This window comes from Pongo pygmaeus, chromosome 7 (genome assembly GCF_028885625.2).
Source record: "Pongo pygmaeus isolate AG05252 chromosome 7, NHGRI_mPonPyg2-v2.0_pri, whole genome shotgun sequence".
NCBI lineage: Eukaryota > Metazoa > Chordata > Mammalia > Primates > Hominidae > Pongo > Pongo pygmaeus.
The window spans coordinates 23729953-23802041 of NC_072380.2; the positions used below are offsets into that span (position 1 = coordinate 23729953).

General features: G+C 41.4%; 1 protein-coding gene and 1 pseudogene across 1 annotated transcript; both read right to left on the bottom strand.

Moving 5' to 3' along the window:
- Positions 1-267: 267 nt before the first annotated feature.
- On the bottom strand, positions 268-17989 carry LOC129042044 (SIN3-HDAC complex-associated factor-like; annotated as a pseudogene).
- A 39169-nt stretch (positions 17990-57158) lies between these two features.
- Positions 57159-61413, bottom strand: NKX3-1 (NK3 homeobox 1). The gene is made up of 2 exons (XM_054497379.2): positions 61045-61413; positions 57159-60079 (listed from the first exon to the last, which is right to left on the bottom strand). The coding sequence occupies exons 1-2, from the start codon at positions 61334-61336 to the stop codon at positions 59661-59663; spliced, it is 711 nt and encodes a 236-aa protein (XP_054353354.1). The 5' UTR covers positions 61337-61413; the 3' UTR covers positions 57159-59660.
- Positions 61414-72089: the final 10676 nt, after the last annotated feature.

Here is a 72089-nt window from a genome sequence, read left to right on the forward strand (position 1 = left end):
CTACCAATGTGACATCAAACAGCTCTCAAAATACCTGAAAACTTAGCAATTAGCTGTCTCAAACAGGGACAAACCTGCCCCAGTACATCATTGCCAATGCCTACATAGTATGAGGTCTCTCCACCCTGTCTGGTCAAAACATGAAATGTTCCTAGTTTTTCATAAACTCTGGAAATTGTTTCATCTGTTGTTGCTTTCTGGTGGTTCTTTCTGCAGCCTCATGGAGTTTTACTCCACACGTGTGCAACTAAGGGAGCAGCCATAGGCTCAAGCAGAAACCTCTGAATACCCCCAGGGCACTATTCTAACATCTGACATCTTCACCATTCTGACACCTGGAAACGGTTGTCCAATATCTAAAAACGGTTGTCCAATACCTGAAAGCAGTTGTCCAATATCTAAAAACAGTTGTCCAATATCGGAAAATGGTTGTCCAGCATCTGAAAACGGTTGTCCAATATCCGAAACAGTTGTTTCATGTGTTTGGTCCAGTGTTCTGATTATTTTTGGAAGAAAGCCAATTCCTATAGCAGTTAATTTTCAATTTGGATAGATTTAAACTTTGGTATTAGCTAGGTGTGGTGGCTCACGACTGTAATCCCAGCACTTTGGGAGGCCAAGGCGGGTGGATCGCCTGAGGTCACGAGTTCGAGACCAGCCTAGCCAACATAGTGAAACGCTGTCTCTACTAAAAATACATAAAATTAGCTGGGCGTGGTGGCAGGCACCTGTAATCCCAGCTACTACTAGGGAGTCTGAGGCAGGAGAATTGCTTGAACCCTGGAGGTGGAGGTTGCAGTGAGCTGAGATTGCACCACTGCACTCCAGCCTGGGCAATAAGGTCAAGGTCTCAAAATAAGGTCACTCCATCTCAAAAATAAATAAATGAATAAATAAATAAAAATAAATAAACTTTGGTATTGACGACCTCACTTCATTAGTTTACCAAAGACAGGTTAACAAGGAAAGCAAGACTGTCCAGTGTCTTCTACCTTCTATCCTTGTATCTTTGTCAGGGACAATGATCTTCCTACATAAACTTTAAGAGAAATTAAAATTAAAGAAGAGGAGGAAATATAAGATACCTTCTCTCAATGACTGCAATTCTTCTAGCCTAAAAGATGACATCATGTGCCATGTAGAAAAACTTGTGGTTGAGAGTGTCCAGCTCTTGTTGCTGGTGATATTTGAAGGACCATAAACAATGACAGTGGTATCAGAAGTTTAGAGATAGACAGCTGTGGTTCTAAATTTTGAAACAATGAAGAAGATATGTTGATCCCATTATAGACCAATGAACTTGACATTGATCTTAGAAAGGTTCTAAAGTATTAGGCTCTGAATAAATTATTAGAGGAATTATTCCTGAGAACCTAAAAAAGGAATTATCCATACTAGGCATCAGCTTATGACCAAAGACATAAGTCATATCAGGCAGAATACATGTGTAATGTCTGTCACATGGTAGAAACTCAGAGGATACTGATAAAATGGGTGAATAAATGAATAACCAAATTCCTTTCTTTTGGTGGACTACAAAATTCATAGTTCAGGAAAGTGCAACAGAGAGTGTACCTGGCTTTTGGCAAAACACTGGATAATTCAGGAAACAATTGACCTCTCTGAAGAAGCTGTTATGATCTATTGGACCATAACAGAATGGTCCAATGGATCACCTGCAGTGGACCAGCCATTCTGCCAGTTTCAGGAGATGCAAACAGGACTAGCACGTGGCCCATACAATTTAGATTTAGACTTAGATCTAGAAACTGATAATATCAACATGATGTGTGGGTGATATGGTAGAAGAATGCAGATGCTGCACTGAGAACTCAGACAACAGGCAAAGAGACACCTGGGTCAGCTTGGGGGTTTACAGGAACGCTTTTTAGAGAAGGTGACCCCTAAACTGAGACTTGAATGGTGGTGACCATGTCTGTAGTATTCATTCTGCTATTTACTTCTTCCTGTGTGGGTTTCAATTTTGGTGCTTTACATTTTTAAGTTCTATATCATGCTGGGTAGGTTTTTCCTTCATGTCTGCTCCAACCGCTTTATCTTGTGGAAATTCCTCCCCGATTTGGTTATTAAAGTACCAATCAGCATGCAGTTTTCATTTTCATACTTTTCTGAATCTCCTTGCATATTTTAACAGGAAATTGAGAGAGACTGAATCAGAGGCTGCATCTAATTGCTAAGTGATTTTTACTATTATATTAAGACTACAGTCCAGGCATAGCATCTCACACCTGTAATCTCAGAACGTTGGGAGGCTGAGATGGGGGAGTCACTTGACCTCAGAAGTTCAAGACCAACCTGGATAGCATAGTAAGACTTGTCTCTACAAAAAAAAAGAAAATCATCAGGTATGGTGGCACACACCTGTAGTCCTAGCTACTTGAAAGGCTGAGGAAGGAGTATCACTTGAGCCCAGGAGTTTGAGGTTGCAGTGAGCTATGATGGTGCCACTGCACCCCAGCCTGGGCAACAGAGCAAGAGCCTGTCTCTGAAAAACAAAAAAGAAAGACTACAGTGTCTTACAGGACTGGATTCTCTGGATATTCTTTCATGGTTTGGATACTGTGTCAACATGAGAATCATTAAAAACAAGCAAGAGAATCTTAAAAAAAAAAGAAGGAAAAATGATCCCCAGCATTGTCACCACCACCCCCCCCCCCCGTCTATTTTTTCCATTGCAAAAATCAGGCTTTAAGAGACATCTTATAAATAAATAATATTTAATGATTAATAAGAATTAATTTGAGACATATGCCATTGCAAAGCAGAGTTTCTGGTTAGCATAAAATATCTGGTTGGAATTCATAAAATTTAGCTAAAAGCAAAAAGTCTTAATAGGCATTTCTTGAGAACTGACTATCTGTCAGGCACTACCCTAAGTGCCTTCCCGGCATCAAATCAGGTGAGCCTCAGAAGCAACCTATGCTGTAGGTACTGTTATCACCCCTATTTTACCAATGAGGAAACTGAGGTTCAGGGAAGCTGAGTAAACTGGACAAGGTTTCACAGCTGGTGAATTGTGATGCTGAATGAAATTCAGACAGTCTGGCTCCAGACTCTAAACTCTTAACTTTATAATGCACAATTGACCCTTGAATTAGACCTTGTGGTGGTTTGAGTGCAAATGAATAATTTCTGATACTTTCTGAAACAATTAAAATAGCACATAGACATCAATTACTACCTGTGGGGGCACCCATGTAGAAGCCTCTGCTCTAAAACTAGAATACTGATTTGTGTCCTCAGCCCTGCATTGAACGAATGTTACATACTCCCCATCATTATTAGAGAGCCCAAAGATTGCTAAGACATTATCAGACACAACCATGATATATTAATTGACAACACATAGAGATGGGGCAGTGCTATCTAGCGGGCTTGTAACCCAACCAGAGTTTCATTTTTAAAAGCTGGGCCTATTAAAAGAGGAACACCTCATCCAATAGACTATTATCCTGCAAATGTGTATTTAGGGACATTTGAAATTGTTCTATTTACCTAATCATCTCTAATGGCTACTTTGGATCTTTGACAGCTATATGTGTAAATACGGCTCTTAGATCTTTCTCAAGGTATGATACTGGTCCAATAGACCATAACAACTTCTTCAGGGAACAGGATTTCCTTGAAGCAGAATCTACGGAGTATCAAACAGGGCTCACAGTGCTTTAGGAGTTGCTTCTGAGGTCATTTCAGAATACTCTCCTCAGAACTCCTTGTCAAAAATTATTAGGACATGGGTACGGACCACTAAGATCTGAATATCAATAAACGTGAAAGCCAAACATTGATTAAAAAAAAAAATAAGAACACGGTCAGCATGATTCTTCATGGGCAATAAACAGATAATAGGCAAGGAGAAGAAATTAAAAAAGAGTTTGTGCAGCCAAATCAAATATATTAAGCAACAAAGCTATGATAATACCGGTTACTATATAGTAAAGTAGAAATTGCTGATTTTAGACAGAGGGAACACAGATATTATTCCAATATATTCTAGCATATTGAGAAATGATTCACTTGACTGGTGAAGTTCATCCCTCACTGTGATATAACAGGACATGCGTAATTGCCTCTCCCCAGCTGTGACTATGGGACTATGGCATAGCTTACAAGACCCTGCTCAACTTTTATATTAGTTTCCTGTGGTTGCTGTAACAAAGTATTACAAACTCCGTGGCTAAAAACGACAGAAATGTATTCTATTGCCATTCTGGAGGCCAGGAGTCCGAAATCAAGGTGTCCATAGGGCCATCCACACTCCCTCTAAAACCTGTATGAGAGTCTGGGCCTGGTGGCTCACGCCTACAATCCCAGCACTTTGGGAGGCTGAGGTGGGCGCATCACTTGAGGTCAGGAGTTTGAGACCAGCCTGGCCAACATGGTAAAACCTCTACTAAAAATACAAAAATTAGCTGGGCATGCTGGTGTGCACCTGTAGTCCCAGCTAATCGGGAGGCTAAGGCAGGAGAATCGCTTGAACCTGGGAGGTAGAGGTTGCAGTGAGCCGAGATCATGCCACTGCACTCCAGTCTGGGCAACAGAGTGAGACTCCATTTCAAAGCAAAAAACAGAAAACAAACAAACAAACAAACCCTGTATTGGAGGATCCCTGTAGCCTTTTCCTAGTTTCTGGTGATTTGCTGGCCACCCATTACCTCTTGGTCTGCAGGTGCACAGTTTAAATCTCTCCTCCCTTTATCCTATGTCATTCTCTGCATGTATGTCTTTGCTTGGCATTCTCTTCCTTGTCTCTCTCTTTCCCCTTCTGGTAAGGACAGCAGTCACATTGGATTAAACACCCACCCAAATCCAGTAGGGTTTTATCTTAACTACATCTGCAGGACCCCATTTTCCAAATAAGGTTGCATTCTGAGGTACTGGGGGTTGAGTATCTAACATATCTTTTTGGAAGTCATATGCTACCTGAAACAGCTCCCGTCCCTTGAATATCAGTCTTCACTCTGCATTTGTGTAGTTGGCAGGTCTCCAGCCACCAACTTTCGCCTGCGCCACTGATAGGCCACCTGATACTATCATCTGTTCTGCACTGTGTCATCTGCTCTATGTCTTGTCTCCCTAATTGTATTGTAACTCTTTGGTAAAGAATTCTTACTCAAACTTATTTCTCACAAAGCACTTAAAACAGTGATTTGATATCAATAGCACCTTCTACTCTTAGAGCAACTTTATATTTTTAAAAATTCTTTCACATACATTATCTGGCATGCTTCTTTCAACCTTCCTGTGTGGTAGATTGGATTGATGGTATTATCCTAATTTTATGTCAAAGGGAATTAGGATCCAGAGCGGCGAAGTGACATGCCAAAATACTGAGACAGGTGGCTTGGGCTAGTCTCAGCACCTTGTATTGAAAAACTTCTCCTTCTTATTCTCATTCTCTATAATTTGATTTGTAATGAACCAAGAGTTCTTCTGGGAAAACAAAACAAAACAAAACAAAACAAAATAAAACTCCTTACTCTCAAGGCAAGGCGCCTGCAATGAGTGAGAGGAGGCAGGGGATAATGGATGAATCTAAAGTCTGTCTTTTCTGTGAGTGGAACTGGAAGAAAGTTGCAAAACCACTCAGCCTTCCTATTTCCTCAATCAGGCCTTGCTTTTTTCCTCCAGCATGACAGTGAAATACTTCGACTTTTCTTAAATTTCTGACCCCATGAGCTATTCCGCAGTCTGAGATGACTGTTTCTCCTCCTTTTTTTTTTTTTGTTTTTGTGAGAAGTATCCAGTGGAAACTGCTTCAGTATCCTTCCACCTACCTGAAAAAAGGCTAGAATTGGGGAGGAGAGGAGAAAGGGTGAGTGTGAGCGGGGACAGAAGTTAGTGGCATCTGACGAAGAGTCAGCTGATTAGAGCTTCGTTAGCTGGAAAAACTGCGCAGCCTCTTTGTGCACAAGCATGGAGGGTCCCTAGCCCCAAGGAGCCGCGCGGGGACAGGAGGCAGCCTGCTTTGAGCAAGAAGGTGGCAGAGGAAGGAGCCCCTGTTTGAGAAGAAGCTCTCACGCTGTGAACGCCTCTTTCCACTTCTTTCTCTCTTTACTGGGACTCATGAAGGAGAGAGAACTTGGAAAATCATAATTAGCTTGGAGAAGATAAAAGAGGTCCTCCTTGGTGGGAGGGTGAGGAGAGCGATGGAAAGGGAAAATGAGATAGGGAGGGAGAGGAGGAGGAGCAGACAGAGAGAGAGAGAGAGAGAGAGACAGAGAGAGAGCGAGAAAGCTGGCACACAGAATAAAAGACATAGATAGTCCTAAGGAGAAAAACTTAGCAGCTTTTCTCTGACCATGATAAGCTGCTAGTTACAATGTGAGGTGATGCTTGCTACTCCAAAAGGATGTATTGTAACCAGGCTTTTATACTGTGAATTCTCTCCTCGATACTTTTGCTTCCAGACTTTCTCTCTATTCCTATAGGCTGAGTACCATCTAGCAGGGACTAGGAAGGTGGTTTCACAATTAAACTGAGAGAGGAGAAGGGGGGAGAGTAAGAGAGCTCATATCAACAATCAGGGAACAACTTAGGTTGAAAGGCACTCCGAGTTTAGACATGCAATCTGTTTGCATAAATGAGGAATGCAAAGAAAATGTGGGGACAGATTCTTCGAGAGTGTATGACAAGCTAAGCTGGTGGTTTGGACTCTTAGAAGAATGCTAAAACGCCAAATGAAAAGCCACGCAGAAGAAGAGCAAGGTTTGCATGCAAGATATTTCTATCTGCTCTACCCACCCTCTCCTCCTGCCTGTGTGCTCTCTGTGACACACACACACACTTGCACACACGCACACACATACACACACCAGTCTTCTCTAACACTCCTAGACCTGAAGTCTAGCCAGAATCTAAGGACTGGAGCTCTGAGCAGGGGCAGGGGTACCTCCACTACCCTAGTACAGCTATAATCCAATGATCCTCATTCACAAGTGAACTAGAGGGTCTTGAAAATATATGTCACAAGTCTTGAGGGTTCCAGGAGCCTCAGGACTCTAAAAGCAGTGAGGGATTCAGGCCATGTGTCTATGTGCTACCATGATAAAATAGACCAAGGGTAATGAAAAGTTATTAGTGTGGAATAAAAGTTGAAGCTTGGAACTTGGGAGGCCTGAGTGCAACCTGTACCTCTTCTCTAAGCAAAGTGCTGTCTTCTGGATCTGTTTCCCCTTCTGCAAAGAAATGTATTTTCCTGTGTTTTAGGCCAGTGTTTCTCAAATTGTAATGGGCATACAAGGTACCAGGGATATTGCTAATGGGAAGATTCTGATTCAGCAGTTCTGGGGTAGGCCTTGGGGGCCTACATTTATAATAAGATCCCGAGCTGCCAGTAACCTACATAACACCTTTGCCTGAATTAGAAAAAGTGTCTCCCTCTGGGTAGATGCAGCCCTGTGGGTGCCTTTGTAAAAGGAATTCTTTTCCTGTGAAGTTTTACTAGTGATGTGCAGTATTTCAGCCCCTGCATTTCTTAGGACAGTGCCTTTGAGTAGTTAACAAGTTGCCCATCTGCACATGGCGGTCCTCACCACGTAGACAGATGTCTCCTGGACTATTGCGAAGACAGCCTTGCTTCTGATCCATCTGAGATGTTCTGCTACTCTCCTTCCTTCACAGCACAACTCAACCAAGCCCATCAAGGCATTTATTCTAACTCTCATTCTTTTAGAAATACCTGTTTTGTTTTGCTTTGTTTTTCAGAGACTGCCAGAATGACATGTAGGAATGAACTTATTCCTTCTCTACTTAAAGAAGCCCTTGGTTCCTCACTCTCCAACGTACCCCTATTCAGCCCAGAGCTCTCTCTAAGGGCTACATGGCTGATCCCCTCTACTGCTTCTGCTGGAGATCTTGCCTCTGGGGTTTAATATCTCACATCATTTATTAATTCAGGATCTAAACAACTAAGCTCCTGTACCTAGTCTCAGTACGTGATGATTATGTGGTTTTCTCAGATCTTTTGTTTTTCCTCAAATATTACCCCTCCTTTACAGGGGATCAGACATAAAGGCAAATAGCCAATTGCTTGAGATTTCACTGAGCTTGGTGTTTACCTTGGATGGCAGGATTCAGCTAGGTGTCCAGCTCTGAAAGGTTTTCTTAGCCACACCCCTGCGTGGGCTGCCTTGTTCTGTCCTGTCTATCACTGGGGAGAAATTTAAAAATATGTGTTTGTCTCCCCAGCGTTGCCGAATTCTTTCCTTTATAGGAGCTTAAGGTCAAGGTTGGGAGAACAGTGGACCCAGTTAGGAGAAGCACCCACGGCAAAACTTTGAGGTCAGCTGTCCTGAGCTTTCTTCGAAGGGTTTGGTGCTGCTTATTCACATATCTCTTGAAAAGAAACTTTCTGCCAAGGACAGAAAATTCTGATTTGTCTAAGTAGCAGATTGAGAGGAGCAACAAAGTGGCATAGGAAGATCACTGTGCTGAATCTGGAGAGTTAGGTTCTATTAACTCTGGCTACTTGCTTGAATTTTCTGTTATAGCTATACAAAGATGCAATAGAATTAATAACTTTAAAGATCCCTTCCAGTTTTAAAGTTGTAATACTCTATGAAATTTCTTGGCTTTAACATTGTATTTTCTGTTAAGCTAAATTTATGGGGTTAAAAAAACCCCTGCATTTTGAAACAATGGACTAATTTGTAATCTAATTTATTTAACTGAGGATATCTTTGTAAAAGTTAGTTATGATGTATTTTAGTTCAGAAATAATGGATTTGGAGCTTTAAGAAGTTTTAATTTCATTGCTATTTGGCCCCCGAGTTTAGAAGTTGAATTCCTACTGATAATAAAAGACCATGGCGTTGAAGTATGGTATATGAACAGCTGTGTTTGACACAAAGTGATCAAGTTATTTTTAATTTAGTTTTCATATTGGAAACAAGTCAGTCATTTGAATAATATTCAAATGTGTATAAATCAAACTGATGTAAGTAAAAAAATGATCTCTCTCAAAATAAAGACCAAAACCAAATAGAAAAAAGATATTAGCAGACTAGAATGCACACAGAAAGGAAAATACAAATGATTCTTGAACACATGAGTAGATGTTCAATTTCATTCGTCATAACATAGATGCAAAATAAAACTATTTTATATATTTTTATAAGGCTACCACTTATCACCTATAAGGTTATCAAGGATCAGAAAGTTTGATAACACAGTCTAAATTATCTACCAATAAGAGTGTGTTTAAATAAATTATGATATATTAATACAATGAAATAATATTCAGATGTAAACAAAAAAGTGAAAAATAAAAAACACCCCAAAAATAAGAAAGCTTTTCTATATACTGATAACAGGAAAGTTTCCAAAACGAGGTTGAAATATAGGACAAGAAAGCAATGGTGTGTACAGCACGTCATCGTTTGTTTGGTTTGTATAAATAGTTGGGATGGGTTTCTTCTTTAGTTACATACATCTGTTTTCTCTCTGGCTTCTTGCTGAGGGTGGTACATGTTATCAACCATGATGTACTTCACTGTGTAAATGAGATGCAGGCACAACAAGGAAGGCTGTTCTCTGGTGTGTTGGACATTTGTGTATTTCCTTCCTTGAAGGAGATCCTCCTTTCTTTTTTCCTCCATGTCTGCTGCAGCAGGTGGTATAATAGACTAGAGTCCCTTTCAATGCTACTCTGATGCTCCGTTAGTCTGTCCCACCCACTGCTTTTAGAGTGCAGTTACGTCTTGGGCATACAGGATGCCCAGAGGGATGGAAGTGGGGCTGGGGGTGGGAGGAGCTTAACTGGCACAGTTATTCCAGGAAGAGCTCCAGAGCTAGATTTTCCAATCAAAGGGGCATAGAGTTATTGCAAGAAAAATATATATCACTGATGGAAACACAGGGAAATATATTACAAGGAAACTGTGAGCCAAATTTCAGAACTTTCTGGATCAACTGAAATCAAGAAAATAGTTAATTCTCTTTCATTATGTGCCCCCATAATCGCCCCCAAAGGCTCACAATTTTTCTTCCTATTTGCCCCAAGTTTGGAGCTTCTCCGATACTCTCTAGGAAGGGGTTGCATTTGCTTCTGGTATTTTGTTTTGTGACTTTCCTGCTTTGCTTTCTCTGACCATGCAATCTCATTTAAAAAATTTTCCAGCACCGTCATTGTTCTGATCTTTCAAAAATATATTTTCTGACCTTTCAGTAGGGACTTGGGAGGGAGGAGGGTTGTGACTGAAAGAACTCTTTCTGGCATAATGGTGCATCTTGAGGGTTTGAAGTGTGGGGGGCCAGAGGAATACAAAGTTGAGATATTACTTTCCCTGGCACCTTCTCTGCCAGGTTGCCCACACCTTTGTAAATAGCTCCTTGACTAAACTCTCACACTGCCCATTTTGAGAGTGCTTCTTGCAGGGCTCCTGATGATACAGACCCCATTTATAAGACAAAGAATAATTGACAGCTGTCAATATTTGTAAGATTTTTGGTTCATGTGGTTTTCTTAAAGCTCAGCTTATATACAGTATTACCCAGACTATAGAGAGTATGGAGAAAATATTTTACTTTTGTCTGGCTACTATGAGCTAGAGTTTAGGCAGTGTATTAGTCAGGCTTCTCCAGAGAAACAGAATCAATAGGATCTTTATAGACATACAGATATTGGCCTGGTGTGGTGGCTTATGCCTTTAATCCCAGCACTTTGGAAGGCCGAGGCAGGTGGATCACTTGAGGTCAGGAGTTGGAGACCAGCCTGGTCAACATGGCAAAACCCCATCTCTACTAAAAATACAAAAATTAGCTGGGCATGGAGGCATGCGCCTGTAGTCTCAGCTACTCGGGAGGCTGAGGCAGGAGAATTGCTTGAACCCAGGAGGTAGAGGTTGCAGTGAGCCAAGATCGTGCCACTGCACTCCAGGCTAGGTGACAGAGCGAGACTGTCTCAAAAAAATTTATCTGTCTATCTATCTATCTATCTATCTATCTATCTATCTATCTATCTATCATCTATCTATCTATCTATCTATCTATCTATCTATATTTATTATGAAGGACTGGTTCAAGCAATTGTGGAGGCTAAGAAGTCTCTTGATATGCCATCTGTCTATAAGCTGGCAGCCCAGGAAAACCAGTGGCATCATTCCAATTCAAGCTCAAAGGCCTCAGAGCCAGGGGAGACAATAGGGTCAATTCCATTCAGAGTCTGAAGGTCCAAGTAACCAGCAGTGGTGATGTTGGTGGGCAGGAGAAGATGGATGTCCCAGCTCAAAAAGATACAGCAAATTCCTTCTGCCTCTGCCTTTTTGTTCAATCCTTGACACATTGGTAAGGGTGGATCTTCTTAACTCAGTCTATTGATTCAAATACTAATCTCTTCTATAAACACCTTCAGGGACACACCCAGAAATAATGTTTTACCAGCTATCTGGACATGCTATGGCCCAGTTGAGTTAATACGTGAAATTCACCATCACAGGGAGATACAAAGTCATTCATTCACACATTCACTCTGCAAAGCCCTTACTTGGCTCCTGTCACATTGTAAACTCTAGTTAGACCACAAGGAATATATAAAAGAAGGAGTGTATGGGATCTCTGCCCACGATGTGTTTCGAGCTGTTGATGAAAGCAAGACACTCACAAAAGAAAGAAACACAAGGTAATATAGGAGATGTGATTATAAAACTGGTTTATTAAAATAAATTCTAGCACATAAAAGCTCGAAGAGTCGGCCGGGCATGGCGGCTCACTCCTGTAATCCCAGCACTTTGGGAGGCCGAGGCAAGCCGATCACTAGGTCAGGAGATTGAGATCATCCTGGCTATCACGGTGAAACCCTGTCTCTACTAAAAACACAAAAAATAAGCCAGGCGTGGTGGCAGGTGCCTGTAGTCCCAGCTGCTGGGGAGGCTGAGGCAGGAGAATGGCGTGAACCTGGGAGGTGGAGGTTGCAGTGAGCCAAGATTGTGCCACTGCACTCTAGCCTGGGCGACAGAACAAGACTCTGTCTAAAAAAAAAAAAAAAAAAAGCTCGAAGAGTCATCAAGTATGGTTTTCACATTGGCAGATGAGGTCCCAGAGGTTAAGTGACTAGTCTGGGGTTGGAATCAGAGCGGATACCTTGAGCCCAAGTCTTCCATCGTGTTCTTTCAGGGTGCTGCCACCTCCCTACCCTACACTGACTACCTTCCCTTTAACAAATATTCCGTTGGTGTCATATTCCAGGAAGTTAATCTAAGGCAGGATTATGGCTAACTGAAACTTTTAACAAGTACACAACAACTTGTACATATGTGAATTATGGTAGCTTATACGTAATTTTAAGATATTGCAGCCACAGTTACTTTATAATCACAGGTGTGATGTCCAATGTAATTAGGGTGGATCAGGAACCAAAGAGAGGGAGAGGTTTGGTCTTCTGACACCCAGGGGAATCCCTCACCACAACTCCTTGCATGGGGCAGCCCTTTTTCTGGCTCCTAAAGGGCCATGTTCAGCATTACTGGTGGTTATGTATCTTGGTGTGACCTCTCAGAAGTGCAACCACTCTTGTATGGAAGCATCATCAAGGAGATCCTGCTCCCCATGGGAGCTTCAGAAATATACATGTCTTTTAGAGCAAGAGAGCAGAAGCAAGAAGGACCAACGCCCTCCTGAAGGTCCCAGTCACTGCTGACTTCCCAGTCTCCCTTGTGGTAGTATTTCTAATTAGAATCTGCAGCCCTTCTCTGATCTTCAGAGAGCTCCTGTTATTTCTTGATAGAATTTCCAATGACTCTTGGCCTTTCAGACATTAACAACCCCAAACACTGACATCCAGGAAAAAAGTGGTGTTTGGAGATCCTATGTGGCTCCATCTGTGACTGGTACCAGGTGAGCTGATGATGCAGCTCTTAGAGGACACCCTCTGGGCCTGTGTCCCTGCATACACATGGGGACAACTTCTGCCATCCACTAACACCTTGACAGGACACCTCAGGGCTTCACTCATGGGATCTGATAGCAGATATTTATGTAGATAAAAATACAGTTGTATTTCTGCTTCCTAACTGAGGAGAGATAGACACAGATATAAAAATATTTATGTGTGACTATTTCTATTTTCCTTGATATGCAACACAATATTTTAAAATGTGATCATAACTTTGTAATCAAGGATATAATAAATAAGATAAAAGGAGTGAAAAACACAACTAAATATGGTTTATTACAGGAGTGTTGGAATTGTTTAACATTAAAAGATTCTCCAATGAAATTGACCATAGTAGCATATGGAACAAGACAAAAGAACATATAATTACTTTTATAGATTCTGATCAAACTTTGGTATAAAAGTTGACATCATACATGATGAAAGCAAACACAAAATCAAAATAGTTTTTTCCCAATTATGAATAAAAAGTAATTTGATAAAATATTTTAAACAAAATGTCAAAGCAAACATCATAATGAATGGCCAAACAGTAAAAATATTTCTGTATAATTGGAAACAAGTAAAGGATATCCCCAGTTGCTACTTTTATTAATCATTTTACTGAAGGTCCTACCAACTTAATGAGCTAAAGAGTATAAATAAAGGGAATATAGACTGGAAAGGAAAAAATAAAATTGTCAACGCAGACAGTACAACTATACACAAAACATTCCAGCGGCTCCTACAAACTGTTAGAAAGAATAATAACTATTGAATGTTTTGTCAGTTGCCCCCAAATACACAGCATTCTGTACACCAGCAACACAGCAGTAGCAAAATGCAATTTGAAAAAAGATACCATTTCGAAGCATAACAAAAAACAATAAGGTACCTGGGAATAAATTTAACAAAAGATGTTTAAAAATCTTATGAAGAAAAGGATAAAATGTTCTGGAAGGAAATAAGTAAAATGCAAGTAAATTAAGTAAAAATGACAATCCTCCCCTAAACAAATCCCCAAATGCAATGTAATTTCTTTTTTATTTTATTTTATGTTTTTATTTCCATAGGTTTTTGAGACCAGGTGGTATTTGGCTACATAAGTTCCTTAGTGGTGATTTATGAGATTTTGGTCCACACATCACCCGAGCAGTATACACTGAACCCAATTTGTAGTCTTTTATCCCTCATCTGCTTCCCACCCTTTCTCCACCGAGTCCCCAAAGTCCATTGTATCATTTTTATGCCTTTGCATCCTCGTAGCTTAGCTCCCACTTATGAGTGAGAACATCCAATGTTTGGTTTTCCATTCCTGAGTTACTTCACTTGGAATAATAGTCATATATATATATATATCTCACAGTTTCTTTATCCTCTCGTTGATTGATGGGCATTTGGGTTTGTTCCATATTTTAGCAATTGTGAATTGTGCTGCTATAAACATGGGTGTGCAATGAAATGTTTTTGTCTAATGACTTCTCGTCCTCTGGGTAGATACCCAGGAGTGAGATTGCTGGATCAGATGGCAGTTCTACTTTTAGTTCTTTAAGGAATCTTCACACTGTTTCCCATGGTGATTGTACTAGTTTACATTCCCACTGGCAGTGTAGAAGCGTTACCTTTTCACCATATCCACACCAACATCTATTATTTTTTTATTATGGCCATTCTTGCAGGAGTAAGGTGGTATCCCATTGTGGTTTTGATTGGCACCCAAATGCAATGTAATTGCAATCAAAGGTTTTGTTGAGGGTTGTATGGTATATTCCTAACAGATAAGGTAAAGTCCTAGCTCCCAGGATCTGTGAATGTGACCTTATTTGGACATAGAGTCTTCACAGATGTAATCAAGTTAAGATGAGGTCATATTAGATCTCACCCTAATCTTTATTGGAAGACACAGAGACACACACGGGGAAGAAGGCTGGGTGATATTGGCTGTGTGAGGATGGACACAGAGATTGGAGTGATACAGCTACAAGCCAAAGAATGCCAACCATTGCTAGAAACCACCAGAAGCTCAGGGAGAAGCATGGAACAGATTCCCTGCTCCTGGTCCCCAGAAGGAACCAACCCTTCTGATACACCCTTTTGGACTTCTGGCCTCCAGAAGTGTGAAAGAACAAATTTCTGTATTAAAAAAAAATTCTAATAAGACTAGACTTATTCAATTCCCTGGTAAAAGTTTTGATTATAAGTAGCCAACAGTATAAAAAGTACAAAATAGGTCTGTAGATTTCTAATATATTAATACAAAGTGCATGACTACGTATAGTACATCCTACAGGCGAAGAGAAGTGGAAGGGGAAGAAGGAGACTGTGGTTGAGGTCTAGTAATAAACAAATAAATACAGGAGTAGAGATGATCCATACTATGGTATATTCTACCACTAATACTGCAGCCAACATATACAAAAAAAAATTTCAAAATAACTCAGGAGGATGATAATGGCTGGAATTTTGTAATTCGCCTCAAAGACTAGGGGAGAGCTGACCCAGCTCACTGTATAGTCTGTGCATATGGTGGCTTGTAGCATGTAGGTTTTCTCCAAAAGAAGGAAATATAAAATGTTTAGATTAAGAACTATAAATCTACAGGGTGCCTATAAAAGGTGGCTCGCTCCTTATTGTTATACTATCCGATTTTTAAAATACAGTTTAAAAAATAAGCACTGAGTCTTGTTATTACAAGGCAGGTAAGTGCTTCTCCCTCATTATGAAAAGGCTGAAATGGTGATAATTTTTCCTGAACACTTAGAAAGAGGCAGTAAGGGTGCTTTGGTTTCTGAGAGGCTTTTCATGAGGATTTTAGGACTGAAGGGCTCTAAGTTCAAGTTATCTCAATGTTCAGAAAGCCCGAATAAAAGAAGCCAAACCAAAACCAACCCACTTAACATGAACACAAACCTCTTTTCTTTTAGTAAAATTTGCTTTTAATGCAGAGTGAAAGAAAATAAAAACCTAATAGGCTGAAACAAGTCACACACTCGCTCTACACAGATAAAAGCCTTCACAAAGGTCAACTGAAGTAATCCAGAGCTGAAACTGAATTGTGCAGATTTTCAATGAAGTCATCAAAGTCATGAAACACAAGCAAAAGTTGATTATTTACAAACTCAGCAAGCCCTCTAAGAAATGTGTCCCAGGTAGCATTAACCTTTGTTTTGTGCCATCCTGAAGACTTGCACATTGTATTTTTCAGATAGTTTAACATTTTTAATAGGGTGTGTTCTCTACCATGTGGTAATGCCTTGGCACTATTCCTGCAGGGTCTCACCTGTCTTGCCATTTCCCCAAGAGAAGCTTTGTTTCTGCTTTAGAAGGTTCACGTACATTAAAATCTTTGTCAAATAGTAATATGAAGGGAGGTAGCACAGGATGCAACGTATACAGTCAAGTTACCTCTCTATATATGGAGAAATTACTTTCTCCTCCAAGGTATTTGCAACAGAAAGCTCAGTCTGTCCTGCTTAATAATCAGTAGTACATGTTGAATCATCAGAACCTAGGCAAGACCTTAATATTTCAAAATTATTAACAGCTACTTCTAGGGGCAAGTCCATGTTACCGAGTTATGACAAATTTATTATCATAAGGGAAAACAAGTGTAGTTAGCCATCTTAAAAAATGCCCCAACCACAGCTTCTCAATACAGAAAGACTAAAAACTACAGTTTATCATAAACAAATCCTGTCTTTGTCTCCCGAAACTCCCCTAGTTTCATTCATTAGAAGGGGATTTTAAAAAAAGACTTAAAGAGCACTTTACAGCAGCATTCAGCTTTCCTATGAAATAGCATCTTAAATATTATGTGCAACTCTTTTTTTTAGTGAGCTAGACACTGGCTTCAAAGTTTGTGGGACTGAGGGAAAATCAACCCATTCAAAACTATTCTAGAAATTGTCTTTTGGCAGAATAGCAGGTATCCAAGTTAAAAATAGGAGGGTCAGATTGTTGCTTTGTGGTCTTTTCAAAATTTAGATTTTTTTTGTTCCCCTTTTACATGAAAACCTCAGTCTCCACTCCTGAGTGGGGATGGACAGAGGCTCTGGCCCCTGCTCCTCTGGCTTCTCAGCAGCTCCTTCCTTTCCTTCCTTCCTTCCTTCCTTCCCTCCTTCCTTCTTTCCTTCCTTCCTTCCTTCCTTCCCTTCCTTCCTTTCTTTCTTAGACAAGATCTCACTCTGTCACCTAGGCTGGAGTGAGTGAGGTGGCATGATCTCAGCTCACTGCAACCTCCGCCTCCTGGGTTTAACTGATTCTGCTGCCTCAGCCTCCTGAGTAGCTGGGATTACAGGTGCACCACTATGCCCAGCTAATTTTTGTATTTTTAGAAGAGATGGGGTTTCACCATGTTGGTCAGGCTGGTCTCAAACTCCTGACCTTAGATAATCTGCCCACCTTGGCCTTGCAAAGTGCTGGGATTATGGGCGTGAGACATGGTGCCTGGCCCAGCTGCTTTCTTATGACTGCAGCAAGGCTTGAAAAGATGTGTGTTGATGAGGACTTCCCCAAAACAGCCTTTATAGATGACCCCGCAATGTCTCTTCTGTCTTTTCCAGTATGTGAGCTCTAAAAAGGAAAAAAACTGGCATTCTCTTAGAACCAGAAACCATTTCTGTATCTGAGCTGTCATCTAACTGGTTACTGTTACAAGGAGATTGAGCTGGGGGCGCATTTGAGGTGGTATTGTGAGCATCGGAATTATGACGTTCAAGTTCCTTCTGCAGTTTACTAATCTGGATGCTTTTTATCCTGTTCCCAGATAGAGTTTTCACTTTCTTTGGTTTCAATGTACTCTTTATACTGGGTCCAGGCCTTGTAACTACCACATGATTCCAGTTTTTTTCTGTTTTTGTTTTTTTTTGTTTTTGTTTTTAATCTTGCTGTCACCTTCTTCCGTCTTTTTACAAGCAGGACACAGGCATTGCAGATATCTCCTGAGCAAGTCTCATGTAACCCAAAACGGCTCTGGAAGTCCTTTTCATAGCATTTACTGTCAGTGGATCGAGAGCTGGAGGACTTAGCTCTGCAAATACACCAGCCTTCTATACTTTGGTACATCTTTTGCTTATGAAAATCAAACATCTTTTCTTCTGGGCAATTGTCTTCCAAAAGCAGCTGTTCCATGCGAAATAACGTCCCCGAGGTGTGGAGTGCATGCCGGGCCAGCCCGGCCTCAAGCACCCCCTCCTCCTCAACTGCCTTGTCTAGCCAAATTTCTGTAGTTTTTTAGCCATCCAGTTTGTGATGCTTTGTTGCAGCCATTCTAGGAAACTGGTGCAGGTTCCAAACTTGACAAGCTGATTATAAAATCCTACTGAAGAATAAAAGACTAAAAATAAACAAAGGGGAAGAAATGGAGGAGAACTTGCTCTATCAAATATCAAGACTTGCTGTAAATCTATGGTTATTGGAACAGTTTTGATATTGACACACGGTTTCTAGGACAAATGACCTAGGTACAGGCTTATGAGTAGGTGGACACTTGAAATATGACAGACAAGGCATCAAAATTAATGGAAAAGGATGAATTAGTCAATAATAGTGTTGAAACATTGGTTGTAAGTGGAGCTATAAAATCAGATCCTTATATCCTACACAAAAGGAAACTCTAAATGGATTAAATACTTAAATGTGAAAAGCAAACTCTGAACCATGTAGGATAAAGTAGAGAAAATCTTTAACTTCAGATAGGCCAAAACAAAAAAGATTCGACTATAAGCAAAAAACAAAATGCCTTTAGTAAATTTTGTGCATGCAAAAAAGAAAAAAGATTTGACTGTAATGACAAAAATAATAAATTAGGCTATATTAAAATTTAAATGTCTTCAACAAAGGACAGCATAAATAAAGTGCAAAGAAAGAAAATCCACTGATCAGGAGAAGAAATTTGTAATCCATGTTACTAGGATCCACAGAGAATGACTAAAAATAGATGAGGCAAAGCAAAAAAATCTAATAGAAAAATAGACAAATGACATGAAGAGGCATGATATGAAGGGGAATCCCTAATGCTAATGGCTAATACATTTATAAAATTATTCTCTACCTCACACCAATCTGGAATAAGAAAATTAGAATAACAGTGAGATCAATTTTATTCCTGTAAGATTGAGAAAATGAAAGTCTAATTACACAAAGTGTTAGGGAAGATGTATGGAAAAAGGAACTTTCATCCTTTGCTGGTGGGTGGGTGTACTGAAAGAACCACTTTGGACAAGAATTTGACAACACCTAATACAGTTGAATAATGAGCATCCCCTCGGACTCAGCACTTCCATTTCTTGGTACCTGTCTTAAGAAACTCACAAACGGGAACCTATGCAAGGATTGTCATCCCTTTTGTAGGAGAATGAATATGCAACATATTGGATTCTACCGGGTAGTTAAAAATTACTGAAGTGGATCTCTTTATTTACAGATACATCTTAAAAACAATACTGAATGAGGAAAAAAGAAGTTGCAAAGGTAGATGAACAGTATGAGTTCACTGGAAACTCACCTGGGGCTGGGTAGTCTAGGATGGCTCATTCCCAGATCTAGTGGTTGCTGCTGGCTGTTGGCTGGCTGATCTGGAGGATCTCACCGGGACAACTCATCTCCGCTCCATTTGGTCTCTCATCCTCTAGATCAGGATGGAGTATCAGGGAAGCTTTCCAAGGTAGTGGGAGTACAGGCTATTGAGACTTGGGCTTGAAAGTCACCTAGTGTCACCTCTGCAACATTCTGTTGGTCAAAGCAAGTAACAAGACTCTTCCAGATTCAAGAGATGGAGAAATAGCTGTCACCTCTTCATGGCATGAGCAGTAAAACCACATTGCAAAGAGGCCTGCATAGAGGGATGAGAAAAAAAATTGTGGTCATTTTTTGCAATCTCCCTCAATGTACAAAACGGAACTCCTAAACTTACCCCTAAAAATGTGTTGTTCCTGTTCATCCCCATCTAAATTGATGGGATTTTGAGGTTTCTGGTTGCTCAAGTGAAAAACTTTGGATTTATTCTTAACTTTTCTCTTTCTCTCAAATCCCACACCCTACCCATTATGAGATAATGTTCACACTATATCAGAACTATATCCAGTGTCCTACCACTTCTAACTACCCCCACTGCTATGGGTTGGATGGGAACCACCATAAACTCTCACTTGGATTATTGAGATAGCTCCCTAATTGCTTTTCTTACTTCCACCCTTGCAAAATCCTCCTTTGAGAAAAATATTCAGCTGGGCATGGTGACTCATGCCTGTAATCCCAGCTACTTGGGAGGTGAAGGTGGGAAGACTGCTTGAGCCAAGGAGTTCAAGACCAACCTGGGCAACATAGCAAGACCCCATCTCAAAAAAAAAAAAAGAAAAGAAAAGAAAAGAAAAGGAAAAATTTAATTATGTTCCTTGCAGTAGGTTGAAACATGTCCCTCTCTCCCAGATATCCACATCCTAATCCCTGGAATCTGTGAATATGTTGCTTATATGGCAAAAGGGACTTTGCAGATGGGGAGTGTTCTAAGTAGACCCACAAGGGCCCATATAAGAGGCGAGCAGTAGACAGATGCTGAGAGAGAGGACAGCTTCATGACGAAAGCAGAGAGAGGCTTGAAGATACCACATAGCTGGCTTTAAAGATGGAAGAAGGGGACCCGGTGTGGTGGTTTATGCCTGTAATCCCAGTACTTTGGGAGGCTGAAGTGGGCAGATCACCTGAGGTCGGGAGTTCGAGACCAGCCTGGCCAACATGGTGAAACCCCATCTCTACTAAAAATACCAAAAATTAGCCAGGCATAGTGGTGAGCACCTGTAATCCCAGCTACTCAGGAGGCTGAGGCAGGAGAATCGCTTGAACCCGGGAGGCAGAGGTTGCAGTGAGCCAAGATCGCGCCATTGCGTTCCAGCCTGGGCAACAAGAGTGAAACTCTGTCTCAAAAAAAAAAAAAAAAAAAAAAAAAGATGGAGGAAGGAACCCTGAGCCAAGGCATGAGGACTGACTCGAGAAGGTGGAAAAGGCAAGAAAGCAGATTCTCTCCTGCAGCCTCCAGGGAGACTGATTTTGAACATCTTACCTCTAGAACTATAAGATAATAAATCCAAATTTCTTAGAACCACTGTTTGTGGTAATTTGTTGCAGCAGCAATGGGAAATTTATATATCATTCTTTGGCTCAAAATCCGTACATAATCTGTAGTCCCACTTCTCCTCCTCCTCCCTCTTCTTCTCTCCCTCCATCCAGTACCTCCCTGAGCACATGTTCTAGTCTTTCCCCTCTTTGATCACTTGATCTCAACCACACAAGCCTCCTAGCAGTTCTTTATACTTCAAGACGTCTTCCTGCCCTGGAGCCTTTGCTTGGCTCTAACTTTTTACCTAGGTTACTCATCTCCCAGATATTTTCTTGGTAAAACTGTCCATCGCACCCTACCATTCTCATTTACCTGGCTCAACATTTTCTTTTTTTTTTTCTTTATAGCACTTATCATATTCTAACATGCTATATGGTTTGCTTACTATTATGTTTATTGTTTATCATTTGTAATGATATGCCACTGCCCTCCAGCTGGCAGGTAAGCAGGGAAGGACTTCATTGGTTTCATTCACTGGTGTATCCTAAGCCTCTAGAACAGTGCCAGAGCCATAGTAGTGACTCAATATATATTTGTTGAATGAATGCTTTTTTTTTTTAATTGCTGTAACTGAACATGAAATAGATGAACAATAATATCTAGATATAAATATCAATACAATAAATACTGTATCCACTAACTAGTTTACTAAAAAATAACATAACTGTCACCTTTGAAGACCTCTGTGTACCTCCTTCAATTATATCCTGTTTTCTTACCACTCAGAGAGGAACCTTGCATTTTTATTTCATCATTTCTTTGCTTTTCTTCAGTTTTACCAGATATGTTAGCGTTCCTAAACAATATAATATTCAGATTTATGCTTGTTTGTTGTATATGTAGTATATATGTATATTTGTGTATATGTACATCATTACATGATACTGTAGGCATTCTCTTTAGATTCGCTTTTCTTTTTTAACATTAATTTCTCTTTTATTATTATTTTTATTCTATTGTGGTAAGAACACTTAATGTGAGATGTGCCCTCTTAACAGATTTTTAAAGTAGACAATACAGTTTGGTTAACTATTGGTCCAATAGCATACAGTGGAGCTCAGACCATATTTATCTTGCATAACTGAAACTTCATACCTATTGATTAGCAACTCCTTATTTATTCATCCTTCCTATCCCCAGCAACTATAATTCTATTCTTGACTTGCTTTTCTTGCTTAATATTATGTTCCCAAAAATTCAACCTTGTTGTGGCATGTAATTGTAATTCAATTGCTTCTCTGCAATGAAGTACTCTAAGAAAATCACATATAATAATATTTTAATTAATAACATTGTTGAGGGAGACGTGTTATTTCTGCTTTGTTGCCCTGAGAGATGTCTCCTATGCCATTCTTTCCTACGCATCCCTGGGTTATGTGAGGCCAGCATCATCCTGATACCAAAGCCTGGCAGAGACACAACAAAAAAAGAGAATTTTAGACCAATATCCTTGATGAACATTGATGCAAAAATCCTCAATAAAATACTGGCAAACAGAATCCAGCAGCACATCAAAAAGCTTATCCACCATGATCAAGTGGGCTTCATCCCTGGGATGCAAGGCTGGTTCAATATACGCAAATCAATAAATGTAATCCAGCATATAAACAGAACCAAAGACAAAAACCACATGATTATCTCAATAGATGCAGAAAAGGCCTTTGACAAAATTCAACAACCCTTCATGCTAAAAACTCTCAAGAAATTAGGAATTGATGGGACGTATCTCAAAATAATAAGAGCTATTTATGACAAACCCACAGCCAATATCATACTGAATGGGCAAAAACTGGAAGCATTCCCTTTGAAAACTGGCAGAAGACAGGGATGCCCTCTCTCACCACTTCTATTCAACATAGTGTTGGAAGTTCTGGCCAGGGCAATTAGGCAGGAGAAGGAAATCAAGGGTATTCAATTAGGAAAAGAGGAAGTCAAATTGTCCCTGTTTGCAGATGACATGATAGTATATCTAGAAAACCCCATTGTCTCAGCCCAAAATCTCCTTAAGCTGATAAGCAACTTCAGCAAAGTCTCAGGATACAAAATCAATGTGCAAAAATCACAAGCATTCTTATACATCAATAACAGACAAACAGAGAGCCAAATCATGAGTGAACTCCCATTCACAATTGCTTCAAAGAGAATAAAATACCTAGGAATCCAACTTACAAGAGACGTGAAAGACCTCTTCAAGGAGAACTACAAACCACTGCTCAAGGAAATAAAAGAGGATACAAACAAATGGAAGAACATTCCATGCTCATGGGTAGGAAGAATCAATATCATGAAAATGGCCATCCTTCCCAAGGTAATTTACAGATTCAATGCCATCCCCATCAAGCTACCAATGACTTTCTTCACAGAATTGGAAAAAACGACTCTAAAGTTCATATGGAACCAAAAAAGAGCCCGCATCGCCAAGTCAATCCTAAGCCAAAAGAACAAAGCTGGAGGCATCACACTACCTGACTTCAAACTATACTACAAGGCTACAGTAACCAAAACAGCATGGTACTGGTACCAAAACAGAGATATAGATCAATGGAACAGAACAGAGCCGTCAGAAATAATGCCACATATCTACAAGTATCTGATCTTTGACAAACCTGACAAAAACAAGAAATGGGGAAAGGATTCCCTATTTAATAAATGGTGCTGGGAAAACTGGCTAGCCATATGTAGAAAGCTGAAACTGGATCCCTTCCTTACACCTTATACAAAAATCAATTCAAGATGGATTAAAGACTTAAATGTTAGACCTAAAACCATAAAAACCCTAGAAGAAAACCTAGGCATTACCATTCAGGACATAGGCATGGGCAAGGACTTCATGTCTAAAACACCAAAAGCAATGGCAACAAAAGCCAAAATTGACAAATGGGATCTAATTAAACTCAAGAGCTTCTGCACAGCAAAAGAAACTACCATCAGAGTGAACAGGCAACCTACAAAATGGGAGAAAATTTTTGCAACCTACTCATCTGACAAAGGGCTAATATCCAGAATCTACAATGAACTCCAACAAATTTACAAGAAAAAAACAAACAACCCCATCAAAAAGTGGGCGAAGGACATGAACAGACACTTCTCAAAAGAAGACATTTATGCAGCCAAAAAACACATGAAAAAATGCTCACCATCACTGGCCATCAGAGAAATGCAAATCAAAACCACAATGAGATACCATCTCACACCAGTTAGAATGGCAATCATTAAAAAGTCAGGAAACAACAGGTGCTGGAGAGGATGTGGAGAAATAGGAACACTTTTACACTGTTGGTGGGACTGTAAACTAGTTCAACCCTTGTGGAAGTCAGTGTGGCGATTCCTCAGGGATCTAGAACTAGAAATTCCATTCGACCCAGCCATCCCATTACTGGGTATATACCCAAAGGACTATAAATCATGCTGCTATAAAGACACATGCACACGTATGTTTATTGCGGCATTATTCACAATAGCAAAGACTTGGAACCAACCCAAATGTCCAACAATGATAGACTGGATTAAGAAAATGTGGCACATATACACCATGGAATACTATGCAGCCATAAAAAATGATGAGTTCGTGTCCTTTGTAGGGACATGGATGAAATTGGAAATCATCATTCTCAGTAAACTATCGCAAGAACAAAAAACCAAACACCACATATTCTCACTCATAGGTGGGAATTGAACAATGAGAACACATGGACACAGGAAGGGGAACATCACACTCTGGGGACTGTTGTGGGGTGGGGGGAGGGGGGAGGGATAGCATTGGGAGATATACCTAATGCGAGATGACGAGTTGGTGGGTGCAGCGCACCAGCATGGCACATGTATACATATGTAACTTACCTGCACATTGCGCACATGTACCATAAAACCTAAAGTATAATAATAATAATAATAATAATACAAGAAAAAAAAAAAAAGACAGACAAAAAAAAAAAAAAAAAGAAATCCTTTCCCACCCCAAGATAATAAATATATTAGCCTATATGAACCTCTGAAACTATTATCGTTTTGCCCTTCACATATAAGTCTTTAATCTAGCTGGAATTGATTTTTGTGAATTGTGTGCAATAGGGGTACAATTTCAGTTTTTCTATAGGATATCAAATTTTCTATCCAGTCTCCATTGATCTGCAGGGCCAGTTCTGTTATAAATCAAATTTTCACTATTCTGTTTTCTTTGTCAATTTGTCCATCCACTGCCTTAAATATTATAGCTCTATATTAATTCTTGATATCTAAGAATTAGGAGTAGACACAACTTCTTCTACTTTGTTCTTCTTCAAGAGTTTGCTGGCTATTATTGGTTCTTTGCTCATCCATTGATGTTTTAGAATGATTTCATTAAATTTGAAGGTAGCTAACACTTTTGTAAGATTAACTCTTTCTCTCCACAAATATAGTATATCTCTCTACTAATGTAGGCCTTCTTTAGTGTCTATCAGTAGTATTTCTCTTTTTTATTTTTCTTTACAAGAGAATGGACATCTTTTGTATTCATAGGTATATCTTTATATTTTTTAGGCTATGGTAAATGTTATCTCTTTTAAAAAATTATATCTCCTATCTGTTTGCTGCTGATATATAGAATTATAGTTATTTTTGACTCAAAGATTTCGGGTGTATAACTGATTTATTAAATGGATTTCAATTTTTAGAGCAGTTTTAGGTTCACAGCAAAATTGAGCAGACGATACAGAGAGCTCCTTTCTACCCCTGTTCCCACACAGGCACCGCCTCTGCCACCGTCAACATCCCCCACCAGAGTGGTGCATTTATCACAGTCAATGAACCTACATCAACACATCATTACCACCCCAAATCCATAGTTTACGTTACAGTTTACTCTTGGTGTTGTACATTCTATAGGTTTGGAAAAATGTATTTTGATATATGTTCATTATTACAGCATCATACAGAGTAGTTTCACTGCTCTAAAAATCCCCTGGGCTTCCCCTATTTATCCTTTCCTCCCCACAACCCCTGGCAACCACAGATTTTTTTTTTTTTTTTAACTGTCTGTCTCCACTTGTGCCTTTTTCAGAATGTCATATAACTGGAATCATACAATAGATAGCCATTTCAGATTGGCTTCTTTCACTCAGTAATATGTACTTAAGGTTTCTCCATGTCTTTTCATGGCTTATTAGCTCATTTCTTTCCAGCACCAAATAATATTCCATTGTCTGGATGCATCACAATGTATTTATCCATTCACTTACTGAAGAGCATCTTCATTGCTTCTACATTTAGACAATTATAAATAAAGTTGCTATAAGCATTCACATGCAGGTTTTTGTGTGGATGGTATAACTGATTTTTGAACATTGACTTAGTATCCAACAACATTACTAAATTTTCTATAATTCTAATGATTTGTGTGTACCTTAGGGTTTTCTACATAGATAAGCATATTATCTATGGATAACATTTTTTATAATACAGTTTGAAAAATATAAAATTTTAACTGAAAGATTTATTTCTTTTATATTTATTGAAATTACTAGTACATTTGAATTTAAATCTACTATCTTATTATGTGCTTACTGTGTCTTACATTTTTTGTTTCTTTTATATTTTAAATGTATTCCCTCCATCTCTCTCTCTCTCTCTCCCCACACCCTCATTATTTGGAAATTGTATACTATTTCCATTCTCTTAGATATTACCCTGTAAAATTAAGATGCATAATGTAACTTGCAAGGTCTAAAGTTAATCATTCTTTGCCATCCTCCACATCAATATAAGAACCTTAGAACGCTCATTCAACTTCAATCCTGACTAGTAAGACATTATTGCCTTTATTTTACTATTTTGTTTAAAGCCCACTGACATTATTATTATTGTTTTAATCAGTGGTGTGATTTACCCACATGATTGCATTCTTTACTCATCATTCTTTTTGCATCTCAGAATTTCTATTCAGGATTTCTTTCTGCCTGAATTACACCCTTTAGAATTATTTTTACGAAGAAAGTGTTGTGTTCCCCTTAGCATATTAAAGGTAGTCATTCATTGGCTTTTGCACTCCTATTTTTGTTGAGAAGTCAGCTGTCAGCTTTATTTGAAGGCAATCTGCTTCCCACTTTATTCTTTTTCTGACTGCTTTTATAATCTTCTCTTTGTCTTTGGTTTCGGCAGTTCGCTCATGTTGTACTTGGGTGTAGATTTCTTTTTATTTCTTCTGATTCTTTTTTATCCTGAATTATTTGGACTAGGGCCTTTGTATAAGTTCTGAAAAATTCTTAGACTTTATTCCTTCAGATGCTGGCTCTCTCCCATTATCTCTGTCCTCTTCTCTTTGAACTCTGATGACACATCTGTTAAATCTTCATACTTCTTCCTCCATGTCTTTTGATCTCTCTTTTGTATTTTCCATCCCTTTGAGTCCTTGTGCTGTATTTGGATAATTTTTAAGATCTAAGTTAAACAAATCTGTCTCCAGTTGCTTTCAATATGCTGTAATCTGATTTATTAAATTTTAATTTTGTCATGAAATTTTTATTTCTTGAAGTTGTAGTTTGTTCTTTTTCAACTCTGACAATCGTTTCAGATCTGATTTAGCTGTGTGTTGTGTGTGCTTGATGTCACTCACGATTGCTTATTTTCTTGTGTGTTTTGTAATTTTTACTGTCATATTGATTGTCATGAGCCCAGTTCATTCTTTGGAATTTTATCTTGGGGAATTTCTACACTACAAATTAAAGTTGCCCAATTTTCCTTCTTTAAGGATTCCCCTTTGACTTGGATTTCAGATGTTTATCATTAGAGCTTTATCCCTTTGGCATAAATCAAATGGCTTTGTGTTGAGTTAAATACCTGGTAGAGCTCATGTATAGAATCAATATCAGTCATTTATATATTAAAGTAAATGAGTGTATCGTGTCTTTTTCTATGGGAGAGTTTTGTCAAAGGGGTTATAAAGGAAGAAGTGGGTATAAAGAATCTGAACTCTTCCTCCCCCCCAAATAAATTGGATCAAAAGCCTGAACATGAGTGAGTTCAGGAGAAAAGACAAAAAGGTCAGATGAAAAAGGCAAATTTTCTCCACCTCACAATTTTGTTAGGCTTGGCTTGGATCTTGCCCAAGACACTTTTCTTATTGACTCTTAGGTCATACTATGCTGCCTTAGTTTACTCACAGAAGACGAACAAGGTTTCAAGCAGAAATCATGAGCCCAGTTCAATGGTAAAGCCAATCTGGGAGACTGGCAAAGAGCATCTAGGGATTTGGGAGGGAGGTGATCGGTTCAAAAGTACATGAGGCTATATTGGGTAAGTAAGCAAGTTTGCTCAGGAAGTGCCTAAGAGAGAAGATAAACAGAGGGGATCAAGATGACCTCGATATGATAGGTTCAACCCTCTGGCGTGGGCATGTGTTCTTAGCAAAAGAAGTTTTGCTGGTGCTCAGCTAGGAGGGAGGCACTTGCCAGGTGTTGGAGGGCTTGGTCCTCTTCCCACCCTCCCCATCTTCTCTGGCCTTGGCAATCTCCCACAGCCTTGATAGTCATCAGTGAGCCAGCTCATCTCATCTTCTGCCTTGCAGGAGAATGTTCTATTGAAGACTATGAGTTTGGAGTCAGAGAAATTGGCCTCTAACCCCACCTCCATCATTTGCTTATCTACCGAGTGACTTTGGGAAAATTATATTAATAAAAACTCTCTCTTGGGTACAATAATTGGGCATGCTATTTGGGTGACAGGTACATGAAAAGCCCAGACTTCACCAGACTATTCATATGTGTAGCCAAAACCACGTACACACCTAAAGCTATTGAAATAAAAAAGTTAAAAATAATAAATACAATAAAATGGTTTTTTTGCTCTATTTGTTTTTATTTCCCTGACAAGAAAAAAATGGACTAAACCTTTAGTTGCTTTACATTTTTAATAGAAACAATAAGTCATAAGCCAGATATAAGAATAATTAACAAATTGGTCATTCTTACCTATATTTACTCTTATCCCAATCAGATGAGCTTATTGTTTTTGTTTAGCTAACTTTGTACTTTAATTAGAGGCTATTAAATCATTAATAATATTTTTGAATTATATAAGTCTGTCAAACCAGGAAGCTAAGTTTAATCCACACATTCAGTGGAAACATCTCTGGCTAAGATAATAAAGCATAATTAATTATTTTTATTTTTGAACTTTTAAGTTCAGGGGTACATGTGCAGATTGTTACAGAGGTAAACTCGTGTCATGGGGGTTTGTTGTGCAGATTATTTCATCACCCAGGTATGAAGCCTCATACCCATGAGTTATTTTTCCTGATCCTCTCCCTCCTCCCACCCTCCACTCTCCGATGGGCCCCAATGTGTGTTGTTCCCTTCTATGTGTCCATGTGATAAAATGCTTTAAAAAGTATAAAAATAAAAACTCTCTAAGACTCAGTGTGTGTATCTATAAAAACACGAGTCATAATGGTTCTAGGGTACTCTGTCTACCTAGTGGGGCTGTGAGGATAACTCAGGTGACTCTTTTAAAGTGTTAAACACAATGCTTAGAACATAGACTGTGCCTTGTAAACATGAATTAGATTATTGTACTTGGTTTCTCTGCAGCCTTATCTACTCCCATGCCTCTAGGCACAGGACGCCAAGATCTTTAACTGTGGCTCCAGCCTTCCTCCAGAGAACTAGAATCCTCTATCTCTGCCCTGGACATCTAGGACACTCGAATGCCACTTCCAACTCAGTTGATCCTCAATCAAACTTCCAAATCTTCCCAACTTCTTATTTATGGAGAAACCCTGGTGCTACTTTCGAGTCTAGAGGCTTTTGCCTTGTTGCCCACATCCAGTGAGTTACTAAATTCTCTTAGTTTTTTGTTTTTTATTGTCCCATGCCAGATCATTGCAATAGCTCCCCACCCACAGACTTCCTTTCAGTGAGTCCTTCTCCTCCTGCCTTTTTCTTTTTTTAAGATGGAGTCTCACTCTGTAACCCAGGCTGGAGTGCAGTGGCACAATCTTGGCTCACTGCAACCTCAGCCTCCCAGGTTCAAGCGATTCTCCTGCCTCAGCCTCCCTAGTAGCTGGGATTACAGGCATGCACCACCACACCCAGTTAATTTTTTGTGTTTTTAGTAGAGACGGGCTTTCGCCATGTTGGCCAGGCTGGTCTGACCTTAGGCAATCTACCTACCTTGGCCTCCCAAAGTGCTGGGATTACAGGTGTGAGCCACCACACCCCACCCCTTTTCCCTTTTAACCCCCTCTAATCCAACCCCAAATAGCTATTTGAAGACTTTCCTAATTGCTCCAACTTCAAGAGATTTGTGTTTCTTTTAAACCCCTGTAGTGCTGATTTTCTGCCCCCATCCCCCAATTTAGTATTCCACTTTATCTCTTAGTTATCTTTTTAAAATGTATGGTTTGGTTTCCAAATAAGCTGTGAACAGGAACTGAGTCTTAGGCTTGTTATATCTCCCCCAGTACCTAGATCTCTGATGAACATATACTAGTTGCTCAATAAATATGTATTGGTTGATTGAATGTGAATCCATCCCATCAGGTTTTGCTGCCTGTCTTGAGACTGTGTGAGGGGGCTGTGTTCTGAGTTTCGGGATCATGCATAAAGCTCTGCTTGACCTGCAGGTGTGGGAAATGAGTTAATTTCTTTTTAATTAGAGCATTACTCTCAACTCAGAATTTTCTATTTATGAAGCCCCAATTTTCTGTATTAAAGGTCTCACCTTACCACTTAGCGTTTGACAATGGCCATAATAAACAATGCCTCAGAACATATTTGTTTACTATCCCTGGACCTTTAGGGCTCTGGATAGTGGAGCTGACCGTTGTGGAAACAGCACACTGGAAACATCAATCAGATACCGGTCTTTTGACTTCATGACCAGTCATGCTCCTTTCTCTTCTTTCCTTCCTTCCTTCCTTCCTTCCTTCCTTTCTTTCTTTCTTTCCTTCCTTCCTTCCTTCCTTCCTTCTTTCCTTCCTTCCTTCCTTCCTTCCTTCCTTCCTTCCTTTCTTTCTATCTTTCTTTCTTTCTTTCTTTCCTTCTCTTTCCTTCCTTCCTTCCTTCTTTCTCTCTCTCTCTCTTTCTCTCTCTCTCTTTCTTTCTTTCTGTGGGTGACTTTGGGTAATTTACTTGACCTCTATGTCCATAAAATTTAAATTAAAATGTCTATTTTAAATTAACCAAGTAGGATGTTGGAAAGTACTTATTACAGTGCCTAGCACGCAGTAGCCATTCAAAAATGGTGGTTGAACATGAGTTCAACAGCAGCAGTTAGAGAGGCTATGAACTCAGCTTCTAGGAAGAGCTAGGGGTGACTTAAAGTCACCAGGAAAGTTCCTCCCTACTGTATTTGAATAGATCCTCCACTAATGCCTGAAATTCCACTTTCAGAAGACTGAAGATTCTGAAGATTCGTTCCTCTAATCTATCATTGCCGTCTTCAAGTTGCATTTTTAAAAATGCTCCTTAGTAATACCTTTAAAATGTGAGGAGTTACATATTGAGTCCTAACACCATAATACGTATTCATTTATAGGGAAACACCATTCAGCATGATCTTATTTATGCGCTGGGCAGCTGTGGATATTGGATATGGGGGAAAAAAGGAAGCAGAAAAGAGTTTGGGGTATGTGGGAAGCAGACTCCCAAGTGAGCAAATTTGTAAGTCAGTATAAGCGTGGCCTACTGGCACCCCTGTATGTTAGTGTATTAGAAGAAAGTCAAGAAGATGGCAATGAATTACAAACATCTGATCTTCCATTGGCATTTTTCATGAACGTTAGATAGTGTGACTTTTTTTTTTTTGAGACGGAGTCTTACTCTTGTTGTCCAGGCTGGAGTGCAGTGGCATGATCTTGGCTCACGGCAACCTTTGCCTCCCAGGTTGTTCAAGCAATTCTCCTGCCTCAGCCTCCTTAGTAGCTGGGATTACAGGCACGTGCCACCACGCCTGGCTAATTTTTCTGTTTTAGTAGAGACGGGATTTCACCATGGTGGCCAAGCTGGTCTCGAACTCCTGACCTCAGGTGATCTGCCCACCTCGGCCTCCCAAAGTGCTAGGATTACAGGCATGAGCCACCACGCCAGGCCGATAGTGTGACTTTGAGTTTCCAGATGGAGGTGGGACTCCTTCAGATGATGAGTCTGCTTTGGTAGGTCTTCCAGGAACCACAGATAGGTCCCATTCTCATTCTCTCCTATAGAAAATGTAGTACTCAGAGGAAGATGTATCCCTAAAGAAATAACAAGAGCAGTTTTTATTGCAGTTTATGGGTTCCAAGTCGCAGTTCCAGCCAATAGCATATGATTCAGTATCATCTCTCATTGTGAGCTTGTTTTCATTCTATTTGAAGTCCTCCTCTCCTGTGTTTCTTTGAAAAGGGGTTTATGTGAACAGGGCTATGCATTCAATGCCCTAGGTCTGCCATGCAAATAAGACACTTCCATCTCAGTGTGTTCACCTGGAGAAAGATTTTATTAGGTAAACAAAGCAGTAAGTCACCTTTACATCAGAATAAATACAAAGACGTCCAGCCTTTTGTCCTTTCTCCTCCTTTGCCAAAGGAAACGACCCACTCACCTCACCAAATTGTTCCTCATGTGGGTTCATGGGAGACAAAATGTTTTTAGCAGGAGATGAGGCATTTGCTTCACAAGAACATTTCTGAGCTGAGGCTTCTGGTTTTAACTTTGTCAACCAGCAGGCAGCATTTCTCTGACTATAAATCTGAGTTAGTTTACAGACATGCTCCTAAGGAAGGAAAAACTGAATCAGTACCCTTGGTCCTGACACAGAGAGGTGGCCGCTGAATTGAGAAAGTCACCACCAGGAGAAAAAGAAAAAAAAAGATCTCAGGTTTCAATGAGATAATGAACTTGTAACCACCTGAATATATCAGTGAGGTAAAGTTAATGGTCTTTTCTTATTTTCACAGACACCTCTTGAGCTGTGTGTTTTGATTATTTTCCCCCTTTAAACTTACCTGGAAGATCATTGAACCTGGATTCCCTTAAATAAAAACATTGTGGAGGTGAAGGATCAGAGAGCAATGGGACACGATTTGCTTCTGACCCTTGGAGTCTCTTGGAACAGGCTTGGGCCCTGGGGACACAAGCAGGCTTGTGATGGGGAAGAGAGACAAGAAAGCAAATCTCTGCTCTAGCTCCTGCTCCTTCCATTAAGACGAGAACTGATGGGGGAAAATGGAGTCTCTTCTGAAGGTAGGCAGCTGACATAGAAGACTGAGTGAAGATGTCTTGTGTCTGATTGTTTCTGAAGTGAGTCTCTGAATCACAAGTCACAGGTGGTCTAAGAGAAAAAGAAAGTGTCGGAAAACAGCGGGCCTGGAGAGGAGCTGTATAATAGTCTATTGTCCTTCCCCTCAAAGGCCAGCAGTTGGCTGCCCCATAAAGCTGACTAAGGAGAAGAGGGGATGTTGTGTCTGTGGAATGCCACTCAAAGCCTGATCAATTTCTCACAAAGGTGACAGAACTCCAAAGAACACTCATAATTTCGAATAGCCAAGCCACTGGCAAGAAAAAAAATTGTTGCTGGTTTACCCTGGTTGCTTTTCTCACTAAATGTTGCCTCTTTTTTGTTTCAAAAGTACAAACAGGAGCACTCCTTTGTTCCTTATAGCCTGCAAAGGGATGGTGTCATTGAGAAGAGATTACTGTTTGGAGCAGGGGTCAGGAGACCTTTTCTGGAAAGGGCCAGACAGTAAGTATTTCAGGCTGTGCAGGCCATATAGTCTCCTGCCACTGCAGTCTGAAAGCCATGCCTGTGGTTCTGCTTCAATAAAACTTTATTATTATTGGAACGACACATATATTTTATGTGTCATGAAATAATGTCTTTCTTTTGCCTTTTTTTTTTTCCTGCCGTTAAAAAATGTCAGAACCATTCTTAGCTCACAGTCATCCAGGTGGCAGGCTGGATTTACCTTGTGGTCCAGAGTTTCTTGACCTCTCTGGTCTAGGGTAAAGAAAGTCAAAATGAGTAAGAAAAACACTTGCGAAGTCAACTGTATTGAGGTATACTTTACATACAATAAAATGTACTCATTTTAAATATATAGTTTAGTAAATATTGACAAGTAATACAGTCATGTAACCACCTCCACAATCAAAATGGAGAGCATTTCCATCGCCCCAGAAAGCTCCCTTGTGCCTCTTGCCAATCAATCTCACCTCCGCTGCAGCCAAGGACAAGAATGGCCTGATTTCTGCCACTTAACCCTCTTTTCTAGATAGAATTACATAGCATGTCCTCTGTTGTGTCTGGCTTCTTTTGCCTAGCATGATATTTTCGAGATTCAACTGTGTTGCTCCATGAATCAACAGTTTGTTTCTTTTTACTGCTGAATACTCTTCCATTGTATGGATATACCACAATTTATTTATCCATTTACCTCCTGATGGACTTCTGTTTTTTTTCTATTACAAACAAAGCTTCTAATGAACTTTCATACACAAATCTTTGTGTGAACATAGTTTTCCTATATCTTGAGTAAATGCCTAAGAATGGAATTGCTGCATCATATATAAGTGTATATTTAACTTCTTAAGAAACTGTGAGATTTTCCAAAGTGGTTGTACCACTGCTGGTGAGTGGTTGTACATTATTACCAGCAGTGTCTGAGAGTTCTGCTTACTCCTCGTCCTCACTAATGCTAGTGGATATGTGGTGGCATCTTACTACACTTTTAATTTGTATTTCTCAGAGGAGTAACTGTATTGGATGTCTTTCCATGAACTTATTAGCCATTTGTACATCTTCTGTCTATTGACATCTTTTGCCAATTTTTAATTGGATTCTTTTTCTCCTATTGATTTATGAGTTCTGTGTATATTTTGTATATAAGTTTTTTGGTTAGATAGATGTATTGCAAATATCATCTCCCAGTCTGTAGTTAGGCTTTTCAATTTCTTAACGGGGTATTTTGATGAGCAGGTGTTTTAAATGTGATAAAGAACAGTTCACCAATTTTTTCTTTCATGGCTTATGGAAAAAGACTCTTTTAACATTTAAAACTTCATAGATTCTCATGTGATGGTGGGTATTAATTCTGTATCTAAGTTTGAGAAAATTACATAACACAAAAGCCACTGTTAACTTTTCTTAACAGCTTTTTTGAGATACAATTCACATGCCATACAATTCACCCATTTAAAGTGTACAATCCAATGGTTTCCAGTATAATCACAGAGCCATGTAATCATCACTGTGGTCAACTTTAAAACATTTTATTTACTTCAAAAAGAAACCCTGTATCATTTAGCTAACACTCCTCTCTTTCCATTCTCCCCACTGCCCCGGATCTATGCAAACAGTGATTTACTTTCTGTCTCTATGGATTACTCTATTCTGACATTTCATATAGATGAAATTGCGGTCTTCTGTGACTGGTCTCCTTCAATTCACATAATCATTTTAAGGTTTATCCATGTTGTAGCTTTTATGAATACTTCATTTCTTATTTATGGCTGAATCATAGTCTGTTGATGGATATATCAGATTTTGTTTATCTATTCATCAGTTGACAAACATTTGAGTTCTTTCTACTTTTTGTTATTATGAAGAATCCTGCTACAAACATCTTGGTACAAGCTTTTGTGCAGATACACGTTTTCACTTCTCTTGGGTATTTGCCTAGGAGTGGAATTGCTGGTTCATATGGTAACTCTATGTATATTTGTTTGAGAAACTGTCAGACTGCTTTCCACAGAGTCTGCATCATTTTACATTTAATATAAAATCAGAGGGTTTTCTGATTTCTCTATATCCACATCAAGACATATTCTCTGACTTTTTGATTCTGGCCATCCTGGTGGAGATAAAGTAGCATCTTATTGTGAATTTGATTTGCCTTTCCCTGATAACTATACAATCTTTCTTGGAGAAATGTCTATGTAGGTTCTTTGGTCATTTTAAAAATTATGTTGTCTTTTTATTATTGATTTAGAAGAGTACTTTATATATTCTGGAAAAAAGTCCCTTATCAGATATATGATTTGCAAATATTTTCTCCCATTTTGTGTGTTGTCTTTTCACTTTCTTGATGAAGTCCTTTGACACACAAAAGCTTTAAATTTTGATTGTGTCCAGTGTATTTATTATAGATACATAGTAGTTGTACATTTGCTCCTTATACTTTTGGCATTATATCTAAGTATCCTTTATTGAGTGTGAGGTCGTAAAGACTTAGCCTTATATTTTCTCCTAAGAGTTCTAAGAGTTTTATAGTTTCAGTTTTTATGTTTAAGTCTTTGTCCTATTTTAAGTTGCCCTTTATATGGTGTGAGGTAGAGGACCAACTCCACTCTTTTGCACATGACTATCCAGTTGTCCCGGCATCATTTGTTGAAAAGGCTATTCTTTCCCCCATTGAATAGTCTTGATGCTCTTGTAAAAAAAAAATCAATGGACTGGAGAGATATGTAGTTAATTCTGTACTCTCAACGATATGCCATTGATTTATAAGTCTGTTTTTGTGCCAGCATCATACTATCTTGATGTCAATTGCTTTGCAGTGAGTTTTAGAATCTGGAAGTGTGAGTCCTCCTACTTTGTTTCTTCTCTTTCAAGATTGTTTCAGCTATTTAGGGTCCCTTATAATTCCATATGAATTTTAGAGTCAGCTTGTGAATTTCTCCAAAGACATCGGCTGGGATTTTGATAGAGATTGTGTTGAATCTGTAGATCAATTTAGAAAGTATCAACATCTTAACATGTTAAGTCTTCCATTCCATGAATGTGGGATGTTTTCCCATTTACTTATGTCTTCTTTAATTTCTTTCAACAATGTTTTGTAGGTTTTAGAGTATAAATTTTGCACTTCTTTTGTTAATTATTTCTAAGTATTTCATTTTTTTGATGCTATTATAAATGGAATTGTTTTCTTAACTCCATTTTCAAATCATTCCATTGCATGTATACAGAAATACAATTGATTTTTGTATATTAATCTTGTATCCCACAAACTTGCTAAACTTGTCTAGTAGTTCTAATAGTTTTTGGTGGATTCTTTTGGGTTTTCTATATATAAGATCAATGTCATCTGCAAATAGAGGTAATTATATTTCTTTTCCAATGTAGATGCCTTTTACTTCTTTTTCTTGTCTAATTACTCTAAAACCTCCCAGAGTAATACTGAATGGAAGTGGTGAGAGTAGACATCTTTGTCTCTTCCAAATAATAGGGGGAAAGCATCCAGTCTTTCACCATTAAGTATAATGTTACCTGTGGGTTTTTCATATATGCCCTTTAATGGATTGAGGAAGACCTAGTCCTCTTTATTTTGTGTGTTTTTTAAAAAAATCATGAAAGGGTGGAGAGTTTTATCAGATGATTTTTCTGCATCAATTGAGATGATCATGTAATTTTTGGGTTTTGCTAAATTTTTAATAACTTTGTGTTATTAATTACAATGGCACTTATGTACTCAAGAAATTATTCATCATTAATTCAGACTGCTTGATTCACAATGGAGTTCTTGGTTATTTGAAAAAGATACTGTAAACCTCAAGTGTCTATAATCTCAAGTTCAGAGCCATTGGTCTGGCAACTTGCTATCTACATAATAAGTGGAGTGCTCACTGCTTTCTCTGTGAAATGGGTTCTAGTGTAATAGAATCCTAGCATTAGGAGAGGCTTGATTGTGTAAGTAGTCTGGTCTTCTGCCTAATGCGAGAGTCTCCTCCACAGTATGTCCAACAGGTGGTCATCAGCTTGGAATCCATTCAGAAATTAAAGCAGGCCTTTTGGAAAAGGAGTAGGGGCACTGTGTTATAAAGTTTCAGTATCATTTTTTACAAAAACACAGACTGGATTTTCCGTATTTAGTTATTTACTAGACTAAGGGTCAGGAACCCAGGGTTTTGGTGCTGGTTTCAATCCCAACTTGCTACGTAAGCCCAGCCAAGTTTTTGCTCCACTGATCCTTAATTTCCTTCTCTGTTAAATGGCAACAATAATAATAACAATGCCTTATACATTTTATTTGTCCTAGCTTCTTCACAGATGCTGGAAGGCTCAAAAAATAAATTATATGAAGACAACTAAAAAATAAAATAATTTCATAAATTTAAATTATTAATATCAGACAACCTTGGTATTATTTGTAACTCAAGCAATAAGAGTTAATGCCTTAAAAAAAGTAGGCAGGCCAGGTGTGGGGTTCACACCTATAATCATAGTGTTTTGGAAGGCTGATGCAGGAGGATCGCTTGAGCCCAGGAGTTCAAGACCAGCCAAAGCAGCATAGTGAGACTCTGTCCCTACCAGAAAATTTTAAAAATACAGCCAGCATGGTGATGCACACCTGTAGTCCCAGGTACTCAAGAAGCTGAGGTGGGAGGATCACTTGAGCCTGGGAATTTGAGGCTACGGTGAGCTGTGATCACACTACTGCACTCCAGCCTGGGTGACAGAGTGAGACCCTGTCTCAAAAAAAAAAAAAAAAAAAAAAAAGTAAATAAATAAATAAAGAATAGATATTCAATATTTACATTTGTTCTTTAAAATTTCAGAAAAGCAGAGCTCAGGGATTTTGTTTGTTGGTGTAAATGAAAAGTTCAGTAGATAACTTGGGTTGGAGTTGAAACCCAACTAAGCTGGTTGCACAGGTGTTAACTGAAGAGCTTAAAGGTGAGAGAGTCATATAGAACAGACACAAGACCCCAAACTCCATTCCAGGGTAGAGCTAATCTGTAAAATTGAGATTCTGCATTCTTCACTCCAATGAGAGGCAATACACTAGGAAGAAATCCTGTCCACAAAACACTCACATTATCAACATTACATAGTCTTGAAGGAAGATTATAAATAACAGCCTGACACTAATAGAGAGTGGTTTTGGAGACCAGCTGTGTGGCTAGTTATTTTAGAGAATATTTATCTCTGTACTGACCTTCTCAAGAAGTGGATACAGAATGGAGATAGAACCCTCTCCTCCCAGAGCCTGAGGCTTTGGAATTCCCTGGCTCTTCTATATCTTCTTCTGTGTTGGCAACTTCTCTGAAAGAAGTGTGAGTTACTGCAATGTTTGTGTTTCAGGAAAGAGACGATAAGCCTCCAAGATATTTGTTTCTTCAGTCCTCTTTCCCTTGTATTCCCTAGAATCCAAAATCTGAGTACTCATGGGCTCTAAAAAGAAAAAAGCTTTTTTCTACACTCATACAGAACACTTCTGACTATGCTCCTCTCATCATCAAATGTGTGCGTTTTCCTGCACCAAGCAATTGCCCAGTTTTCTGCAGACACCAACTGGGTGTCCTATAATTCAATTGAATTCTGACACCATTTATCTGGAGTTAATGCAGACCCCACAGGGCAAGGGCTCAGTCCCAAAGACTGCCTCCAATTCAGATGCCAGTTGCAAGTCCCAGGTTAATACCTGTGCTTCTGCCTTAGCTGGCTATAAATTGAGTTCTCATGACGGCCTCCTCAGGTTCGATAATTTGTTACAATGGCTCACAGAGCTCAGGGAAACATTTTGCTTACTATTACCAGTTTTATAAAGCAGCAGTCCCCAACCTTTTTGGCACCAGGGACTGGTTTCATGGAAGACAATTTTTCCACAGATGGTGGCGGGATGGTTTCAGGATGAAACTGTTCCACCTCAGGTCATCAGGCATTAGATTCTCATAAGCAATGCACAACCTAGATCCCTTGCATGTGGAGTTCACAGTAGCGTTCATGCTCCTATGAGAATCTGATGCAGCTGCTGCCCTGACAGGAGGCAGAGCTCAGTTGGTAATAGGAGTGACGGGGAGCAGCTGTAAATACAGATGAAGTTTTATTTTCCCACTTAAGACTCACCTCCTGCTGTGCAGCCCAGCGGCAGAGAGGTGGGGGGTGGGGGCGGGGGTTGAGGACCCTTGTTATAAAGGACACAACTCAGGAACAGCCAAATGGAAGAGACACAGAGGGCAAGCGATGGGGAAAGGGCACGGAACTTCCATGCCTTCACTGGGCGTGCCATCTTCTTCAAACCTCCATGTGTTCACTGACCTAGAAGCTCCGTGAATCTCATGGTGCAGAGTTTTTATGGAGGCTTCATTATGTAAGTATGCTTGATGAGGTCATTGGCCACTGGTGACGGAACTCAATCCCCAGCCCTTCTCTCCTCCCCAGAATTCCAGGGTGGGGGTGAAAGTTCCAGTCCTCTAATCACATGGTTGCTTCCTCTGGGGTCCAGGCCCCATCCTCCAAGAGTCACTTCATTAGCATAAACTCAGGTATAGTTGAAAGGGGCTTATTACGAATAACAAAAGACGCTCCTCTTATTACCACTCAGGAAATTCCAAAGGTTTTAAGAATCCCAGGCAGAGACCAAATATGTATTTCATAGTATATCCCAATATTACACGCTCTTACCCAATTTAGACCTTGGGCATCTGTCTGTGTAGCCATGGAAATATTGGAGCTAAAATCTCCCAGGCAGAACTGAACATCCTTGCCAGAATTCACTTGGTTTCCCCTTTCAGGTACTGTGTTTTGATTTGAATAGCATCAGAAACCAGATTTGAAGTTCTTCCTGCAAACTACTCTTCTGTTCCAGGGCAGAAAGAAGTTTAATGGGAGCCTTTTCCTGCCCTGGAAAATGACTTCTTTGGGGAGAGGATGACAACAGAGGGTTCATCTCCTTGACCCATGGCAACAGGCCCTGGTTTGGAAAAAAGCAAGGCAACAAGGAACTGTTGCTGAACTGGTCATATCAGCTGGAACCCCTGCTCCCTTGAGGAGCTGAGGCTAGCAGTTGTGTTTGTTACTCTGTTGCTGCTGGAGATGGCTGTAGAACAGTCTAGCATTATAAGGAGCTGGGTGTGTGGGAGCTGAGAGCTCTTGACCAGTTCTGTAATTAAAAGGGGACATGCATTAAAAGCAGAGCACATCCTGCACATCCCTAGTCCTTTGCCAGGGGCCACAGATTGCATTGTCTGCACTTTGCTTCTTCACTCTGATGGGGTTTGGCAGTCTCTGGGGCAGTGGGAGGTGCAGAGCCTCATAAATACAGTGTTTGCTTGGAAGCCCAAAGTTCCTAGGTTCTATTTCTGCTTTGGCTCCATTTAGGAACCAAACTGGAAATGGTGGCTTGATTTCCTTTCTCCAATACTTGGGGGCTCGTGAGGACTCTTCAGATAGTGTATGTACCAAAGGCTTGCTAGAATCTCCTTTTCTGAGTGGTTAGCTCAGCTGGTTGAAAGTGGGCACTAACAAAAGCTGAAGTATGGGTCCTTTTCCTTTGTGGGCATGTTAGCTTTTTTCTATTTCATGGCCATGGGCTGCATCTCTGGCTCCAATCAGGTAAAATGTCCTGGGTGAATTAATGCAGATTAAATGTCTTGCCTAGGATACAAGTTGGTAGGTATTTAATCTGTGTTTGCCCAATGAATGAATGCAAATCATTCAGAGAATCACAGAATGACAATAAAAAATGTTTTTAGAGACCATCTGCTGCATCTCTTTACAATATTATTTGTCAGAGAAAAACAATTCTGAGTCTCATTTGACTATTTACAGTTACTATGTAATTTTTCTCAATTGGAAGGACAGAACTGCATTTTATTTATGCAATCCTTTATGTCCTCTCCAGTACCCAGGGCCTTGCCTGGCAATTAGCTGAAACTCAGATGGCAGTGCCCAGCGACCCTCAGCTCTGACAATGGCCCTTCCCAGATGGGCTCCCTGTCCAAACACCACACTGGGTATAAAGGCTATCACAATTACAGAGTATTGAGTACAGAAACCTGTAATCTAGGGAAGAATTCACCCAGAGCAGTTCCTCCTACACCGGGAACAGAGCCTACAGCAAGCAGTGTGGAGATGTTGGTGCTCCAAGAAGGCCTGGCCTCTGGGGCTGCTGCTGAGAAGGTATCTGTGGGCCTTGGGGAGGACTTGGGGCTGCTGAAGGCTGCACAAGAGGAAGGACCACCCCAACTTGTTAGTGAACAGAGGGGAGAACTGAAGACAAGCCTCTCTGCCTTTGCTTAGGCCCAGGACTGAAGAAAATTAATCGATGTGTAGTTGAATGCCACCACTTTTGATGATATGGGAGGAGAAGGCCATGTGACTTGATAGGAAAATCGACTTCATAGAGCCACACAAATTAACCAAAGACTTTCTCCAGGGAAAGATCTTTGGGCTGCTGTAATGAATCACATTTGACTGTAAATTGCAGAGGAGTGGTCTTTGAGATACATATAGGAAATTGTTTTGTAAAGAGACAGAATCCAGGGTTAGAATCTGAGAGGTGCAGCAGGAGTCAGAGTGGAGACTTGGTGGCTCTAATGTAGCAGACAACGAGTCATTATGTGATAGAAGGGCAGTGGCCACTCTCATAAACCTGGGCTGGAAGTGTGGGTCTCTGTTGAGCAGGTGTACTGCTCACAAAGCCCCCCAGGGGCGTGTGGCTTTGTGCCGCTCTCCTTCGTGTAGCTCTTTAAGGAATTCCAGTGGCTAGGATTTTTTTTTTTCAACTTTGGTTTTTTGGAAGTATTTGTGGGTTTCCGGAGAGGATGCCTGTCCTTCCATGTTGGTGCAATAGAAAGGCATGAGCCTGACTCCCAAAGCAGCTGGATGGAGCCATGGTAGAAGCTCCCCAGCTCTGGATTTGAGAAGACCCAGCAGGGCTGGGAGAAGTGCTACAAAGGAGGCTGAGGGTAAGCCTCGCTTCTGCTCTCTGGAGGCACTGGCCACACTAGCCTTCCAGCTCTTGCTCACAGACTTCTCTCCACTGTAAATGTTCTCCTTCCATCTTTCCACTCATCTTAGTCCTTCCAGCCTTCAGAGTTCAGCTCAAATCCCCATGCTACCATAAAAACTGGCTGGCCTTCCAGAGAAGACACCTTCTGTCTCTGTAACTCCTTTAAGCTGTAATATACTAAGTTTGTCATCAGAGAGGCTGAATTCAAATCCTGGCTCTGCCATTTGTCATCCATATGACTTGGCAAATTACTTAACCTCTTTGAGCCTCGGCTTCCTTATCTGTAAAACAGAGATAATTATAATGGCAATAATCATAGCACCTCTTCTGGAGGCTGTTGTGAGCATTAAATAAGATAATACACATGAAGTGTTAGTAAACACATGGTAAGCATTTAATAAATGTTACTTGTTATTAGCAGTTATTTGACACTCAGATCAGACAGCCTCATATTACTGACATTTTCACATATGATGTTCTCTCTTTTTGTGCAGAATATAATTTCCTTGATGCCATATACATTGTCATTTTCCTGTTCAATAAATATTTGTTGTGTGTCATACTGTATGTTTTTATTTTATTTATTTATACATTTTATTTGATAGACAATGATGTATAAATTATTATATTTATGAGGTACAGTGTGATGTTTTGCTATATGTTTGCATTGTAGAATAATTAAATCAATGTAATTAACAAATCCATCACTTATATACTTTTTTTTTTTTTTGAGACGAAGTCTTGCTCTGTCGCCCAGGCTGGGGTGCAGTGGTGTGATCTCGGCTCACTGCAACCTCCACCTCCCAGGTTCAAGTGATTCTCCTGCCTCAGCCTCCCAAGTAGCTGGGACTACAGGCACACGCCACCACATCAGGCTAATTTTTGTATTTTTAGTAGAGATGGTATTTCACTATGTTGGCCAGGCTGGTCTCGAACTCCTGACCTCAAGTGATCTACCCACTTCGGCCTCCCAAAATGCTGGGATTACAGGCATAAGCCACTGCGCCCAGCCTACTCATATACTTGGTTTTTTTTTTAATGGTGAATATACTGTATATTTTTAATAGACTTTAATTTTTGAAAAGTTTTACATTTTCAGAAAAATCGCATAGATAGCACAGAGAGTACTATATATGCCCCAGAGAACTCCCATCTACCCTCTCCAGTTTCCCTATTATGAACCTCTTACATTACTAGGATGCATTTGTTACAATTAATGAACTGATATTGATACATTATTAATAACTGACATCTACCAATGTATTTTTTTCAGGTTTCGTTAGTATTTACCTAATGTCATCTTCTTATTTGAGGACCCCATCTGGGATACCACAGTACATTTGGTCATGTCTCCTGAGGCTCCTCTTGGCTGTGAGTTTCTCAGACTTTCCTTGTTCTTGATGACTTTGACAGTTTTGAGAAGTATTGGTCAAGTATATTGCAGGATGCCCTTTATTGAAATGTGTCTGATGCTTTCCCATGATTAGACTGGATTCATGGGTTTAGGGGAGGACGGTCAGAGAGGTAAAGTGCCATTTTCACCATGTTATATTTAGAGTACATGCTATCGACTGACCTTGTTCACAGGATGAACTGGTGTTTGTCACATTTCTCCACTGCAAAATTCATCCTGTTTTCTCCCTTTCCAAGCTGCACTCTTTGGAAGGAAGTCATTATTTGCAGCCCATCTTAAGGAGTGAAGAGCAAAGTATTCCACCCTCTTCGTTGAGGATGGAATATCTACATAAATTATTTTGAATTTTTCTGCACAGGATTTTGTTTCTTCTCATTCATTCATTCAGTTATTTATTGTTACTAGAATGGGCTCATGTGTATTTATTTCATGCTTGGGGTTATAATCCATTATTCCTTTATTAATTTTATTACTTAAATTATTTCATATTTGGCTACTGGGATCTCTTTCAGTTGGTTCCTGTGTCCCTTTGATATACCCCCATCATTGTGTGTGTGTGTGTGTGTGTGTGTGTGTGTGTGTGTGTGTTTAATGCTTTCTTACTTTCTGAAACTGTAAGGTGTTCCAGGCTCATCTCGTATATTTCCTGTAGAGATGGGGTTTCGCCATGTTGCCCAGGCTGGTCTCGAACTCCTGAGCTCAGGCGATCCGACTGCCTCGGCCTCCCAATGTGCTGGGATTACAGGTGTCAGCCACTGGACCCAGCCTACTAAGTGAGTTTTTAAAAATATATTAAGCATCCCTCTTTGTGATGCAAAGTTCTATGGGTTTTGATAAATGCATAATGTCAGGTATCCACTCTTACAATGTTACATAGAAGTTTCACTGCCCTAAAAATCCCCTGTGCTCCACCTATTCATACTTCCCCTACTCCCCCAAATTGCTGGCAACCACTGATTTTTTTTAAAAAAACTATTTCTATAGTTTTGCTCTTTCCAGAATGTATAATTAGAATCAGTTAGTATGTAGCATTACCATGCTGACCTCTTTCACTTATTGATGTGGATTTAGAGTTCCTCCATGTCTTTTCATAGCTTGATAGCTCACTTTTTGTTGTTAATACTGTTCCATTGTATGGAGGTACCACAGTTTGTTTCTTCTTTCATATGTTCAAAGACATTTTGGTTGCTTCCACTTTTTGGCAATTATGAATAAAGCTTCAATAGGCATTCATGTGTATGTTTTGTGTGAACATAGTTTTCAAATCAATTGGCTAGAAACCTAGGAGCACAATTGCAGGGTCATGTGGTGAGACTGTGTTTAGCATTCTAAGAAACAACTGCCTTCCAAGGTGACTACCATTTTTCATTTCCACAAGCAATGAATGAAAGTTCCTACCACTCCAAATCCCCACCAGCATTTGGTATTGTCATTTTTTTTTAAATTTCAGCCATTCTAATAGGTGTGTAGTGTTATCTTGTTGTTTTACATTGCAATTCTCTAATTACAAATAATGTTTAGTGTCTTTTTATAGGCTTATTTGCCATCTGTATATCTTTGGTGAGATGCCTGTTCAAATGTTTTGTCCATTTTAAAATAGGGTTGTTTGTTTCCTTATTGCTAAGTTTTAAGGATTCTCCGTATATTTTGGAGATGAATCCTTCATTAGATAAGTGATTGCAAATATTTTCTTTCAGTCTATGACTTGTGTTTTCATTCTCTTAAATGTGTCTTTCAAAGAGCACAAGTTTTTAATTTTAGTGAGATCTAACATCAGTTTTTTCTTTCATGGAAATCATTCATGGATTATTCTTTTGGTGTTGTATTTAAAAACTCATCACAAACCCAAAGTGGCATAGATTTTCTGTGTTCTCTTCCAGAAGTTTTATAGCATTGTATGTTTTATTTAGGTCTATATATGATCCACTTTGAGTTGACTTATGTGTAAAGTATTAGGTCTGTGCCTATATTGTTGTTATTATTTTTTGCATATGGATATCTAATTGTTCCAGCTGTATTTGTTGAAAAGACTATCATTTCCCCCATTAGATTTCATTTACTGCTCTTTTGTCAAAGATTCCCTTGGCTATATTTACATGGGTCTATTTCTGGGCTCTCTATTCTGTTCCATTGATCTATGTCTCCTTTAACTAATGACCACACTGCCTTGGTTACTGTAGCTTATAGTAAGTCTTGAGGTCAGATAGTGTCAGTCCTTCAACTTCTTTCTTCTTTTTTAGTATGTTGGATATTCTGGGTCTTTTGCCTTCATATTGTATGTTAAGCTTCATTGATTCATCAAGGTCTAGCTTAGAGCCTTACTTAATTACAGGCTCTGAATTAATTGTCTACTGTTTGTTTACTTCTGAGTATAACTGAAGTCGTTTTAAGACTACGGGAAAATAAGTTACCTTAGCTTTTTCATCTGAAAATTTTTCTACAGTCATGAATTGTATATTTATATAGTACCATTATGATGAGTAATACATTATTACCATAATGGTAATAATGTATTGCCATAATTTACCACTTTATGGTAATAATTTATAACCATAAAATTTTCAGATGAAAAAGCTAAGGTAACTTAAAATATTTTAGGCAGCAGAATTCTTCTTAGGGAAAAATGCCATTGTTTGGAAAAAGCATTTTGATAAGTTACTAAGAAAAGAAGGTAAAATTTCCAAAGGCGTAAGTCAAGACAACAACAAAAAAATAGTGCCCTGCTTGAACCAAGGAGAAGGTGCTCTGTGTTCCCAAGAGGGAGGATACAGAAGAGAGGAAAGGAAAGATGAAGAAAGGAGATTGGAGGAATTAGCAGATGAAATAAAGCTGAGATCCACATGCAATGAAGCAACTATTAGAAATTCCACCATATAAGACTAGGGATGCCTGATGTGGAATTTGAAAATCTTCCTGTTGCTGTGATATGACACTCACTTTTGTCTCTAACCACCTCAACCCATCCTCAGTAAAGTCTATCACACTTACGAATGCTTTGTGTGAAAGTTTTGTTTTGTTTTTTAGGAATTCAGGAAAGAACTTGAGTTCTACTTTTGCAGTGAAGAACAGAGAACACCTGCGGAAGCTGAGAATGAAATGAGCCCACCAGGACTTAGCAACCATCTTGCTGAGGTTTGGATTTTGACAGGGCATGAATAGTGGTTGGAGATAAGTTTATCTGGTTCTCCAGGGGCCAGGAGACCTCAGCTAGGTTAGCATCTGCATTGCACATATTATAGTAAGGATGCCTGTTTGTTATCAAATTACTCTAACAGCATTATTTCCTTTGACTCTATTTAACAGTTATGTGAAGCAAACCCTTTCTGTAGATTGTGCAAAGTTAACTCAGTCTGCATTGGGCTGGACATTGTGATGAATTACTAGGGATCTACTTAATGACACTTTATATGCAAACTTTAGTTTTACATTTTAATATATTCAAACTTATATGGTTAGGAGAAGAGTCTGACAGCTTCAAAAATAGAAGAAAAATCATTAAACGTTGACTGGTAGAGCTGGAAGAGATCTCAGCAACTACTTTATAGATGAGGAAACTAAGACATAGAGAAGTGGATAACTTTCCAACATCATACAGCCTTTGAACAGTAGATTCATTGGAACAATTAAAAGAGAAAGTCTTCTTTCCCTGCTAGGGGAATTTCTGCCATGAACCATTCCTCCTGTAGTACTCAAAGGTCTAACTTGGCTATGCAAAAGCCTCCATCTCAAGAATGTTTATGTCTTTGGATCCTTTCCTCTCTTTTACAAAAGAATGCTGGAGAAAATAAAAAAAGGTCCACATGGTCATAAAACACTGAACTTCAACTTTTTCTGAAGCCACCCTCTTGTCCAAATTTTGGGGACTTTACGTGGATGGGAGCAAGCAGTTTACCTGGGCTTTTTCCTACTTCCTACCTCTCCCAGGACTGGGAGAGTCAACTGAGAACCAATCAATATATGTTTCATTTTTGTTTTCTGTATAAATAGTTGTCTTATCTGAAATGACCTTTTTCCAAGAGCTAATAGTCATAAATTTTTGCAGCTGGACATGTTTAGAAATGCCTCTTAGCTATTTTTGTTGATTTATTTTCTTTGTCTGTATTTGTGCAATCCAGCTTTGGGCATAGAAGCAAGCAGCTCTGGTTTCTGGTCCTCTACCTCTAATGATTTAAATTCAGGGGATGTAGTTCTTTTTCTATAGGAATGGCCCCATATGGGATTCCATGGAGTCATAGCTCAGCCCCGGAGTTATTATTCTATCTTGGAGACTCACGTTCTTTTTGTGGCAACTATTTCTGCATTTTTTGCATTTCTTTCTGATTCTGCTTTGAAATGTTTTTATCTATCTATCTACCTGCCTACGTACTTCCAATTTCCATGTCCAATAATATGGTGGTTATATATTATAGAGTATTAACTCACTGGCATATTAAGTGACCACAAAAAATGCAAATGAAAATATCATCTGCTGTGTAGCTTCATGGAACAGCACATCTGAAACATATTAAGTGACCATTCCATATATTTAATTGTAGTCTGAAAAATTTATGTAACGTGGATAAAGTTTAGACATTTTCTCAAAAAGAAGTAAGTGAACTAGCAGTTCTTAATGGCCTAATATACGCTGGATTTATCTCATTTAACCCGTAGAACAATCCTGTAAATTAGGCGTCATTACCTCCATTTGAAGATGTAGAACCTGAGTCTCAGTGGTTCAAATAAGTTGTCTAAAGTCACACAGCTAATATTAATATAAAGGTACAGCCAGAGTTCTAGGTTGGTCCTAAAGCTGGAATCTGCTCTTTTCATTATGCCATGCTATATTTAGAGAAATCTAAGCAATGATAGACTTAGGTAAAGGGCTTAAAATTGTAGCATTTCGGGTTAAAAATAAAAATAAAAGTAAATATAAAAATATTCTTGTCCCCCTTCATCTTCACTGTATTAATAATTTTTGAGTTGGAGAAAAGGACACATGACTGACACAATAGAGAAAAATCATCATCCCTCTCTGTCCTTTTGCTTCTAGAACAACTTTGTTACCTCTCTGTCACTGGGTATCCATTTTCCAGGACACAATATATATGTTCTGAGGTCTAAAGTCAAAAGGATTCCAAGAAAATAAGGCAATAGCTTAAGCCCAGAATGTAAGACTAAGCAATAAAACAATCAGAATTATCTGACTTATAAGCAGGGCTAAACTTAGATGAAATTTAGAAATAGAAATATAAGTTTATCTTTTTCTTCTCAAGCCTCCAGTATACTTTCCCTTCTCATTTATACAAATTTATTTTCTGTAACACATGGTGCTGTGTTGAAATTAAGAAAATTATTCATATTAGAAGTAAATGATTCCTTATGTTTAATTCATTACTTCTTCCATGAATATTCATATTTTAATTAGAGATAAATTCTTAAGATTCAAGAATGAATCCCTCCAGGTGGAACTTCAGATATTAATCAGCAGGTATCAATCAATCAGTAGATCTTCAGTGTCCTTGAAATCACACAATTGGTTTCCTTATGAATCAAAGGTGGACCTGCAGAGCTGATTTGATTCAATTAACCACCAGAAGAATTAATTTCTACATTTAACAGAAGAGTAGCTGAAACTCACAGAAGTTGGGTGATTTGTCTACAACTCACAATTATTAGGTGGCAGATGGGTTGCAACCACATACTTCTCTCCAGAACGATAGAACCAGAGGGTTGGCAAGGATCTTAGAGTAGCACCATGCTGTTCATCCTTCTCAAGATCTCCTTACCAAATAATTATTAGTTTCCAGAAACTTCCTCAATGACACAGAACACATATCAGCCCAGTATTTTTGCAGGCGTTGCTGATCTCTGTCATTATGTCACCTTGAAGATTCCACCTAGGACAACACAGAAAAAGTCTAGTCTTTCTTCTCTTCCTTGAACCCTATGCCTTCCCCACCCCTAGCACCGACTTTCCTTTCTCAGGTTAAATATTCCTAGTTTCTCCTACTTTTCTTCATGTGATACGTTTGTACTATTGCATCCTCCCAGTTATGCTCTTCTGAACTTGCTATAGTTTTCCTCAAAGTATGGTGTGTAGAACTGAACCTAGTACTCCAGGCGAGGTCTGAACTCACTCATTCATTTATTCATTCATTCGACATATATTTGATTAGTGTCAAACCTCTGTCTGATCAGTTCAGAGAAGGGAGGGGACACTTAGCTTCATTGCTCGAGATGCCATACACTATTGGTTGCTGCCTAAGATCAAATTAGTTCTGGTTTTTAGGTGTTCATTGTCAACGAGTTCTCTGGAGTTTTTCCCCATGACCTCCTATGTAGTGTGCCTCCTTCTCCGCCAAGCTGCTTCTCTGTGTGCGAAGCTGGCCATTTTTGTATGGGGGTGTGTGCCTGCAAGGATTTTATAAAACCTATTTGGGTTATAATGAGAACACCTTTCCTCAGATCCCAGTCCAGCTTTTGTTCCTTCCTGATGCCAAAGTTGACATGCCCCTAGTCTGTCTCTGTAATAAAATCTAATCTCCAGGATGTGGAGCCATCTCTCTGCGCAGGGGTCAATCAGGAGCCAACAAGAGGAGTAGTGAGCTCACATGTGTACAAAGATGCTTCTGTAGCCCGTGGAAAACTACCTGTCCAGTTCTTCCCCCTCACTTTGGACTCTTCACGGTCGCTCCTCCTTCTCCTTTACTCTTCCCATGCAGTTGAACTGGCTCAAAGCAAAGAAAGGCGACAACCCAGTAACAGGGTACACAACTGAAGTCAGGGCCTGAGAGACATTTCTGAAGTTGGGATTCTGCAGATAGGAGGTTGCAGAATTCTGAAATCTGCACTGCGGGTGTCTTTAATGTGTCTTTTCTTGCCCATGCCATTATCCTTTACTCTGTTCATTTTTTTTTTAAATCTAAAGAATTACTCCCACCGGAATTTCTTGATGCAGTTTGCAATTTACAGAGGGTCTTGTCTATGCATTTTACACATAAGGAAAACTGAAAACCCAGAGAAATCCTTTGTGGGAGTCACCTTGTGGACCCCAGGACCTTTGTCCTAAACTTTGATGATCAATTTTCTCTGGCAATTTGTGTGTTTTGCTAAGGGAGCAGCTAAAGAAAAATCCACACCCTCTGTAAGTCTGTACATTCTAATTTAATCCAAAAGTCTCTCATGCTGTTATTTTCATTATGTTGGGGTTTTTCCCCCCACGGGAAGGAAATTGTCGAACATCTAAGTAGAGCTCTGCAAAAGCTAATTAAGCACCTTCTCATGTATCTTCACTCACTGCAATCCTCCGTGCCCACTCCACATAGTCACCTGCCATCCAAGTCTTTGCAAAGCAGGAGAACCTGCACATATTAGCCTTCTGTGAGTCAGATCTTCCTTGAAGGGAAAAAAATATAAAGGATCTAAGTATAAACCATCTCTCAGGATGGAGTGAGGGAGAGATTCCAAACTTCCATGATAGAATGCCATCTCTTCCCTGCCTTCAAGTTCATGTTGTGAATATTGCCTGCATTCTTCTTAGTAAAAGAACTAACTCATTTCCATCCCTCTTGTTTGCAGATGCTGATTAGGTCAAGCTTAAGCTTTTCTGGCTTTGGGATGGAGTTCTAAGGCCAACTCTGCATTAATTGCATGCAAATTTTACTTTAAAATGCAAGGCATATTCCTTCTCCTTAGAGCACCCTCCACACCCGTCTATCCCTGAACACATAATTTAAGTCTGCTATCTACCAGGATGCAGTGGTGTGCACCTGTAGTCCCAGCAATTTGGGAGGCTAAGGTGGAAGGATCATTTGAGCTCAGGAGTTTGCGTCCAGCCTGGGTAATATAGCAAGACTGTCTCTAAAAAAACAAGACAAAAAAAAAATTTTAATGTACATTACCAATTTGGCAGAAGGATGTGTAAATGTTATGTCAGCCTTAAGACATGATTTAATCCTGATAGATGAATTGTCAGGGAAGTGTGATGCTAACTGACACATGTTAGCTGGCACCTGCTATTCCCAGCGATGCACTAAGAAGGCTCTGTGGTTCTGGGTGGGTGAAAAGTCCTCAGCAGCACAGTCAAAAATGAGATTTTCTTTTCTGTCTTCCATTGGTAAAGTCAAAGAGTGTGTTGCCAGTCTGGAGGGTCCTGGGCTGGAGACGGGTAATAAATGCTTCTGGATGACCAGGTTAGTAAATGCACCCACACACTTTGGGTCCCTTAAACTTCTACTGAGGGATCAACCAGAATGAGCTGGGGTCTCCTAGATTACAAAGGGCATTTGATGATGTCAGGCATTCCAGGAGGAGGAGGCTTGGGAGGAAAGTAAGAAAGGTTGAACATCTGTTTTCTGTAAAAAGAAAAAGCAAGTCAAAAAGGAAACAAAACAAAGAAAACCCACCCCCAACTCCTCCCTTCCTGGTGGGCACCTCCAGGTGTCTCTCTCCTGTCCTGGCATCCATTGGTCTCTCACAAGATTTTATAAGGGCTGAGAGGCCGAGTAGACAAACCAGTTGAAAGGAGGATAAGGAAGTGGTTTGTAACCTTGGACACTATTAGTTTTTAAAATAAGTACTGAGGCCAGATGCCTTGGCTCACACCTGTAGTCCCACTTAGGGAGACCAAGAAAGGAGGATCACTTGAGCCCAGGAGTTAAAGACCAACCTGGGTGACATAGTGAGACCCCTGTCCCTACCAAAAATACCAAAATTAGTCAGGCATGGTGGTGTGCATCTGCTGTCCTAGCTACTTACCAGGCTGAGACGAGAGGATGGCTTGAGCTCAGGGGTTTAAGGCTGCATTGAGCTATGATTGTGCCACTGCACTCCAGCCTGGGTGACAGAGCAAGATTCTCTCTCAAAAAACAAACAAAACCTCAAAAACCAACAACAAAAAACTGATGCCTGAGCCCTACTTCCAGAGATTACAGCACAGTTGGTGTTAGGTAGGAAGTAGAGCTGGGCCTTCATATGTCTTCAAAGACTCCCAGGAAATTGTTGCGCAACAAATGCTGACAGCCCCTGGATAAAAGGCATCCACAGATGCAACTGCAACTGTAGGTACAATTGGCATTTGAGACTAATTACTGCTGGACTTTCACTGCTAAGAGAGCAAAATCAGTATTTATTCTCCCATGCAGATTTCTAGGTGATATGATTTGGCTCTGTGTCCCCACCCAAATCTCATCTTGAATTGCAATTCCAATGTGTCAAGGGAGGAACCTGGTGGGAGGTGATTGGATTATGGAGGTGGTTTCCCCCATGCTGTTCTCATGATAGTGAATGAGTCTCACAAGATCTGATGGTTTTAAAAGTGGGAGTTTTTCCTATACTCTCAGTTCACTTCCCACCTGCCGCATGTAAGACTTGCTTGCTTCCTCTTTGCCTTCTGCCATGAGTGTAAGTTTCCTGAGGCTTCCTAGCCATGCTTGCTGTTAAGCCTGTGGAATTTTGAGTAGTTAAACTTCTTTCCTGTATAAATTACCCAGTCTTGGGCAGTTCTTTATAGCATTGTGAAAACGGACTAATACACTAGGCTTTAAACAAATTCTCTAGGTATCCCACAGTCATTCCAATGAGAAAATAGGACTTTTCTCTGTGTATCACCCTTTTCTCTCTACCTAGTCACCTCCCCAGTATGGGCTCTCTCCATGACTGAGCTGGCTGGAAACAGGTGAAGAATGCCCAATTAGAAGATGCCACACAATGGATCTATCCTAAATCTCTGTCCTAAATCTATCCTAAACTCAATATTGGACCCAGAGCAAGCTCAGGAAATAAGTCAAGGCTGCATCTACAGCCTTTGCATAAATTAGGGGAGAACATACCATGGAAACTGAAATTCTTTTCCTTTCCCTTGCAGACTTTAGATAACCCTTTCCACAGGGTAGTCTGTCTGGGAAAGTTTGCATGAAGGCCAAGTCTAGGCTAAACTAGGAGCTCTTCGTGTCCCAGGGCTATCGGTCCTGCCCTTTTTCTTGAGCAGTAAATAACTCTCAGCTTTGAAAAGCATGCCCTGGTGACGTGTTCATCATGGCCATGGGAGGAGCAGAGTCTGGCTGTCTGGGTGCAGAACTCAGAGCTCCAAGCCTCGTCTGACACTGATTTTCTCACTCCGAAAAATGGTGGGGACCGTGGCCCTGAGAGTGACCAAGGAAAGGATCTTATGTTTTAAAGTGGATCACATGGTGCTCCACTGAGTCCCCCTGTGCAGGGCTGATGTGCCCCCTCCCAGCTGCTAGGCATATTGGTGCAATGAATCACAGGTGGGTCCTTCGATGGCCATCGCCTAACACTGACAGGACTACATTGCCCAAGGTTATTCTCATTTTTGGGAGGCAGCTGATGCTGGGATACAAATGTCCAGCCTACAATCCTCAATTTGGTGCACAGTGGTTTTGGAGCTTCTTAAGGTATTGGGTGAAGCCTCAGTTGCAGCTGCCTTAACCCTGCCTTCCTCCACCACACCTGACTAATTTTGGTATTTTTGGTAGGGACAGGGGTCTCACTATGTCACCCAGGCTGGTCTTTAACTCCTGGGCTCAAGTGATCCTCCTTTCTTGGTCTCCCTAAGTGCTGGGATTACAGGTGTGAGCCAAGGCATCTGGCCTCAGTACTTATTTTAAAAACTAGTAGTGTCCTTCTCCTCAACCCTGCCTTCCTCACTTCCTCCCAGATGTGTCCCAAGCACCCTCTCAAGAAAGCTTCTGTGTGCAATTCCCCATTCACTGGCGCTGTTTCCCGAACACCTAAGCTAAGTGACTTTCTCATAATGGCCACTGTTTCCTTCAAGGTCAGCTTTAAGATGTGTGAAATTAACATCACCCTACAACAGTAATTTGCTTTGATAGAAGGAAAACATTGTTGTTAGATGCAAGCCTCTGACATTCATTTCCCCTCTGACAGCTATGGTTGGCCTTCCTAAGGAGGCTTGGGGAGAACCAATGGGACCACAGATGACAAAGCTGCAGTGGCTCTAGACACTTTCACCAGAAGTAACTTGAGAGACAAATTGAAGAGAAATTCCAGATGCCACGAACATGTGGCATGCTAACTGGGGTTGCTGGATGGCATGCTAAGGGGAGTTGCTAGAAGAAGAGGGGTGTGAGATTAGCAGAGATATTGAAAGAAAGTTGGAAAAGGGACAAAAAGAGGAGGCAGAAGAGGACTTTCTTAAGGGATGGGAGATTTTTATTTAATTTCCTGTATTAGTTACTTTTTTTTTGTTTTGTTTTTGAGAGGGAGTCTCCCTCTGTCACCCAGGCTGGAGTGAGTGCAGTGGCGCGATCTCGGCTCGCTGAAAGCTCTGCCTCTCGGGTTCACGCCATTCTCCTGCCTCAGCCTCCCAAGTAGCTGGGGACTACAGGCGCCCACCACCATGCCTGGCTAATTTTTTTGTATTTTTAGTAGAGACAGGATTTCACTGTGTTAAAATCTACCTCTGTTAATTGACTGCAAGTGTCTTTGTAATTTGAGAGCTCATGGCCTTCCAGGGGAGGGGAGGACGGTTACAGATTTGTGCAAAGAGGTAAATCTTATGATGTGGGCATGCCAAGAGAAGCCCCACCTGTGTGTACATGTGCTTAAAGGATTAGAGCAAAGTTTGAAATTATGATATATTTTCTTTAGAGTAAGCATCTGACTCTTTAAGCTTCTATTTCCTTGAAGGAGGGAGGAAGAAACCATCAGTTCTTGAAGGTAATCAGGTGCATGGGATTCTCCTCTTGTGGGATTTAATGAAGGTTTAAGTGCAGGGAGATGAAGGATGTGTTGTTTATGTTTTATTTTAACACATTAACAAAACCTATTTTTCATACTTGTGATTCCAGTTCAAAGGCGTCACTTGCAAGAGTTCTGTCAGCTCTGGATGAAGGTGACGTTTTTTGGGAGATGCAGGAGCCAGGGAAGTTATAGTGTGAGGGGCTAGGGGAACATAAAAGGGGATTTTTTTTTTTTTTTTTGAGACAGAGTCTTGCTCTGTTGCCCAGGCTGGAGCGCAGTGGCGTAATCTTGGCTGACTGCAACCTCCGCCTCCTGGGTTCAAGCGATTCTCCTGTCTCAGCCTCTGGAGTAGCTGGGATTACAGGTGCATGCCACTACACCCAGCTAATTTTTGTATTTTTAGTAGAGACAGGGTTTCACCATGTTGGCCAGGCTGGTCTCAAACTCCTGACCTCAGGTGATCTGCCCGCCTTGGTCTCCCAAAGTGCTGGGATTACAGGCATGAGCCACCGTGCCTGGCCAAAGGGGAACTTTTAAAGAAGGATTGCTGTAGTCTTTGTGTTCCCTTTAAGATCTTCAAGAAATGTAAGTAAATACTTGGTTATCTTTTTTTTTTTTTAACAAAAGGCATTCTTTGGCTGGAGTAGGTGATTATTTAAATGTTTTTATTTTTATTTTTATAGGATTGGGGGTACAAGTGCAGTTGTGTAGCATGGATCTACTGCACAGTAGTGAAGCCTGGAATTTTAGTACCCATTGCCCGAATAGTGAACACTGTACCCAGTCATTTTTCATCCCTCACTTTCCTCCCACCCTCCAACATTTTGGAGCCTCCAGTGTCTCTTATTTCAGTCTGTATGTCCATGGGCACCCATCGTTTAGCTCCCATTTCCAAATGAGAACATGCAGTTTCTGACTTTCTGTCTCTGAGTCATTTCACTTATGATAATGGCCTATAGTTCCATCCATATTGCTGCAAAAGATGTGATTTCATTATTTTTGATGGTTGCATATGTATTCCATGGTATATATGCACCACATTTTAAAATCTAATTATCTGTTGATGGACACATAGGTTCAGCCCATGATGTTGCTATTGTGAATAGTGGAACAGTTGATTATTAGACTGAAGAGAGAAAAGGCCTTCCTCTCCCCATGACTTAACAGGAATGAAGGACAATGCATTTATAAAAGGATGGCCGTCACCAGCTACTGGGTAGGCTGAGGCTTTTGATCACCATAGGTTGCAATTGGTGTGTTAGGTGGACGAGGGCAAGAGGATATGGTAATTAGACATATCTAAGTTACACAGCATGTAGTTTTTAGGAAACTGAAAATCACACACAGATACATCTAATAAAGACATGGATACTTTATTTTCAAAACACTCATATGTTGCAAAAAACACATAGAAAAATAAAGTTTGGTAGGGATGCTGACTAAACTTCAAGTCACAGACTTTTATGTTACAGATTGGAGCAGGGTTTGTTATGCATGTAGAGAACCCAAACTAATTTATTAAACAGGATAGAAACAGGCTGTCTGGGTGAAATGGTTCTGAGAACCATCCAGTTCACCTGTCAGATGCTGATAGACTAGCTCTTCAAATGTTTTTCAACCAGTTCAGAGATGGGTTAATGACTAGTTCCAATGGGGAAAAAGCAAGATGGATTCACAAACCAAGTAATTTTAAACCAAGACACTTTTTTTGCAACACAATATACATCACAGTGAAATGTGTAATCCTTGCAAATTGCAAGTTGAAAGAATTAAATTCAGAGGAGGGGAGAGAAAGAGTACTCAGTAGGGACTGAGCACTAAATGCTTATTTTAAAAGAAATGTAAAGAGCAGAAAGCAATTCAGGCTACCCTGCCTTTTGTGCTGGCTAGTACTCCGGTGGGTGTTAGCAGCACGTGGCATTGAACATTGCAATGTGGAGCCCAAACCACAGAAAATGGGGTGAAACTGGCCAACTTTCTATCAATTTATGTTGGCAATTTTGCCACCAACAGTAAATTGGCCCTTTCAATAAAAGAAAATTGAAAGGTTTCTCACTAAACGGAATTAAGTAGTGGAATCAAGAGACTCCCAGGCCTCAGCGTACCTCATTAGTAATTGTTTTGTTGTTTCATTTTTTTCTAATGTCTCCCCTCTACCAGGTCACCTGAGATAAAAGAATGAAAATGGAAGGACAGCCAGATTTCTCCTTTGCTCTCTGCTCATTCTCTCTGAAGTCTAGGTTACCCATTTTGGGGACCCATTATAGACAATAAACACAGTTCCCAAAGCATTTGGACAGTTTCTTGTTGTGTTTTAGAATGGGTTTCCTTTTTCTTAGCCTTTTCCTGCAAAAGGCTCACTCAGTCCCTTGCTTGCTCGGTGGACTGGACTCCCCAGGGCCTAGGCTGCCTTCTTTTCCATGTCCCGCCCATGAGCCCAGTAAGCCTGGCCCTTCATTCTGCGCTGTGTTCTTCCTTCTCTACGAAAATCCAATACCTCTTACCTCCTCTGCATGCAAAGATTCTCAAGGATTGTCAGACTTCAAACGTAACAGCAGAACTACCAGAAGGTCCTATAAATGCAGCAGTGACCTTCTCAAGCTGTCAGGTCTTTAAACAGGATTTGGGATTTAATGCTATATATTTTTAAAGGAAAGAAATAAGAGTTGCTAGTTTTAAAAATGCATGTCTTTTAGCCAATTCAAATCTGCCCCCAAACTTTTTAAAAAGTCAAGACAGATAAAGCTTTGGGGAGAGGAAAAAAAAAAGAAAAAAAAAAAAAAAAAAAAGACCAGATCTCGGGCTAAATAAGCGAGGCATAAGTTAGGTGCAGCCAGACTAAAAATCTGGACTAAAATGAAGCCCTTCAGTGGGTAATTGCTGCAAAAAGGAACACAAAATTTTAAAAGGAGGGAAGGAAGAATTATGCTGCCTCTCAGGATACAGTATATATGAGAGCCTGAAAACTCCAGGAAACTTCTGATTCTAAATTCTCCAGCCCAAGGGAAAAAAGTTGAGAAGAGGCCTTTCCACTTTCTGCTAATAAAAAAACACAACAGCCCCTAGCAGCAGTGTGGAGACCTTCCTTAGGCCCCTGTCTTGGACAAGCAGAGATTCTCCTGGCCCAGCCTCCCCTCTTGCAGTGGAGTTCTGTTTATACAGCTTGTCTTAAAATCACAGCGAGTGCATCTTGTTCTATTTGGGCCACCCTGTAAATACTTAAGTTGGCATACCATTTTAAAAGGAATAAAAAAGAATAAGAAGAAGCTGACATTTTCATCTCCTCCCACCCATCTCCCCCTCCCATGCAAACGTGTGCTAAGCATGAGGGCATTCTCTTGGAGACTCTCTATTTGCCTCTCTCTTTTACAGGGACAGAGAGAGCCTTGGCCATATTCCAAGGCCAACAGGAGGCTTCTGGACTTAAGTTTAATTCAGCTGGTGACATCCTCATCCTGGTTGTCCTTTCTCTCGTTAGGTTTGCTCTTTCAGAGTTGATATTCAGTGACACAGGAGGATGGAGTTGCAGAACAGAATCCTCAGGTGTACAGCTCATCCAAAATCATACAAAGTGCTGGAAATAGCACTTGATTTTCCCTCTCTCCCCTTCAAACAGGTAGCCAGAAGCGAAAAAATGACCTACAGTATGCAGTGGGGGAACGACTTAGATATTAAAACTTTCACTGTCTCTGTTGTTTCATTGTCTCACCAGTGAAGAATCTGAGATTTCCATGCAAATCTCCAATAGCTTTGGTGTGCACACCTCTTGCTCCCTGACCTTGGCCCCTTGTGCTTTTCATAAAAGGGGAAGGCAGTTTTTGATCATACATGGTTGTCACCTGAGCTGGCATTACCAAAAAGCTGGGCTCCAGCTGCCCACGCAGTACAGGTATGGGTAGTAAGGATAGCTGTTATACACGGAGACCAGGGAGGCCCGGGAGAAGGCCTCCTCTTTCAGGGCCGGCAAAGAGGAATGCTTCTCCAAGTCTCCCAGCTCCGAGGAGAGCTGCTTTCGCTTAGTCTTATAGCGTCTGTTCTGGAACCATATCTTCACTTGGGTCTCCGTGAGCTTGAGGTTCTTGGCCAGGTGGGCCCGTTCAGGGGCCGACAGGTACTTCTGATGGCTGAACTTCCTCTCCAACTCGATCACCTGAGTGTGGGAGAAGGCAGCTCGGGAGCGCTTCTGCGGCTGCTTAGTGGTTTGGGGAAGCCTTGGAAGGGCGCCTGAAGTGTTTTCACAGTCCAACAGATAAGACCCCAAGTGCCTTTCTGGAAAGGAGAGCCGGGAAGGAGGGATGGGAAGACAAAAGTTACATGTTAGCAGGGAAGAGAACAGAATTCAATCCACCCTTATCTCTTTAGTGAGTGAACAAACAGCCCACTGTCATCGTGGATACATTTCACTTTTTTCACATGACTAAGGAGCTCTCCGGAGTGAAGAGTGAGTAAATATGTTTGTTACGCATTCATTTTCTAAGAATCATCAAGAACCCAAAGTTAGAGGCGTTTCGTGGTTGAACTTTCTCCCTACTGTCTAGAAGAATTAGATGGGGATTCTGGATCTGTGTGCTGAGGAGAGGCGGGAGAGGGAGGCCGGGAAAATGCCATGGAACAAGATACCCGGGAAGGCCGGACCAAAAGACATCCGGTGTTAGGATCCAGGTGGGCAAGAGAGGGCTTGTGCCACTGGGGACGCAGAGGCAGGCTCATTCTGGGCTTTAATTCCCTCTTCGCTAAACGAGGCGTTCGGTCGCCTCATCAGAAGTGACAGGAAAGAAAAGAAGTGGACTCTCTCTCCTGGACACCGCAGGGAACCCCAAATGTATCGCTTTACTGCCCACGGGATTGGGAAGCACACGGAGGCTTTGCTGGTCAACCCCTGCTTTGTCACTGTTAATAAGTTATTATTAGTTCTCGTAACTACCGGGGGGCTGGCGCCGATCGCGGGTGGCGCGGGGCGGGATCCGCTCCTGGGACGGTGGAGGGCGGTGGCGCTGCGGTCGCGCCTGCTTCTGAGCCCCGGGGAGCGGAGGGCACGGAGCCGGGCGAGTCCTGCGGTGTCAGAATCCTGCGCCGCCCTGACGCTGGGGCTCAGGGTTCATTCCGGGGGCGCGCGAGTGGCTGCGGAGGCGGAAAGGTCCCTCTGCCTGTCGCCGCGGGGCCCCGCGTCCCTGCACCCCGAGCTCTGGGGGGTCCGCCTTGGGCTGCCCCCCGGCCCCGGCCTCGCCGCTTACCTGGCTCGGTCTCCGCCAGCGTCTCGGCCTCCTCCGGCGCGGCGCGGGGCCCGGGGCTCAGCTGGTCGTTCTGCGCCCCGACGCGGCCGCGTCCTCCCTCTGGCTCTGGCTCTGGCTCTGGCTCCGGCACCGGGTCGCGCTGTCTCGGGCTGCTCGTGTGGCCGCCTTGCCGCTGCGCGCCGTCCCGCAGGATGTCCTGGATGAGGAAGGACGTGAGCGGCTTGGACGGGGTCGGCGGCGCGGCCTCCTCCGCTTTCGCCTCCCCGGGCCGCGGCTCCGGAGCCCTGAGCATCCCGGCTGCCTGGCTGCCCGGCTTTGGCCGGACTACGCCCGCCCGGCCCGCACCGCTTTCACTTTCCGCCTCGAGGCTGGCTTATAGCCCAGGGGAGCGGGCCGCGCCGCCCTCCCATTGGCCGCGGGACGGGCCACGCCGCGGATTGGCCGCCCTGAGCCCCAGGTGACCCAGCGGAACTGCGAGCCCTGAGCACTGCACCGCTCCGCTCCTCCCTAGGGGATTCCTTCCCCAATTCCCTCGCCTTCCCCAATTCCCTCCCCTTCCCCAATTCCCTCTCCTTCCCCAATTTCCTCTCCTTCCCCAGCTCTCCTCCCTCCGCCCTGAGCCGTTTTCCCAGGCCGGGAGCGCACCCCAAAGCGGGGCTCCTCTGCCCCAACCCACCCGCAAGAGAAGTTGAGAAGCTCCTGGGGATGGGATGACCAAGACAAACACTCCAGTTAGCTCTTCAGGACCTTCAGAGCCAATCACAGCGGATGAGCACGCAGTCACTGCAGCCGCGCGGTACCGTAAGAGTTCTGGGTTCTCTGTCTCTGGGAGAGACGGTGGCAAACTCAGATCTGCAATATCTACGATCTCAAAGAGGCATGACAAGTAGATGCAGCCAGACCCCAGGCTGAAAGAAGGAAACCACCTTTGCCAAAGCCTTTTCCTGCTGCACGAGTGGTTTTCTTTGGTGGTTCCTTTATCCGCAATAACCTGTTAACTTTCCTTCCTCCCCAGACACATGACATACTATCCTTTTGAAAAGTTTCCAGATGGATGGAAGGCGTTTTAGGCCAGGACAGACGCAAAAACTGCATTTAAAAAAGTAATTCAGAAGAACATCAGCATACTCTTTTCCCAGATTACCAACTGTTAACATTTAACCCATTGGCTAAACAATGGGTTAGCCAAATTGGTCCAACCGGTACTGTGACTGGACTGGACGGTACCGTGACAACAGATGAAAGTGGAACAGAGATGATGGAAGTATTTTCTTTCCTTGTCTTTTCTCTTCTTTTTTTACGGGCAGGGTCTCCCTCTGCCGCCCAGGCTGGAGTGCAGTGATGCCATCATAGCTCACTGCAGCCTCGATTTCCTGGATTCAAGTGATCCTCCTGCCTTGGCCTCTCAAAGTGCTAGGACTACAGGCGTGAGTCTCAGCGTCAGGCCGATGATGGAAGTATTGAATTAATGTTAAATTTACTGAAATTGCACACTGTACTGTCAGTGTATAAGAGAATATTTTTAGGAAATAAACACTGAAGTAAGTAGGAGCAAAGGCACAAGATCTATGGAAATTACATCAAATGGTTCTGAAACAAGGATGCAGATAGATGGATCCCACACCATAAAGCCAATGGGTTAAATGGTAACAGTTGGTAATCTGGAAAAAGAGTAGGCTGATGTTTTTTAGAACCATTTTTTTAATGCAACTTTTTTGTCTGTGCTGGTCTAAGACGCCTTCCATTCGACTGGAAACTTTTCAAAAGGATGGTGTGTCATGTGTTTCTGGAGGAAAGAAAGTTAATAGGTTATTGCCGATAAAGCGACCGCCAAAGAAAACTACCTGTGCAATGGGAAAGACTTTGGCAAAGCTGGTTTTCTTCTCTCATCTTTTCAGTCTCTTTATATTAGAACGTTCTTGAATGTTTTCTTTTGAATCGTTGTAGATTCACAGGAAGTTGCAAAAATAATACCTCCAGTGTCCTCCAATGACATCTTATACAACTGTAGGACAATGTAGAAAACAGGAAATTTACATTGGGACATTACAGTTAAGTAGACTACAGACGTTATGTATTTATTTATTTAGAGATAGGGTCTTGCTCTGTTGCCCAGTCTGGAGTGCAGTGGAGAGACCATGGCTCACTGCAACTTCAACCTCCTGGGCTCAAGAGATTCTCCCACCTCAGCCTCCTTAGTAGCTGGGACTATAGGTGTGTGCCACCCTGTCCAGCTAATTTTTGTAGTTTTTGTAAAGATAAGGTTTCACCTTGTTGCCCAGGCTGGTCTCAAAGCCCTGGGCTCAAACAATCCTTCTGCCTCCACCTCCCAAAGTGCTGAGATTACAGGTGTGAGCCACTGTGCCTGGCCTTACTGTGGTTTAAATTTTTAATTTGCATTTCACAAATGCCTAGGGATGTTGAATACCTTGACATGTGCTTGTTTGCCATCCATATTTCCTCTTTGGTGAAACATCTGTTCAAACCTTTTGCTCATATTATAATTGAATTTTTCTTTCTTTCTTTTTTTTAACCATTGAGTTGTGATAGTTCTTTATATATTGCTGTATGTAAGTCTTTGTTTGGTAGGTGATTTGCAAATATTATCTCCCAGTCTGTAGCTTGTGTTTCCATCCCTCTAACAGGATCTTCAACAGAACAAAGGATTTTAATTCTGTTGAAGATCAATTTATGAATTTTTGAATTTTACAGAATGTGATTTTGATGTCCTGCCTAAGAACTCTTTGCTTAGTCCTAATACTGAAGATTTGCTCCTATGTTATCTTCTAAAAGTTTTATGCTTTACTCTTAAATCCATGATTCATTCAGAATTAATTTTTGTATATAGTGTGAAGTTTAGATTGAGATGGCCTCCTTTCATTTTTAAAATTGAGAGTTGAGTGTGAATTATTTAATAACAAGTGCTGCCATTTGGAAAATATAAAGTCCTATTCTTATGACAAAATAAATTCCAGACAGCTCAAAGATGTAAAACACAAACAAGCACGTGAAAAAAAATATTTTAACTACACTTCATCAGTGAAGGAATGCAAATCAAAATCACATTGAGACAAGCCTTTTCCACCTTTCAGATTGACAAAGGTTAGAAAAAATGGATAATGTCCAGTGTAAGTGAGAGTGTGGTGGAACAGCTGCTCTCATACAGCCATGCACTGCATCGTGACGTTTGGTCAGTGACAGACAGCATATATGATGGTGGTTCCATAAGGTTATGATACTGTATTTTTACTGTACCTTTTTATGTTTAGATATGTTTACATGCACAAATTCTTACCATTGTACTACCTTTGCCTACAGTATTCAGTATAGTAACATGCTGTACAGGTTTGTAGCCTAGGAACAATAGGGCATACCATGTAGCCTAGGTGTGTAGTAGACTATATCCATCTAAGTTTGTGTAAGTAGCTCTATGATGTTTGTACAGCAATGAAATTGCCTAACGTTGCGTCTCTCAGAACATATTCTTGTCCCTAAGGATGCATGACTGTTTTTGGATGATAACTTGGGAATATTTGTCAAAATTAAAACTGAGCATATCCTTTGACACAGCTATTCTGTGTTTGGCAATGTGCCCTAGAAGTGCACAAATACACAATGTATTGACTTGGGAACATATCTTCAATTTGGTCAGGGACTGGTTCAAGCTGCAAAGTGTGTTATAGACAAAACCCATTGTATAAAACAGCATTATAAGTTACCTATATAATGTTTTCATTTGAACACTTTAACATACAGAATATATCAGGAACAAGATTTATACATATGTATTCTTTTTTTCCATAGAGTAGTTACCTCTGCTCAGTGAGATGGAGACAGTAGGTTGGGAGAGGGACAGGAGGATAGTGGAACAGGGTGTATTTCCTTGTACTCGTTAATAATTTTAAAAAATGAAAAATATCAAGTTGGAGCTGAGCCTGGACTGCCCTCCTCCACCGCACCCTCCTCAGGCCTGTGAGTGGGGCCGCAGCTCACGGTCCTCGGCCTCACCTCACTGCATCTTTTCTCCCCTTGTGCTTTGTATTTGGGGGTGTGGATGGCTCATCTTCTTTATGAGACGATGAGCTCCCTCAGAAGGGACTGTATCCTCCTCATATTTGTACCATCCCTAAAGTTTGGCTTAGTTCTTGGCATACAGAAGGTGCTCCATAAATGCTTGCTGGCTCAATGTCCAGCTCCAGTTGTTATGAGACATCTCACTGGCTAGCAGAATTATCCATAAGGGGCCAAAGGACCCCCAGGCAAATCACAGTGGAAGGCTCGTCCTCCTCCCCTTGCTATGTTTATGCAGTTTAAACTGGGTGAAAATGTGCAAGGCAATCTGGAGACACTCGGGGCTGCAGCCCAGAACAATACCCCCTTCCAGCGATGGCCAACCCCTAGTCCCCAGATTCTGTGAATGTGCTATGTAAATAGACAGCGAAAGTTAATGCTGCAGATGGAATTAAGTTTGGTGGTCTGCTGATGTTGAGATGGGAAGGTTATTCTGTATTATCCAAGTGAGCCTGTTGTGTCACAGGGGTCTTTATCAGTACAAGTATGAGGCCAGAGAATCAGAGTCAGACAAGATATGACAACTGAAGCAAGGCTAGAAAGACTCAACTGTGGGAAAGACTCAACTGGCCCTTGCTGGCTTTGAGGGTGCAAGGAGGCCAGGAGCCAACTGATGCGGGCAGCAGGGAAAGAAAAGAAGTGGATTCTCTCCTAGAGCCACCAGAAGGAACACAACCCTGATGACACCTTGATATTAGCCCAATAGGCCAGTGTGGGCTTCTGATCTCCAGAACTGTAGCATAATAAATGTGCATTGTTTTAAGCCACTAACTTTATGGTAATTTGCCACAGCAGCACTAAGAAACTAATATAGGGGCACTAGTAAAAGAGCAGCAGTGATGAAGGAGGCCCTACCAGCTCGACCTTGACTGCAGATGTGAACTTTGGATCCTTTTTTCCTTTTAAGTTATAAATATCTCTTTAGACCCATGATCCCATCCCCTCATTAAAACTGTGTGTGTGTGTGTGTGTGTGTGTGTGTGTGTGTGTATTTTCTTCCAGTCTTTGGCTATCTTCAATGGTAAGATAAATATAATTTTGTATCCCTTTTTCCTCCCAAATTCATATTACACGTAAACATTTTTACATTGCTCCATTACATGTTTTAGAAACCACCTAAGAGCTAGGAGGGACCTCAGGATTATCTAAGAAAATGTCTTGCTTTTCTAGGAACGAGCCTTAAGTTTACAGAGATGACAAGAACTATAACAAAGTTGAGTCCCTAAACCTCTAGGCCCGTGGATGTCTCCACTGCATCACCCTCCATCCTTCCACCCACCCCACCTGCCTCCACTGCTACCCTCCAGGGTAGGAAGTACAACCAGAGCCCATAGAATTGGCCCCTATATGTGTGTTTGAAAATGTATCTGGGGTTTGTTTTAATCAGGTATGGTAAGACACACAGACCCAGAAGTGACTGTGATGAAGGATTAAGGTGTTATTTATTTATTGATTTATTTTGAGACAGAGCTTTACTCTTGTTGCCAAGTCTGGAGTGCAATGGAGCAATCTCAGCTCACTGCAACCTTCACCTCCCAGGTTCAAGCGATTCTCCTGCCTCAGCCTCCTGAGTAGCTGAGATTACAGGCACACGCCACCCCACCTAGCTAATTTTTTTTTTGTATTTTTAGTACCCCATGCTGGCCAGGCTCGTCTCCAACTCCTGACCTCAAATAATCTGCCTGCCTTGGCCTCCCTAAGTGCTGAGATTACAGGCATGAGCCACCGCACCCAGCCTGGAAGAAGGTTTTGTACTCACATACCCTAGAAGCAGGGGCACAGACTGCAGGGCCACTCAGGGAAACATCAGGGTCAGTTGGGACACAGAGGGGACTTTATGGTGGTTTTAATGAAAAGGAATGGGTTAGGCGAGCAGACAGCTACACAGATTTAGGATTGGATAGTTAGTCACAATCCTCAGCTTCCCTGTCTTCCCTCCCCTTCCTTACTGACATTCTCCCCTGCCTCTCCCGACTGGTTTGTCACTATTCCCGCTCGTGTTATGCTCAGTTCTATCAGTCCTAGGCCTTTTTGCAAGCTGCATGTACATTTCCTGTCTCTTGTTTATATTCACTGGTTCAATTTCCACCCAAAAGACTTTGTAGCCCTCTCCAGCCTTCATTGATGGCTCTGTGGCTCATTTGGGCACATAATCTTACATTGCTTTAGAGTATTTAATCTTTTGATGCTCACCAGTTGTCTCAGTCTGTTTGTGCTGCTATAACAAAATACCATAGACTAGGTAATTGATCAAGAGCAGACATTTATTTTCTCACAGTTCTGGAGGCTGTGAAGTCCAAGATGAAGGTGCCAGCAGGTTCGGTTGTCTGGTGAGAGCTGCTGTCTGCTTCCAAGGTGGTGCATTATGTTGAAGCCTCCAGAGGGGAGGAACACTGTGTCCTCACATGGCAAGAGGCTGAACCCTTTGTAAAGCCACTTTCATAAGAGCCTTAATCCCATTCATGAGGGAGGAGCCCTCATGACCTAATCACCTCTTAAAGCCCCATCTCTTAATACCATCACCTTGGCTATGAAATTTCAACACTTGAACCTTGGAGGGGACACATTCAAACCATAGCACCAGTTTTCTTGTAAACCTTATTGAGGCCCAGGGTTGTGTTTCAGCTTCTCCTCTTCCTGTCCCACACCAGGACAGGGGAGAGAAGACTGACACCTGTTGAGTGCTCACTCTAGGCTCACCGTAGACATTCGATAAGCACTACAACCCACTGGGGACTGTTTTGTGCAGAGAAGGAAGCTCAGACATGAAGGTAACATGCCCAGGTTCTCACTGTTAACCCAGGTTGTCCTGGCTTCAAAGCCTGTGCCTTCCCCGCGACCCCATGCACTGGGCACATAGCAGGTGTTCCATAAACACCTGTTGACCTGGCTATTTGGAAATGGCTTTGAGAACAGATCAGGCTCTTTGACAGCCTGGGTTTCATTGTTTGGGTTGACACTGGGAAAAGAGAAAGTATGCATCAGTTTCATAGAATAAGGAAGGCAGGCGGGACTGTGGACGATTTCCCGAGGGTTGCAGCGGTCCTCCACGGCTTCTCCAAAATTCCTAGCTTAGTTGACCCTATTTCCTGGCTTGCTTCTCTTTTTCTTTTCCCAAGGGAACCCAATAGGCAAGGTCATTGAAGAATGGAAACAGAGGCAAATGACACTGCCCTCAGGCCACTTCCTTTCCTAAGTGGTTCCCTGGCAGCCCCTCCCCACTGGTCTTGCTCCGGGCCCTACATTTTTCCCTGTGGCATTTGGTTAAGATTATTGTCATGTGTTAATATGAAAATGTGATGTGAGTTTGGCGGCACACTAAGTGATCCTCCACCATTTACACAGTGGCACGAATTAGTCTGACCTTTATTTTCCAGCTGGTGGTTGGCAGAGGGCAGAGCTGCAGGTTATGAGAGACCTGGCACAAGAGGGGAGGGTAAAGAGACCAACTGCTGGGGCAGCGCTTACACACATTGAAGATCTTGTTAAAATGTAGATTCTGAGGCCAGTCGTGATGTCTCACACCTGTAATCTCAGCACTTGAGGAGGCTGAGGCAGGTGGATCGCTTGAGATCAGCTTGGGCAACATGGCGATACTCCATCTCTACAAAAAACACAAAAAATTAGCTGGGCATGGTGGCATGTGCCTGTAGTCTCAACTACTCAGGAGGCTGAGAGGATAGGATCGCTCGAGCCTGGGAGGCAGAGGTTGCAGTGCAATCACGTCTCTGCACTCCAGCCAAAAAAAAAAAAAAAAAAAAGTAGATTCTGCTTCGGTAGATCTGGGAGGGCCCTAAGACTGTGCTTCTGAAAAACTCTCAAGTGATGCCTGTGCTACTGGTCCAGTGAACCCTCTCTCTCTTGAGTAGTGAGAGCCGAGGGCTCTGAGCGGCTCAGCCAGGGAGGGAGGGGGCTTTATGAGGAGGAGGCAGAGGCCACTATAGGTTCATCCAATGGTCTCCATCGTTCCTCTTGGGGACTCCAGACCTCATGTGTTTCTGTGCTCTTTATCTCATGCTCATACCCATTCATGCTTCCTATCTTATACCTGCCAAAAGTCCTCTTCCCTTGCATCCCAGAACCCTTTAAAAATATCTGACCTTGCCACTCTGTAGCTGTGTGTGCAAGCTCTCCCTGCAGGCCTTTCTGTAAGACCCAGGAATGAAGGTTTGGGAAACGTTTGCAGCAGATAATAGCTCAACCTCATTACAGCCCTCATCAATGCTATGGCCCAAGGGAGCCACCAGGGGGGATTTACTGGGCAATAGGAATCCAAGAGTATTTTGCTAACAGCGCGCTGGTCACCTTTCCTCACCCCTCCATGGCTGCCGGCTTCTGGAGAGCCCCAGGCTGCAGGGCTGAGTCGGCAGAAGTTTCCCTGCCCTCTCACTGGGTGGCCTTGGTCCTTCCGAGCCTGTTCAATAGCTTAACGAAGACCCTCGCCTGGGAGATACATCGGGTGTTGTTTTTCTAAGGGAGGAGGCTCTGACCTTCCCACCCTGTGCTGCCTGCCTGAGCAATTTGAGACCTTCCCTCTGCCACTCCCTGCCGCACAGTGCCCACCATAAAGTGAAGCAGGTTATTGTAGCCTCGTGGCGCCCCAACATGACTCCTTCCCAGGTGGATGATCATCTGAGAAGGTGATGGAGCCCATTTCCAGGCACAGGGTGGGTGCAGATCCCTGTGGTGAGGGGCTGTAGGCTAGGCTTCTGCTTGGCTCTCCAGAGGATTCTACTGATCTTTGAGACTGGACAGGACCTGCGGGACGGAGAGGCTGCCTCACAAAACAAACAGCTTTTTCCCTGGACTTCTGACTGCGGCTCCTCTGATGGACACTTTCCAGAAAATTATTTGAAACAGCACAATGGTGGACCACTGGGTGGGGAGGAATTTGCTCAGCCAGGAGTTCCTATTTGGCCTGAGGCAAGTCCCATCCCTGTTGCTCCCAGGAAGGGAGGCAGGCAAGACCCTCCTGATGTTTTCACAGCTCATAAGGGAAATGGCCACCTCAGGCATGTGGGGAAGGAAGGACAGATGCCCGAGACCACCCTGCAGCAGCGCCCTGATGCCTGAAATGCTTTGGGCATGGACAGAGCCTTTCATCCATTCATATATTTATCCAGGCTCCCTTCCCCTCTCGAGGGGCTGGGGGAGGAAAGAAGGAGATAGGGAACAAGCTGGAAGGCATGGAAGCAGGGAATGGCAGAGAGAGGAGAATGTCCAGGAACAGGAGACATTGCAGCATTCCCACTTAAACATCCACAGAATTGCGTGATAAAGGCCTTAGGTATCATTGTAGTAGTGGAGAAACTGAGGTTCAGATAATCTAAATGACTCACCAAAAATTACATGTCAGTGACCAAGTCAGAACTTTGACCTATGTCTCTCAATGTGTAGGTCAGTTTTAATTCGATCTCCTAAAAAATAGGATTTTTTTTTTACGCTAACATGTTTTAAACAATTAAAAAAGTGGAGGTAATTGCTATTCTTGATTTATCTCATGTACTTAAAAAAAAAGAAACCCAATGTCACAGGCACAGTCAAAGCCCCTTTCCAGTGTTTTACTTCTATGACGTGGCAATGGAAATGTAAAGGACTTAAAAAAAATCTCATTCACATATTCTACCTTCAAAGCCAGCAGTTAAGCCTGGGCAACATGGTGAGACCTCATCTCTACCAAAAATACAAAAAAATTAGCCAGGCGTGGTGCTGCATGCCTGTGGTCCCAGCTACTGGGGGAAGGGGGATGTGTGTGGCGGGGAGGCTGAAGTGGGAGGGTTGCTTGAGTCTGGGAAGCAGAGGTTGCAGTGAGATGAGGACATTAATGCATTGTAAAGCATCCCACTGATCTCATAGCCACCAGCATCACCAATGTTATCATTAATATTTGCCACACTGAAAAACCATTGCTAACAGCAGCTATCCCTGGAGCCCTTAATCTATTGATTCAATGTCTCCAGTTCATCCCCAACTGTCAACATCCAAATAGGAAGGTAAAGGGCTTGACCTGAGAAAAGAAACCTGAATCATTGCTCAAAGTCAAGTACAAAGGCTTGGAGTGGAGTCCCAAGGAGTTTGGGGGAATTTCCTCTTTCCCACAGTGGGAAACTGGAGGCAATGGTGTCCCCTGGTGGGCAGTTTAAGTTCTGCAAGCAATGGCTCCACAGGTGTTACCTCTAGCACAGATGTTCTTGAAGTTATATGCAACATTCATATGTAATGAGTCGTTTATAGATTCTGAATGCAGACACCCCTGGATAGAGATCAGATCCCCATGGGCATCGCTGAGATCTTAGCCTTCTGAAACATCTGAAGGTGCTTTTTTGGCCAGACACTTTCCCTCCGAGTCACTCCCTCTGAGGCTGGGATGAAAATAGCAGGATCAAAAAAACACCACAATCAGAAGGCAGATGCTGGGTGCTGAATCATTAGCAAATATAGCTGTATGTTTAAGTAGTTAAAGAATAGGAGCAGCAAATTGTAGTAAGTGCCAGAAGGCAACAGAATATAATGGAAAACAAGTGGACTTTGGAGGCTCAGCTTCTACCTCTACCTTTAGTGATGGTGATTCTGCATAAGTTCCCTAATCCTTCTGGTCTTTAGTTTCTTAATTTGGGAGTTTATTGGGCTTCACTGGATTTTAGAATGTAGAGAGTGATTATGGTGATTAAATACTATGAAGCATGTCAAGAACTCAGCACTCGGTATGGGTTTGAACATTCATTATTTTTACCTCCCTCTGCTCCTCCAATGGTTCAACTCAACTATATACCATTATACAAACATTCATGATACTCTCACTGTCTGTATTGCCTTGTTCTGGGCAAGGAAGTGGAAGAAGGGAGCAGTGAATAGACAGCTAACTAGGGGTGGTGAGAATGTGGAGCAGCCAGAGCTTTCAGGCACTCCTAGTGGGAATATAAATTAACACAACTCCTCTGGATAAATAGATCTACTAAATCTGGCCATATGCC

Coding starts and splice junctions, on each gene's coding strand:
- NKX3-1 (XM_054497379.2), bottom strand. CDS start 61,336: ATGCTCAGGGCTCCGGAGCCGCGGCCCGGGGAGGCGAAAGCGGAGGAG. Junction 60,080..61,044: donor GCTGGCGGAGACCGAGCCAG/GTAAGCGGCGAG, acceptor TCTCCTTTCCAG/AAAGGCACTTGGGGTCTTAT.